Source organism: Chenopodium quinoa, unplaced genomic scaffold, assembly GCF_001683475.1.
Source record: "Chenopodium quinoa cultivar QQ74 unplaced genomic scaffold, ASM168347v1, whole genome shotgun sequence".
Classification (NCBI taxonomy): domain Eukaryota; kingdom Viridiplantae; phylum Streptophyta; class Magnoliopsida; order Caryophyllales; family Amaranthaceae; genus Chenopodium; species Chenopodium quinoa.
Window position 1 is genome coordinate 6,356,613 of NW_018745000.1, and position 72,089 is coordinate 6,428,701.

At 39.2% G+C, this 72,089-nt stretch overlaps 2 protein-coding genes and 1 long non-coding RNA gene across 3 annotated transcripts in view; 2 read left to right on the forward strand and 1 right to left on the reverse strand.

Moving 5' to 3' along the window:
• The window catches only part of LOC110707611, a 1,101-nt gene extending 8 nt beyond the window's left edge, over positions 1 to 1,093 (forward strand). The window contains exon 1 of the mRNA XM_021885638.1: positions 1 to 1,093. This exon is cut by the window's left edge and continues 8 nt beyond it. Coding sequence (XP_021741330.1) covers positions 1 to 1,093 — 1,093 coding nt within the window.
• A 19,498-nt stretch (positions 1,094 to 20,591) lies between these two features.
• LOC110707440 lies at positions 20,592 to 22,906 on the forward strand. Its single transcript, XR_002508490.1, has 3 exons — positions 20,592 to 20,800; positions 21,546 to 21,605; positions 22,690 to 22,906. It is a non-coding gene; the product is annotated as an uncharacterized LOC110707440 (long non-coding RNA).
• An 11,451-nt stretch (positions 22,907 to 34,357) lies between these two features.
• LOC110707555 (protein ORANGE-GREEN, chloroplastic-like) lies at positions 34,358 to 45,832 on the reverse strand. The gene is made up of 8 exons (XM_021885573.1): positions 45,428 to 45,832; positions 43,404 to 43,518; positions 42,750 to 42,866; positions 42,504 to 42,590; positions 41,262 to 41,338; positions 37,787 to 37,914; positions 35,266 to 35,402; positions 34,358 to 34,690 (listed from the first exon to the last, which is right to left on the reverse strand). The coding sequence occupies exons 1-8, from the start codon at positions 45,637 to 45,639 to the stop codon at positions 34,613 to 34,615; spliced, it is 951 nt and encodes a 316-aa protein (XP_021741265.1). The 5' UTR covers positions 45,640 to 45,832; the 3' UTR covers positions 34,358 to 34,612.
• Positions 45,833 to 72,089: the final 26,257 nt, after the last annotated feature.

Below are 72,089 nucleotides of genomic sequence, written 5' to 3' on the forward strand. Positions count from 1 at the left end.
CATTACTACTATAAGTGGGAAGATCCTTGAGAGTGATTTAAATGTTGAGAAGAGTTCCGATGTGAGGATAGGACTTGAGGTTGAGGATGAGTCATCAAGAGAGAGTGAGGTTCTAAAGGGAAGTGCCGGAAAGAATGAGAGGGGTGAGAAAGAGAAAGAGAAGGAACCCAAAAAGGAGAGCACCAAAGATCAAACACCTTTACCCCTTAATCTCCAACCTAGGAATGAGAGGTTTCCTTTTCCCCAAAGATTTGCTAGGTCTAGGCTTGATGTCCAATTTGGAAAATTTTTAGATGTAGTAAAGAGCTTGCATGTTTCTATACCCTTTGTGGATGCTATGAAAGAGATTCCACACTACTCTAAATTCTTAAAAGACCTCTTGAATGGAAGGAGAGAAGTTGAAACCGTTAGCCTAACCGCAAATTGTAGTGTTATTCTCTCTAGTAAGCTACCAACCAAATTGCAAGATCCCGGTAGTTTTTCCATCCCTTGTTCTATCAATGAGATTCATTTGGGGAAAGCTTTGTGTGATCTAGGTGCTAGTGTGAGCTTAATGCCCTTTTCGGTCTACCAAAAGCTTAATGTGGGAAACCTTTCACCTACAAACATCACCCTCCAACTAGCGGATAGGTCCACAAAATTGCCTATAGGGAAAGTAGAGGACATACCCCTTAGAGTTGGTAAGTTCACTTTTCCGGTGGACTTTTATGTTCTTGAGATGGATGAAGATGAAAGAATTCCTATAATCTTGGGTAGGCCATTCCTAGCTACTTCTAAAGCAATTATTGATGTTAAAGAAGGTAAGATGACCTTGAAGGTTGACAATGATTCTATCAAATTTGATTTGAATAAGGTAATGAGACAACCTTCCTCTAGTAATGAATGCTTTAGAATAGATACAATTGAAAATTTGATGAATGAGTTTAGATACCCTCATATGCATGCTTCTAATGATCTACTTGAGAATGTTTTGTTGAATGAGAATGAAGTAGGTGATCAAAAGGAGATGCAATTATATAGGAAATGCTTGATGAAAAAGAGGAGACAACCCCCGACCAAGAGATGCTCCAAACATATGAAGTCTTCTAAGTAAAAGAGGAGGAAATCTCCAATGGTAAGGGAGCTTCGAAGGTAGAATTGAAACCTCTACCTTCGGGCTTGAGGTATGTCTTTTTGGATGCTAATGATACTTTTCCGGTCATTGTCAATTCTAACCTCACGGAAGAGCAAACCTCTTCATTGCTTAATGTTTTGAAAAAACATAGGAAGGCTTTGGGTTATACTCTTGATGATCTCAAGGGTATAAGCCCCTCCCTATGCATGCATAAAATCGATTTAGAGGAGGGTGCTAAGCCGTGTAGGCAACGACAAAGGAAACTTAATCCTTCCATGCAAGAGGTTGTGAGGAAGGAGGTTTCCAAGCTACTTGAAGCGGGGATCATCTATCCAATCGCTCATAGTGATTGGGTGTCCCCGGTTCAAGTAGTGCCGAAAAAGGGAGGTATGACGGTAATGGTCAATGATAAGAAACAACTGGTCCCAACCCGGCTTGTTACGGGTTGGCGTATGTGTATTGATTACCGCCAATTGAATGCCAATACTTCCAAAGACCATTTTCCATTACCGTTTATTGATCAAATGCTTGAGAGGCTTACAAAGCACGCCTTCTATTGCTTTCTTGACGGTTATTCGGGATTTTTCCAAATCCCGATTGATCCCAAGGATCAAGAGAAGACAACATTTACTTGCCCCTATGGTACCTTTGCGTACCGTAGGATGCCTTTTGGGCTTTGTAACGCCCCCGCCACATTTCAAAGATGTATGATGTCAATCTTTAGTGATATGATTGAGGATGAGATAGAGGTTTTCATGGATGATTTCTCTATTGGGGGAACCACCTATGAAGATTGTCTATCTAATTTATCTCGTTGCTTGGAAAGATGTGAGATGGCTAATCTCGTGTTGAATTGGGAAAAATGCAACTTTATGGTAGAGAATGGGATTTTTCTTGGGCACAAAATTTCCCATGCCGGCATCGAGGTGGATAGAGCCAAGGTGGAGGTTATAGAGAAACTCCCACCCCCTACCAATGTAAGGGAAGTGAGGTCATTTCTTAGCCACGCCGGCTTCTATCGTCGTTTTATACAAGATTTTTCTTTAGTTGCTAAGCCACTCACATCTCTCTTGCAATAGGATAAAGAATTTGTATTTGATGAAGATTGTCATGAGTCATTTTGTAGGTTGAAAAAGGCTCTTTGCACTGCCCCCATAGTCCAAGGACCGGATTGGTCTTTACCATTCGAGCTAATGTGTGATGCAAGCGACGAGGCCATTGGATCGGTTCTAGGACAAAGAAAGGATGGGAAACTTCACGTTATTTACTATTTTTCCAAGACTCTCAATGATGCTCAACGAAATTATACAACTACCGAAAAAGAGTTCTTGGCAGTTATTCACTCATTTGAGAAGTTTAGAACCTACCTCATTGGTTATAGGACAATAGTGTATACCGATCACTCGGCTCTCAAATATTTGATAAGCAAGAAGGAGGCCAAACCGAGGTTGTTGAGATGGGTCTTGGTCCTTCAAGACTTTGATTACGAAATGAGAGATAAGAAGGGGGCCGAGAACGTGGTGGCGGACCACCTTTCTAGGTTGGGAGGTGCACAAATACATGAGGACGATTTGCCAATTGAAGATGCCCTAATGGATGATGTCTTATATGCTCTTGAGGCAAAATCAGAGCCTTGGTATGCGGATATTGTGAACTACTTGGCTTGTAGTGCCATACCTCCGGTTTTCACTCCTCAACAGCATCGAAGGCTCAAGCATGAAGCAAGGAAATTTATACAAGATGACCCCATGTTATTGAAGAGAGGGGTAGATGGACTTTTGAGAAGATGTGTTCTTAATGAAGAATTCCAAGATGTGCTCTCAATGTGCCACTCATCCCCTTGTGGTGGTCATATGAGTGCTCAAAAGACCGCTTCCAAGGTTTTGCAATGCATGCTCTTTTGGCCCTCTCTATTCAAAGATGCTTGGCAATTTGTTAAAACGTGTGATAGATGTCAAAGGGTGGGGAACATCTCTAGGAGGGCTGAAATGCCTCAAAACCCCATCCTTGAGCTTGAAGTTTTCGATGTTTGGGCAGTAGAATTCATGGGGCCCTTCATTTCTTCTCATGGAAACAAATACATCTTGGTAGCCGTAGATTATGTTTCCAAATGGGCAGAAGTTGTGGCCTCTCCTACAAATGATTCCAAGGTGGTTGTGAACTTATTTAAAAAGGTGATCTTTCCGAGGTTTGGTGTCCCTAGGGCTATCATTAGTGATGGGGGGTCACATTTCAAGCATCACACTTTCGCTAGACTTCTTGATAAGTATGGTGTATCCCATAAGCGAGGGCTTCCTACTCTACAATTCAAGACTCAAGCTCTTCCCCAGGAAATTAAGGTCTAGATGGAGCGGTCCATTTCAAGTATCCAAAGTCTTTCTTTATGGCTCAGTTGAGGTATTTAATGACATGTACCCTCCATTCAAAGTGAATGGGCACCGTCTCAAGCCATACTACGAAGGTCAAATAATTGTCAACTAATTAACATCTTCAACATTATCATCATTTTCATGGGGAGGGGGACCTTCGCTTATGGACATACATTGTTGTGAATTATGATCATAGCTTCCACATATATCACAAAACATACAACCGGGAGGCATAGCATTGTAATTAGAAGGAGAAGAAGTAGAGGGGCTCATACCATGGCCTCCCTTGGTAGAAGGGGAGGAACTTTGAGAATTTGTCTTCATAAACTCTTCCATTTGCTTAGCCATTTTGGCCATTTGGTTCAAAAGGTTGGTGATTGCATTTGTTTGCTCTATGGATTGCACCGTACCTTTGCTAGAAGTGTCTTCCCTCTCACCTTCGTACCAATCCTCATAATTGCGCACAACAGCTTCTATGATACTCTCCACTTCATCTTCCCTTTTGTTTATGATTGGGCCTCCGGCTCCGGCATCAAGGCTAGTCTTGCTTTGAGGGGAGAGTCCTCCATAGAATGTTTGGAGAACTTGTCAATTTGGAATCCCATGGTGTGGGCATTGCCTTTGTAACTCTTTGAATCTCTCCCATGCCTCACAAAGAGACTCTCCACCTCTTTGGCGGAAACTTTGAATCTTTGAGCGAGCCTCGGCGGTTTTCTTGTGATTGTAAAACCTTCCTAGGAATGCCGTAGTTACCTCATTCCAAGTTGTGAGGGAACCGAGGGGAACATCCTTGTTTAACCAATGTTCCGCCGCTCCCATGAGTGAGAACGGGAACATCTTCAATCTTATGTACTCTTAGAAGACTCTGTTAATCTTGATAGTGTCACAATACTTGAGAAACTCTTTGAAATGCTCATGGGGATTCTCAAATTTCCCACCGGTAAATTGCCTCTTCTCTATCATTGAAATGAAATTAGGCTTTATCTCGAAATTGTTTGCTTGAGTGGTGGGGGCTAAGATCCCACTTTGAGAGGCATATGGTTCGGGTGCTCCAAGTTGCTTTAGTGACCTTTGATCACCCATGTTTCCTTGATCAGCCATGCTTTGTTGATTATAGTTATTGGCAAATGGGTTGGGAATTGAGCCTGTGGATGGTTCACCCTCCTCACTTAAAGTGGGTGAAGATGGGGTAGGGGAACTTCTCACTTCCTCTTGAAGTAGGTCTTCACCTCTCTCCCTTGCTTGTCTCCTCAATTGGGCCAGAGTACGCTCTAGCTCGAGGTCTATAGACACCAAAGGCTTAGAGCAATTATGCCTCTTGTGCATATACAAAGCTAAGCAGAAAGTGAGCACTGACAAGATACGGAAAAACAAAAGAACGGAAAAGAACTAGTCTCAACAAGAAAATAAACACACAATGGAAACCGCTTCCCCGGCCACGACGCCAATTTGACAGGCGGTATTTTAGGTCGTTACTAAGACACCTCTATCAAATGATATTTGTAGTCCTAAACATGCAAATAAACGAGTATAGAGGCAAGTTAAGGGTCGAACACAGGGAAACGATTAGGCACCGTTATTTATCTCCTAATGTCAATCTAATTCGGTCGAGAAATATGGTGGGTAAAGTAATGACTAAAGGGGATAGAATAACAATTAAAACAAGCGCTAGGGGGAAGGATCAAACATGCTATGAATTCAACGAAGTTAGGCACCGGGAAATAAGTTTACATGAAAACCAAGCGACTCGTACAAGGTAATATCAAAAATACCCTCTAATCACCTATCGGGATTAAGATCTTTCCTAGCTATCATACACTTACACTATCGTCGTAAGGCATACAAGCTAAGGTCATGCAATAATCAATCACCTAATGACTATTCCTAAATCACACTATCGTCACGATTTAGTTCAAGTCATTCAACCACAACATGCATATGGCCATAAACATGGAGTGGCCAATAAGTATAAGCACAAGGAAGATTTAATCACAAATATTCCAAATTAACCTAGCCTAACATACATTAAACTCAAAGCATACCTTCATCAAACCCCTAGCAACAAGAAACTACTCACTATCCATAACTACAACTACAATCATACTAAGCAACATTATAACCAATGAAATAGTAAGAAAGACAAGGTTTTTATCAACTAAACTAACAAAGGTAGAAACTTTAATCATAAAAACAAGAGAAAATAGAGAGATATACCAAAACCTTCATTAAAATCCAAGTAAAGAACCATACATCATCTAAGCTCCAAGCTTGACCATACATCAATGTTGCAAAATACTTCTTCAAAAACTAAGAGTAAAACTAATGTTGATGGGCAATGAAATTACACTAAAAACTATCAAGATTCTTCAATACAAAAGTGGCTAAAACAATAACCTAGAAAAATGCCTCAAAAGCTCTCCTCCAAGGTTTCTATGCTAAAGTATTCTAATGATAGAATGTTGTCCAAAGTTAGCCATTTTTCCTCCCTTTTGTTGATTGGACCGAATTCAAGATTTTAATCAGCAGCAGACAGGCGCTCCTGCGCCCAACAGAGGCGCGCCCGCGCGTTAAATGATGGCGCGGCCGCTCCTCGAAATGCGCGCGCGCTCCAAAGTGGGTATTTAATGGTTGGTCTAGCTCATCAGCGCGCTCGCGCTCAAGGGAAGCGCGCCCGCGCTTGTAGGTGGTGCGCTCGCTCCACTGGTGGCGTGCCCGCGCCATTTGTCTAGTTTGGAATTTTTCCCGTTTTGCCCTTGTTCCTTCCATCTCCGAATCAACGGCGTACACCTACAATCATGGAACAGGAAGGCAAAGCGTAATACAACAAAAGGGGAGGGGAGTATAGACTACCTAAACCACATGAATACACATTACGCATCACAAAGGTAGAATACTCGAACTAGGCAGATCATAGCAAAAACATACTAAAATGGACCAAATTATTACTAAAACTACTAGAAAATACTACCCTAAGAGCGACATAAATGTCACTCATAAGGCAGCCGCGGGCGCGGTCTTCTAGGTTTTGTTTGCGTTTTATCTTCGTTTTTCTCCATTTTTCTTCTTGTAATATAAATAGTACGACCTTATTTAAAATTTGGAAGAAGTTTTTAAAATTTCTCTCTCCTCTAATTAGGATTAGGCTTAGATTAAGATTTTCTCTCTCTAGTTTAGGAGTAGTTTTAGAGAGAGAAAGCTTGGATTTCAATGGAGATTTGAGAGCTTGAAGAAGCAATTTTGTGGATTCTCTTCTCAATTATTCAATGAGATTTTCTAACTTTCTCTCACCTTTATTGCTTTGTTTAATTCTTGTTTTGTTTAATTCATTGTTGCTTAGAGTAGTTAATTAGTTTGCTTGTTTGATTCTTGCTTTAATTCTAGTTTTATCTTGTTTTCCATGTCTTTCTTCATTATGTTTGCTTAGTTTTTGTTCTAGGGAAATGGATGAAGGTTATGTTGATGAATTGAGTGATTGGTTGTGATTAGTATGCATTTGATTCTTAATTATTGTGTTTGGATGATGCTTCCATTGACTAGAATCTTTTTAGCTAATTGATTCTAGGGTCTTCATTGTACTTTCAATCAATTGTGCGGAAGTGAGTTGATTAAGAGTCTAGATTCTTCCATATCTTTGCTAGGCTAGTTGCGCGGGAGTGAATTAGCTTAGTAGGATAATTAGCATGCTTAATTGCGCGAGAGTGAGTTGAGTGTGTTAATCGTCCCTAATTGAGATCATGATCATCTAATTGCATCTTGTTATCGAATTCATTAAAGTAATTTGGTTCCCCTTTCCGTAGTATCTTGTTAATTGCTTTAAGTAGTGTTTTAGTTGTTTCTCTCTCTCTATCTCTCAACCTTCCTATTAGTTTAATTAGCTAAAATTAATACACTTATTCCATGTGGTTCGACCCTAGCTTGCCGCTATCTAGTGTGAACTTGATAGAGTTAGGTGAGGAATATAAATTGTTGATTTGATCTAGGATAGTAGTCCACGACATATTATCCGTCGATCAAGAAGGCGGCAAAATTGTGCCATAATTCTGATATTGAAATGGTTGAGTTAGTGGAACTGGGGTTGGAGTACGATGAGCTTGACTTTTGCTGGTCCTGGCCGAGCTGGTATGCTTGGAGAGAGTATGGTCAGAGAATTCATCCGCCATGGTGGGAATGGAGGTTGTGTCCGAGTAGATTGCTCGCTCCCGCTGCTTGTGCCGGATATAGTCTCTCGCATCCCTCTAGCGTCTGGACGACTCATTCAGCTCTTTCTGAGGTTGCTTGGTCTGCCCCCCAGCCGACTGTGTTTTCTCAAGGAGCCTGGATTAGCACATGATTATGTCTCGCATCTCTTATTCATTATAATAACAATTATTTATGTCAAAGTGATTAGAAAATTTAATTGTGTGATTGTGCATGACAAAAAATGATTGATTTCATAAAAAAAATATTTATGCATAAAAAAAAGAAAAGTTGGTTAAAATAATTCTAACTTTTGCTAGTTCGCTCAAAATAATCCAAACATTGGATTATTTTTTAAATAATCCAAATTTTGAGGATTATTCGCTCGAAATAGTCCCAAGTGACTGGTAACCTGTTAAAGAGGTAGTTTCTTTAAGTTTAAATGATACGTGTCACCACGTGATTGGTTGAAAATAAATAAAAAATTAAAAAGAGATAACCCAGCCCCAAATCCACGACAACCCCACCACCACTGACGTCTAGCATCCCTCCTCCCACCGGCCCAACCCAATTCCCCTATTCCCACCCTGCTGCACCTAGACCCACTCTCTTGCGCCGGCATTACACCTATCAGGCACCCCTTCCCCAAAACTACCAAACCCGCACCTATAAACCCCCCCTCCCCCCCCCCCCCCGAAATCCCTAAAAATTACCCCCTCACAGCATAAAATCAAGTGGTGACACGTGTCACCTTTACCTGTTATAACAAGTTAGGTGATCAGTTGGAACCATTTTAAGCGAATGACCCCCCAAATTTCGGATTATGGATTATTTTGAGCGAACGGATAAAAATTGGGATTATTTAATTTTCAAAATTAGATAAAACTCCCTCAGCTCCATTTTTTTTTTGTTTACCATACTCACTTTTCATTTTAGGTTTTCCAATTATGTTCAGTTCAATTTGTTTTATTCTATTTATAGCATACACAATTTACGATTTTACCTTTGAATCCCTTAATAATTACCCATTTTTTTACTATCTCTCTTTCTCTCTCTATCTTTCTCTTGATAAACCTTATTCTTACACAAATCAACATTTTTGCATTTTCTCTCTTACTTTATCCTATACGAGTACCTACTAATATTCCTTAACTATTTCTTAAATTGTGTATCAATAGTAAATGAGTAAAGCTAGAATATATTAGAACAAAAACGGTATCAGTTTACATCTTTTTCGTTTCTTACAACTTATGTAAATTGTTTATTTGTCGAAATTTTTCGACTTTAAATTTGTCATAATATAAAAAAAGGAAAAGTCCTTTTTGATAGTTAATTAATAGAGTATTAGTCATGTTTTATTTATTGCATTTATCAATTAAAAATATATTATAAGTGTAGACACCTAAAAATGTCTCCCCAAAACCAAACCCGATGATGAACAACCTTTCACCGCCATTATTGTTTGGGTCGAGTATTTAATCTCGGGAGTGCTTAAAATCCACATTCAGTCAAACACAGCTTACATATTCAATCAACAAATCAGTCCAAACATGTAATCAAACACAATCCAACCCGCACCTCAACCAAAACCATTTTAAACCTTTTTTAATTCATTTCATTATATTAATTAAGCTCGATTAATAAATGTTAAAGCCCTTAACCTGAAATAAGCCCGGAACAGTTGAAACGGTGCCTAATTATCACGTGCTTGATGCTTAAGTAAAAGATTAAAATGAATTTAAACGGAATTCAGAAAAACACAAATGTCGCGACATAGCAAAATCTGCCACGTCACGGCATTTTTTTTCCATAATATTATTAAAATAAATCTGCCGCGCCACGACAAAATCTGCCACGTCAGCGATTCTTCCGTGACACGACAATTCTGCCGTGACACGACAATTTTATAGGGTTTCTCCGCGGCGAATTTCAATTCTAGGGTTTCGTGCATCACTCTAATCATTTCTTTTATAAATACGAGGATGATTTCACCAGTTTCGGGGGCACCAAATCATTCTCTCTTCTCTCTCTCTTATGCTCTAGCCTAAACACTAGCCTACCCTATTCTTTCACCATACATCCTTTAAGCACTCCCCGGAGTCCCTACTTCACCCGTAGTTCTTCACTTAAACCAAGGCGTGAAAAGTAGAATTGTTTGAGGGTTTGGCCCCAAATCAACTCTAATTTAGTTTAATTTAATTCCCGTTATTGTTTATTATTTATTGAAGTTACTAACAATTTATTCATGATGTAGCAATTCAAAGAAACGCGGAACGTGAGTACTTTATTCATTTAAATACTCTTATTCTTGTTGCTAGTATCATGATTAGGTTTATTATTATTTGATTTGACTAGCGAATTATTGTTAAATTGCTTCCAATGTTGATGTTGGTTTTATTATATTTATGATCACCATATTGCATGTTTAAAGGGAATATGTAATTGAATGATATAACGATTAATAAGATAATTTGAACGACTGGTTTAGGTTCTTTTTTAATCTTATTGTTAATTGAAGTGATCACAATACTTTAGAATTATGTGTTGCATTAATGTAGACACCTAATTGTGTCTCCCCAAAAAAACCAAACCTTGTGATGAGTACCTTTCACGTCTTTGATTATCAAGTAAGGTGAAAGAGTTGAAGAGTCTCGTGAATTCCCTTTAGTCTTGACCATTCCTAACTTTTCCTTAAATGTTTTTAGCCAAAATCATTTATGTCGTGTCCTTAAACCCAAAATCATTTATGTCGTGTCCTTAAACCCAAAATCATTTATATCGTGTCCTTAAACCCAAAATCATTCATTTTGTGTCCAATTTATGAAAATGTCCACACCAGTTTATTTTGGTCCATACTCTTGGTCCAATAATTGCATAATTGCAAGAGGTTGAAAAGATCTTTCCAACGATATATTATAAACCCAAATTCGAGTTATAAGAAAGAAGTTATGGCCAAAATACTAAACCGAGCCCAAACTCAGCCTTACCTGCGACCCAATGACCATGTGGAGGGTCCATTAATCTTAACATCATTCCTAAACCAATTAGGATTTATTATGAGCTTCTAGAATCCTCTAGAATGTTGTTTTCAATCCTAAATCCCTTTGGATTTATTATTAGCTTCTAGAATCTATCCTTTAAAATGGACTAATTTATCTTGTTTTTGAAAAGATAATGATTTATTTTATATTGGATAAAACATTTGTTTTTCAATGATTTTAATTCAGATAAAATTAGAATACGTACGAAAATTCGATTAACCCAATTTGAAGGAAGTCAGATTCTGTACGGATTCTATCATCTAAAAGCATCGCTGAGCAATAGAAATATCGCGCTGCGATAAGGCTATTGCGCGGCGATAAATCAATCGCGTCGCGATAAAAACCTGTTTTACTCCGAGTCGAATTCTGATTTTTTTTTTAACTTCGGCCCTCTTTTTTCTTATAAATAGAGGTCGTTTTACCCTGTTTTGATTCACCAACAATCATCATCTAATCTCCTCTCTAAGCTAAAAGCTTTCCTCTCTTTCTCATTCTTTCTAGCCTTAGCCTAGCCTAAACACATCCCAACACCTTCTTCGTATCATACACCATACTTCCTTCACGAGCTTCGAATACTCCAAGCCAATCTTGAAGTTGCCTTTGACCTCGACGTGAAAGGTTGATATTTATGAGAGTTTTGTCCCAAATCTATATTTAATTATTATTTGACTTATTTGTTTGATTTAATCTTTCTTGAAGTTACTAACGTGTGTATTGTTTTGATAGAAAGAGGTACGAGGCATCGAAGTGAGTAGATCTACTATCCTTATTCCTCGCTTTTGATATAGAAATCATGCTTAGGATGTTTTATTAATTCTTACTATCATGTTAGGATGTTTTTGTGATTCCTAGTATCATGTTTAGGGTGTTAATTAATATTCCTAATTCATGCTTTCTAGTATCATGTTTGGGCAAGCTATGATTTTTATTTAGTGACATGCTACGGTTTGTTATTAATCCCTTTAGTATCATGCCTAGGATCTTACTAATAATGTTATGATGATGATTGTTGTGTCAATTATACATTGCTTTATTATTCATGATTGATTGTTATTGCTTGATCACGCCCTTTCTGCAAGTTTAAAGGGAATTTGTAATTGAAATCACGCCTAATAAGATAATTAATAAATTGATTTTATGTTAATATGATTTTAATTCAAGTGATCACCAATAATAGATTTATTTGTGCATTAATAATCAACCAATGTAGATTAAACAAGTTTAGGGCTAATTTGATGTATGTATGTTGTGAGAAAGCACACATGAATATCATAATAATTAAGTAGAGGCCGATTTAGGGCAGGTTCAATCTCTTTTAGGTTGGATTCGTACCATCATTCCCGAATATCCAGTTATGGTTTCGGACCACTATGGAGTTAACAATATCCGTGATCGTGAGCGGGGTGTAACCTTCACACCTGTGAACGGTTTATAAGTTCCTAAAACTTGTTGGCGACTCTTTTATCTCTAGCTTCTTTCCCTTTGGACGCCACCATGCTTAAGTGCATGATCACAGTGGGGCTCAACGTTGATGTTTGAAATATTCCCTACTGTTTTTTTGCGACTCCACTTGGGACGATTCCTATTTTGATTCCTAAAATTTATTTTGGCAGTCGACTTAGAATGAGTGGTTGAGATTTGAATGATTCTAGATATTCATGTGCGTAATTTTGATTAAACATTGTGGCATAAGCATAAAAAGGTCCGCATTGGAAAGACCATCCAAAATGCGTCAAAAACATAGGATTTGAACACGTAGGAAAGGCCGGAAATATCTTTCACAGCTACAATAAAAAAGATATATACTGCGAAAATCGGAAAATCCGTAGAACACAGAAAACTGCCGGGACGCGTAGGAACTGTCGCGAGACGATATAATCCATCACCATGCGACAGCTTTATCGCGACGCGATAGAGCTGTCGCTGCGCAATAGCTCCTGTTTTCTCGCGCCAAGTTCTCGCGACATCGAGCCAGGAGTCTGCCTTCTTGTTTTGACCGATTCTAGTACTGTCTCGCCGATTCTACTTCCTGATTGAGTTTTTCCGACTTTTCTGAACCCATATGTGTTCTACATATGGTCTTATCCCCTGGGAATTCACGCTCCATCTACCCAATCGAACGCTCCGTGCAATGACGGGTACATCCGAGTTTGTGAATTCACCAAACCATGGAAGTAAGTCTACCTTGCAGGGTCCTATCCATCTGCGCCAACCCTTCCAAAGGTAAGGCTTCCGCGCGATGCATCCGGACTCATAACCATGGACCCTCTTTTGATTACCATAATCCTTGAACTTTAGAGAGCTAGAGCCATGGTTAGGTTGCAAACTCATTGCATCATATTGTGACTACTTGAATACTTATGCATTCCTTACTTGTGCATACTTTACTTGTGATAAACTAACCTCTTGTGTTGACTTATTTTTGTAAATAAAGTCTTAATTAACTAACCAATGACTAAAAGGACTTTGCTTAATTGATTGGTTAATTAATTTTAACTTATAAAATTTAAACATACTAACCAAGGACTTATTTCTCTTATTTAACCCTCTTCCTTTTTATTAAGCCAAGTAATAGTTTTTTTTTTTTTTTTTTTTTTTTTTTTTTTTTTTTTTTTTTTATAATTTTGAGTCAATCCGGATTTTTATTCGCGTATCTTGCACAAGCGTCAACTTGATTTGGTCATAGCCAGAGTTCTGGAAAGAGTTACGATTCTTACAACCTATGTATTTGTAGCCCCGGGTTTTATCTTTCATTTGGCGTTGGTGTCGTCCCAATTAGAGTCACAAATCAAAAGTTATGACTGAAATGCTACAGTCTATCCAAATTTAGGAATTCTTTTTAGTGTCCAACCTTTTTATTTTTTTATTTTTTTATTTCTTTTTGTGTCAAGCTAGTCTTAGGCAATATTCTACTTTTCTTAGTCCTCTAATCCATGTCAACTCGTATAAAATAGGATTGTAAATTGTTATTTTTACTTATTTATTCCCATGAGTCCTAACTTTAACATGTGTTCTTTGTCTTTGATTGTGGTTTAATCTTATTCATGACTAACGTTTGCCAACGGACTGATTTCACCTAGTAAATAGCACAAACATTAAAATTGGAAAAAATTAATCAAGTTAGTTTGTCTATCTTTTAGTCTTTCGGATATTTAGTCCTTGACTCCTTCGTTTTTTTTTTTCACACCGTTCTCATATCTAGTCCCATGGTCATTACACGAGTCTTGAACATATCACTTTCACTCACAAATCTTAGCACACACCTTGTACATACTTTTTTCACACCATGACCATGTCTTAGGTCCATGCATGAGTCGTCCTTTCCGTCATTTGAGTTGAGGGTTCATTCAATTCTATTCTCGGATCTTTCCATATCTTTCCACAAATACACCCTTTCCCTTCACATCACTTTCTATACATTACACACCTTATACTTTCCTTCTTATAACACTGTCCACATTCTCTCATCATAATTGCATCCCCATACATATCATTCACCTCATACACCTATGCATGTTGAATTGAGTTCGAGTCATATGACTGACAACGAGTGTCCATGGTTTCCCTTTCCACAACGTTTGGTCAAGGAGAGAAGGACGTTTAATCAAGGACAACACCTTCATACAAGTACTTCTCTTCGATAGACCGATTCGACAAAGAAGAAAGTTCGTAATAATGGCCAGTCAAGAAGAATTTGAGAAACTTCAACAAACCGTGAATGGACTTGCCAAGATGCTCAAGGGACTCACCACTGGAGTCGAAGACCCTAACAAGCAAGTACCCATTGAAACCATCAAGCGTATGGAAGACAGCTTGAGTCAAATTTCCAATAACTACAAGTACTTTAATTTGGGATAAGTTCTAAAGGGGTCTCAGTGAACAAGGAACTTCTTACGCACAAGTTCTCTGCCAATGACATCCCTAAGTTCAAGGATATTGACAATCCTTACTTTCACCTGAGAGCTTTTGAGACAATCATGGGAATCAAGGGGGTTGATAAGAAAGCTTTTCCCTTACTTTTCTCTCTTTGCTTGGAATCAGTATGTCAACAATGGTTCTTTATGGACTCTAAGAAAATGGCTACTTGGGATGCAATTACACATGCTTTCATTGATATATATAAATGTAATATTCAAGTAGAAACCGATCATAGGGAACTTGAACTGCTTAAACAAAAAAAGAATGAAGGTTTCAATGCATTCTAAAATAGATGGAAGGAAACTTCCACTAGGCTGATCGAAGTTCCAAGTGAGAAGGAATCTGTAAGGATGTTCACTAAGAACCTCCAAGAGAAGTATCAAAAACATTTAAAATATCAACCTTTAAGCACCTTGTTGTCTATGACATAGGAATTAACATCGAAATGACCTCTTGAAGGCTAGTCACAATGGCAACAATGGCAAGGGCAGGAAGAACGGCAATCCTTCTTCTGCTTCTTCATTCCTATAGCAAGTACATTAACAACATCGATGCCGATGAAATCTGGGCCCTTGATAAAAACGCTTCAAAAGCCAAGAAATCAAAAAGGGAATTGACACCTATTGGAATGTCCTATGATGTTGCTTTCGATCGTCTCTATGACCAAGGTTTAATCAAACCTATTAGTCCCACTGAGGATCCAACACCAGAAAAGCGATCTTCAAGATGGAATCCCAATTCATATTGCAAGTATCATTGAGGCAATGGTCATACCACAGATGAATGTTATAGGTTCCAAAACCTCATTCAAGATCTCATCGATGCAAACAAGCTTCCATTCCTTCCAGCCGGCAAGAAGACCAAGTGATGATAAGCACAAAGAACGAGGCGGGTGCTAATGACAAGATTTCATGATGCTTTTCTTTTTTGTTTTCCCTTTTCCCTTAATAAGTCTAGCATAGGCACTCTTCATCTTCCTTAGATTTATTTCATGAGTTTGTTTTTTACACTTTTTCCATTTCAATAACATAAGCATTTATTTCTTTGCATATGATCATTGTATTGCATTTTACCTAAAAAAAAAAATCCATGTCGAGCTAAGTACAAGGTATACCAATGATTTAAGGCACCCTGTGGAGCCACATCATATGACCTTCTCCCATTGAAATACAATCCCTTTCTTCATAAACCACTTTAAGCCTCGTCTAATGATAAACCTTTTATTTTTTCAACCCACATTTACCTAACCATGGGATGGGATGGTGTGTAACTTACGCAATTATCAAAGCCAAATACAAAAGCTTGAGTGACATTTACCAAAATTTTGAAAGTTCAAAAAAAAAAAAAGGTTCAAAAAGCAATAAAAGTGTGCAAAAGGGCAAGTGTTCCAATGTCTTTGATATGAACACGTCTCGGATTGCGTCTCTTATCGAGTGCTCGACACCGCGCCTGAGAAACATGAATGCCAAGTGAGTGATAGACCGCATGATCGGGATTGCTCACACTTATACAAAAGAAAATTCAAAAAAAAGATCAAATGCAAAAATAAAGAAAAATGAGTTCAAAAGTGAGAAACCTCAAGCATACAAATACCAAGATTCAAATGCAAGGTTACACTCCTTAGGGGCTTTTCTAGGGTCTTGAGCCTTTATCCCTTCTTCTTCAACCTTTAGCCTGACCCCATTACCACCCTTAAAAGACCCCCTTGAGGTATACACACACTTGTGCGAGGTTCGGCTAGAGCTACGTTCGGTCTGATTCCTAATGGATACGTAGGCAACCTCACATTGGGGTGCGGCCGTAATAAAAATGAATTCATTCATTAACATTCATATTCACATTCATGCATGATCATATCAAGGGATCTCCAATGCTCATCCCTTATCCATTTAGAGCTAGACTTGGGGGGCTTGATCCCTACTTCATTAGCCTACCCAGCCTAAGAGTCATCATCATTTGACTTTTCTCACGATATTTTTCCACACCATCAGCCTTTGCAGCTTAACCTTAGTGTCACTTTCACACACATCATAAATACATAGCCAAATAATCCTTCCCTTAGGAGCCCTTTGTCATGAAATCTTGATACAACTTTGAAGCATGCCTTGTCATTTTAGAATTACTCATTATCATAATCATCGTTGCATTATAAAGTATGAAGTACTTAACCTCCACGCCTAAGTTACCCAAATACTTTCATTATAGAATCATCAAACTTTTCACCATGAGATACAACATCAACGCATACACTTGATTAAGCTCATTCAACATGCATCATCACTTGATTCATTCTTTTAATCTTGAGGAAGTTCAAAAACCTTGTTTTTCACCAACACTCTACACTTCAACCTCTTTTCACGTTTATCTTTTCGGGAGAAAGTCGGTACCCTCCACAAAAATGATAGAAATTTTTTGCTTTTCTGCATTTTCGAGTCGCACGAGCACAATCTCAACACAATGCACACACGAGTCATGAACATTGAGTCATGTCGTGTCACTACGTCGAGCTGAGTCAACACTCTATACACACAAGTCGTACGCACAACATACACATATAGTTGATCTAAGTACATTAAGTCTTACACAATGAGTCAAGTACACCAAGCCTTGAGTCAACTTTAAGCCAACCAACTGTCAAGGTCCTTTGGCAAAATTTGATTTTTTGCAGGGCTAAAGCACATCACCTATACGACAATTTTTCCAAAATTGGATTGTCATCTCAATTGATAATGTTTCCAAGAGTGGATTGTCACGTACCTTCTTCATCTGGCAATTTTTCCAAGATTGGATTGTCATCTCTTTTGGCAATGTTTCCAAGCGAGGATTGTTGCGCTCCTTTTCCATTTGGAAAATTTTTCTAAGTTCGGATCGTCATAAATTCATTAAATCCTTGGCAATTTTTCCGAGATTGGATTGTCATTCACCCAGTTCCTTATGGCAAATATTTCCCTAAGGATTGTCGTAGGTCTTTAATTTATTCAACTTAATATTTCGGCAAAGGTTCCCCAACGTGGATTGACATTCATTTCAGTAGTGGCAAATTTTCCCGAGAAGGATTATCGATCGACTCTTTTTTGCAAATGTTCCAAGACGCGGATTGTCGATTGTGGCAATATTCTCCTAAAAGGATTGTCGCATAGCAATGGAAAATTTCCAAGGTGGATTGCTTTCAAGAGTTATGTTCCAAGGCGTGGATTGTCAAATGTAGCAAAGTTCTTATGACGGATTGTTACAAAGCATTGGCAACTTCTCCCAAATTGGATTTTGGCAAATTTTCTGGGATGCGGATTGTCGTTTCATCATGGCAACATTTCCTATGATGGATTGTTACGCGGCATTGACAACTTTCCCTAAACCAGATTGTCGCTCATCATTCAAGAGTTGTGTTGGCAACTGTTATACTACTAACTCATCTTTTGTCATCGTGTGAGCCTTATTCTGAGAGTTAACCAACATTAAAGTTCGATGAAGAACTTTCGTTTTAGAGGGAAATAGATGTAATACCTCGAAAATTTTGATTATATTTTAGTAAATGATTTTTCTAGTATAAAAAAATGGTAATTATTTTCAAATTAATATTTCTTATAAAAAATAAAAAAATAAAAAATTGATTTTATCAATTGGTTGTTTAGGATTGAAATATATATATATACTTATTTATATATATATATATATATATATATATATATATATATATATATATATATATATATATATATATATATATATATAAAGTTGCTTACCGTACAAAAGAAAACCCACCTTTTTCAATTATTTCTCAAGTAATCAACAATTTGTTATCCCCAACCTTGATCTTTGACTGGTAAGCTATAATTCACCACCATGATTCTCATATGAGATAAATTTGGTTTATTTTAGCAAATTCAAACAACTGATTGAACCTCTCCCTCTGTTTTTATGTCTTACCCATTCAAAATTCTCGAGCCCATCCTCTTTGGTAACTCCTGAAAATCTCGATCCGAATAATTTACCAGAACAAAACCATGGAAACATCCTATCTTTGGATGAAAGGAAGAAGAAGACAAGCTTGTGGGTCTCGTGGATGTGCTTGTAAAGCACTATGTCAAGATTACTTTAATAAAAATAGCCTACCTTAGTATCTAAATTATAATGAGAATTTTTATTTTTTTTTTTATAAATTGTCTTTTCTCCAAATTTTTTTTATAAAGTAGTGTTTTCTGTACAAAATAAGTAGTACACTAACTTAATAAACCACGTGAGTATTATATAGCTTCGTGACGAGTAGGACTAATTTAATTATCTGTTTATTTGTAGACGGAGGTTACTAGGTGAATGTTTCGGAGGTTACTTACCTTGAGATTTACGTGCAACTCAAGGTAATTTTCAATGTCCATCATCTTTAGAATCCTGTTAGGAAATTGTTTTGAAATCTTGTGTGCCAACTACTTGCTTGTGTAATTATATGTGATGAGTGTGTTACTGTATGATATTATGGGATCAAATTATATACTAGTTTTCTATATTTGTGTACTAGTATAAATATTTTCGAAAATTTGATTAATTGGTATCGTATTAGTTTTTTGTTTTTTTTATGATTAAAATCTTGGGAATTGGATGATTGATTATATGTGATTGATGGTCTCCAAGGCCTATTGGAAAACGGATTGTAACTAGTATGTCACGTAGAACGACTATGTTCTAATGATACTGAAATTAAAACATTGTTACTTGGGATTAAGTTGATTTGTGCAATACTTGTGTGCAATGTAATCGACAATTTAATCTATTAAATGTACATTAATATTAAGAAGGGAAATGAAACCCGAAAGGGTGAAGAACAGGTTGCCCACTAGTAGTTATGGTTGCTACTAGTTGGTTTAAATTAACGTATTTTGCTGTTTAGTCTTCCTCCTAATCAATGGGTATTAGTGAGGGGTTTGCACACTAGGGACATTCTATTTAATTTATGGCCATTTGGGGTTACACGCGACCCTCTGTAAAGTAAGTGGTGACAGGGACTAGTCCCGACTTACTGGCGTTCTCTTTCCTTTTCTTAACTAAAGGAATAAATTTTTATGTAACAACTTGATTTTGGCTTAGTAATATGATGTCGATGAAATTGTGTTGTGTAAAATGTTTTTCGAACAAAAATTATGTATTTTACGGGATAAGTTGGAATTACTCAGTTTATCTGATTTTGGGAGTTTTCTCTCTTTCCTTGTTTCTGATTTATTTTGCAGGTTGGTAAAAGGGTACTCGATTACGTATGAGGAGACGTTAGAATAATCACGTAGCTAAGGCAATTTAGTTTAATTCTGAACTTATTTATTTTCCTTTTAATTAATGTTTTTAAAATGCTTTACAGTTTGGATGTAACGACTATTTTTTTTTTTGCCGCCACTCAGATCACTTAGTTTATATCCCTAAATCGTATTTTTTTTGCTTTGCATTTGTTTTCTATGGAAAGTAAGTGTAACAGTAACACTCTCTAGGTTCGATGGTTGAGTTTTGAAAGGGTGAAAAGGTTACTCTTATCGTTTTACAAAGACTCGAATTTTGGGGGTGTTACAACTGTTCCTAAAGTGGATTGTTGTAATACCCCGTATTTTTTATGTATTTTATAAATTATTTAATTAATTATAAAATATATTTTTAAAATACTCAAGTATTTTAATTAAATATTTAAAGGGCTAAAGTATTTAAATTATTGAGTTTTATAAAAGTATAATTTATTTTGGGTAAACGTTTATTAATCTTTTAGGCTCGTTTAAATAATAGTATGTAAACAATCCTTACATACTCCTTGTGGACCAACCCATTTCATTTAAGTAAGCCCAATTCTTTTATTTAAACCCTTGTTGGTCAAATATTTCATGACTAAAGTCCATTTGTTTATTAAGACCAACCCTAATCTTTATTCCCTACTCTATAAATACCTCTCAATACCCAAAATTTTCCCACACAAGAGATCAAAAATCAGATTTTGGGGTAAGTAATCTTTTCTTTTCCCTTATTTTTCTTTTCTTTTTCTATCTTTTCTTTTCTCCTTTTTCTTATTCTTTTCTTTCCTTGCATGCTGCTTTGGTTCATGCGTGAATGCATGGCCAATTGCTGCTTTCATGTTTTGCAGCAACCTCACGCCACTCCCCAGCCAGCCGGCCACCTCCCGCCGGCGACCCACGTCGGCAACCATCCCCACCGTGAGCCACCTTTCTCTCTATCTCCTCCTCCTTGTTTTAAATTATTGTTTTATGTAGTATATATTTTTGGGTTTTGATTCTTGTTATTTAAATATGATTAGTATATTTTATAATTGTGTTTTGATAACTAAAGAGTATAAATTTCTGATTTTGTATGGTTTTAAATTATGGTTTTTATAAAGTATTAAAAAGTTAGGGTTTTAACTATTAAAGTGTTGATTTTTAGGGTTCTAATAATCAATTAAATTAGGGCTTTCATTCCCATTGAGTTTATAAAGATTAATTAAACATAAAAACTGATTTTCGGTAATCAAATTCCGATCTCCGTTCTTAATTATTTTTAATCACGTTTTAATCCCGCTGAGGTTATAACTCGTTCGATTTTTACAAATAAATAGTGTTTTTCATGTGTAAACAATGTTCTAATAATGACCACCCTCTCGTGGCCAAAATCAGCCTCTAAATAGGGTTTTCAGATAGTTTTTGATTTTTGACGAAGGTTTAATGTTTTAAAAATAATTTTCAGATTTATTTGGGGGGTTTAAATTTTAAAAAGTGTGCTGGTTTTTATATAAACACCATGAATGAGTTTTTACTTTGTGGTTTTAATTACCCACTTAAAGAAAGAGTTTTAAAGGTTTTAAACCAAAATTTCATCTTATTAGAGAAGGTTTAAAGTGTTTAAAAGTTGCTAGAAATTTGTGTAATCAAGGAAGTAATTGAGTGTATGTATTTGGTATTGTAGGAGACTTTAAGTTGAGTAATTTCTAGCATTGTGGCTAGTTGGAAAGATGATTTAATTAAGGTACATATAAGAATACGAGAAAACTTGATTTTAGGAGCATGTTTAGGGACTTGGAAAAAACTAGAATCATGCTAGGGAACTTGTGGATTGGTTGACATTGTTTGGTAATGAGTTGATTGATGATAAATGTGATGATTGGTTTAATTTATGTATGAGAAAATTTGCATTGATTTTCCTTATGAGCATTATTTATGCAATAATTTGCAAAGTGAGCTTAGAGGCAAAAATACAAGGATATATGGAATGAATTATTTTAATTACTTATTCATTTGTATTGAAATGGAATGATTAAAGGTAGAGTTAAAGTCTTATAAGACAAGATTGTGGATATGAGGTGCCTAATGCATTTAAGGTGTTTATACACCGAGGTAGTTAAAGGATTCAATAATAAATGTTGTTTGTCACTGATAAATTAAGAATTGAATTGGAAACTTGAATGATTTGAATGATTGATGTATGATTGGTTGTGTTGTTTGCATATGAGTCATCACCAAATTTAAACTGGTAAATCACGTAAAGTGCAAGAAGGATGAGCAATAAAACTCTAGATTTGTGCACATCTAGAGTAATGACAAACAGGGGTTGGGGTTCACGGGGTATTAGCCGTGCACTTTTCAGAGGCCGTCTGATCTACGAGTCTCTTGTTTTAAATTCTTTTAAAATTATAATGAGTTAGATGAGATCTCATACTAGCTATGGCCACGGAGTCGCGCCCGTCTGCCATTGAATGTTTATTAATGTCTTCCGAAAGGAGGCATAGGGTTTTCTTATTTAATGTTCCGGAATGGAGCACAGGGGGACAACCCGGTCTATTGCTTAATCCAATTAAATTAATGAAGTGATCAATACTATTAGAGAAACTTAGTAATGAGTAACAATTGAATCATGTGTTCGAGTCAATGATTATATTGTGAGTGTATGGAATGCTTGATAGTATCATGCTAAGACTCTTTACTATATGTCGTAGCTTCTATGTACTCAGCGATGCTGATTGCGTGCTTTTGTGTGTTTCTCTTGGTCATGGCCTTCGCCTTCAATGACCCTGTAATGATCCAATTCTTACACTTGTAAAATTAGGGAGCAGATTAATCACAGGTTTTTGCATAAACTGACTTGCATCAGGGTGATGGGATTTTAGTGGAGCGTTGGCTGATTACTTAGCTTAATTTATACCATAGATTAAATTTTATTTTGGTTCTAATTCCATTTACTTCCTATTTTACTGGATTTTGAATAAGGGCCGTTATGGTTCCAACTTGTAAGACTAAATTGAGTTTTGACTTTTAGTTTTGAAATTTATATTCTTTTTTAAAACTAAGTTAGTTTTCCGCTGCTGATTTCTAAAACTAGCCTTAACGTTTGAACACGTGGCGGTAGCACGCCAATAATTCTCTCACAGGTTATTAAAAGTATTTATAGGTTAATACAGGTTTTAAAGAGAGAATTATTTGGGTGTTACAATTGTCATCACCCTCAAATACACAATTGAGCCTTTGAGCCTCATAATAATTGATTTAACATTTGATTTTATTAGTAATTGGCCCGATTACGATTTTGATTGATGATCGGCCTGATGAAGATCACCTTATTGATTGAGCACGCCTAAACATTAGCAAAGCATATTTGATAAGCGCCTAAATATTGGCTCATTACACTTAAAAACGCCTAAGCATTGGCTGAAAATATTACACCTAAGCATTGGTTAAACGCGCCTAATCATTGGTTGAAAATATTACACATAAGCATTGGTTAATCCCGCCTAAGCATTGGCGAGATTTGAGGATCGCTAAGCATTGTGATCTTCGACGGCTCTCCCTAGGATGTGTAGGCTGTCAGCATTGGTTAATCCTGCCTAAGCATTGGCGAGGTTTGAGGGTCACTAAGCATTGTGATCTTCGACGACTGTCCCTAGGATGTGATGGTTATCAGCATTGGTGGGTCCTGTCTAAGCATTGACGAGATTTGAAGATGGTGACACACTGTGGTCTTCGACGATGTCCCTAGGATGTGGAGATTGTCACCTTGATTGAAAGATGGCAAAACACTGCCACCTTCGATGATATTCCCTAGGATGTGGAAGATTGTCATTTCAAATGGAGATAGCGAAGCTCTGCTACCATTGACGGCTTTCACTAAGATTGTGGAGGTTGTCAAAACAGAAAAAATTTGATCCGACGTGATGTCACCCAGAGGCGTGTACCCGACAGTGCAAGATACGCGTTTCTAACTCCTTTATTTGTGGAACTAACGCTTTTCTGCATGTATCGGCATTAAAAAGAATAATTTAGAATCGCCGAATGTTCTGAATCATTCTTCGTCCCTATCGACCTACTTTAACTTTTGTTTTCGAAACTTACGTTTCTCCAAAATCAGTCAAAGTGGGGGCTTCTGTAGACACCTGATTGTGTCTCCCCAAAAAACCAAACCTTGTGATGAGTACCTTTCACGTCTTTGATTATCGAGTTAGGTGAAAGAGTTGAAGGGTCTCGTGAATTCCTATTAGCCTTGACCATTCCTGACTTTTCCTTAAATGTTTTTAGCCACAATCATTTATGTCGTGTCCTTAAACCCAAAATCATTCATTTCGTGTTTCTGAAAATCATTCATTTCGTGTCCAATTTATAAAAATGTCCATACCAGTTTATTTTGGTCCATATTCTTGGTCCAGTAATTTGCTTAATTGGATAGGGTTTGAAAAGAGATTTCCAATGATATATTATAAGCCCAAATTCGAGTTATAATGAATAAGTTATGGCCAAAATACTAAACCGAGCCCAAACTGAGCCTTACCTGCGACCCAATGACCATGTGGAGGGTCCATTAACCTTAACATCATTCCTAAACCAATTACGATTTATTATGAACTTCTAGAATCTTCTAGAATGTTGTTTTCAATCCTAAATCCCTTAGGATTTATTATTAGCTTCTATAATCCTCTAGAAGGGTCTAATTTATCTTGTTTTTGAAAAGATAAAGATTTAACAATTTTATATTGGATAAAACATTTGTTTTTCAATGATTTTAATTTCGATAAAATTAGAATACGTACGGGAATTCGATTAACCCAATTTGAATGGAAGTCGAATTCCGTACAAATTCTATCTTTAAAAGCATCACTAAGTGATAGAAATATCGCGCTGCGATAAGGCTATTGCGTCACGATAAGCCTATCGCGCGGCGATAAATCTATCGCGTCTCGATAGAAACCTATTTTATTCCGAGTCAGATTCTGACTCTTTTCTGAATTTCGACCCTCTTTTTTCTTATAAATAGAGGTTGTTTTACCCCGTTTTGATTCACCAACAATCATCATCTAATTCCCTCTCTAAGCTAAAAGCTTTTCGCTCTTGCTCTCTTTCTTTCTAGCCTTAGCCTAGCCTAAACACATCCCAACACCTTCTTGGTATCATACACCATACTTCCTTCACGAGCTTCGAATACTCCAAGCCAGTCCCAAATCTATTTTTTAATTATTATTTGACTTATTTGTTTGATTTAATCTTTCTTGAAGTTACTAACGTGTGTATAGTTTTGATAGAAAGAGGTATGAGGCATCAAAGTGAGTAGATCTACTATCCTTATTCCTCGCTTTTGATATAGAAATCATGCTTAGGATGTTTTATTAATTCTTAGTATCATGTTAGGATGCTTTTTTGATTTCTAGTATCATGTTAGGATGTTTATTTTGATTCCTAGTATCATGTTTAAGGTGTTAATTAATATTCCTAATGTCATGCTTTCTAGTATCATGTTTGGGCTAAAGCTATGATTTGTATTTAGTGACATGCTAGGGTTTGTTATTAATCCGTTTAGTATCATGCCTAGGATCTTACTAATGATGTTATGATGATGATTGTTGTCTCAATTATACATTGCTTGATTATTCATGATTGATTGTTATTGCTTGATCACGCCCTTTCTGCAGGTTTAAAGGGAATTTTGACTTGAAATCACGCCTAATAAGAGAATTAATAATTTGATTTTAGGTTAATATGATTTTAATTCAAGTGATCACCAATAATAAATTTATTTGTGCATTAATAATCAACCAATGTAGATTAAACGATTTAGGGCTAATTTGATGTATGTATGTTGATCAGAAAGCGCACATGAATATCATAAGAATTAAGTAGAGGCCTATTTAGGGCGAGTTCAATCTCTTTTAGGATGGATTGGTATCATTATCTCCGAATATCCAGTCATGATTACGGACCATTATGAACTTAGTGATCCCTGTGATCATGAATGGAGTGTAACCTTCACTCCGTGAACGGTTTACAAGTTCCTAAAACTTGTTGACGACTCTTTTATATATAGCTTCTTTCCCTTTGGATGCCACCATGCTTAAGTGCATGATCATAGTGGGGCTCAAAGTTGATATTTGAAATATTCCCTACAATTAGCATTCAACCAATTTAGCTTAATAATAGTTTGGAGCAAATTAAATCTTTGTTTGCATGCCTTTGAGATCACAGGAAATACTTTTCGCAATAAGAATCGAGTAGAGGCCAATACGGGCGAATGTGACTCCATGACTCACTTCGTAACATCATCCTCGATCCTCCTTTTGTGGTTCTGAACCATATGGAGTTAGTAATCTCATGGATTATGAATGGGGTGTAACCTTCACGGGTCAATCGTTGTTGCCTATCGTTGTCCCTTAATCGTGGTTGCCTTAAATGATTCGTGAACGGTTTACAAGTTCCTTAAAAACTTGTTGGCGGCTCCCTACTTTGCTTTGTCCCTAATCGTATGTCAATTCCCACTTCCTAAGAGTGCCAAGCATATTCACAACATGCTTAAGTAGGGCACTTCGAATGACGCCTACAATAAGATGAAGCTATGAAATAGGCTATGTAAGACATGTCTATAAAGTAACAATTAAAGTAAAAAGTCAAATTTGAAAAAAAAAAATTGGTGGAAAACTTTTTTAATACTAGAGAATGACATGTGTTATCTTGGTGTGTCTTGAATGATTGTGATCATTGATTATGTTCATGAGTTGTGTTGATTGTTTATGATTATGCATATTATGTTAGTGTGTCTCACATATTAATTAAAACGTAAATCACGTTAATTTAAATTAGTACGCATGAAAAGTCTAGGAACATATATATTTTGAGTATGAACATACGGGGGAATTATAGCATTTTATATTTAATCATGACTTTTACAAGGGGTACATGATGTTGTACTTTCCTATTTATTATATTATGCGTAGGGACATCCGTCATTTTTAAGTAACATAGGTTATTGCCTACTCAATTGGCTCCCGAGTAGTTTACCCTAATTTTCTGGGGCAAGGATTTGGTTGGTTATTTGTTTGATGCGTATGGTAATGGGATGAATAGATCATTTTCCTAAACCAAAAAATACTTATAGAACCTAAATACACCAAGCATTATCGACAATATTTAAGCTAGAGATAATATAACACCAAGCTGACCAACAAATTAAAAAGCTAAGCATGATTAATAACTACATAAGGAGAATTAAAGGTAATTAATAAAAGTAGAACGATCAAAGTTGCAAAAACTAAGAGCATAAGAGCAATAATGAAAGAGATAAGATTGATAGAAATTACTAAAAAGACTTCATTAATCTTCAAAGAGTGTTGAGATTTGATTGCAAAATCATCCCAAAAAGCTAGGACTAAGTGTTTCTCTCTCTAAAATATTAAGCTAATGATCTAAGATCTACCCTAATTAAGTTCTAATAGCAAAGAGAGTACGGACCCCTGTTCATAAGAAAAAGAAAAGAAGCGAAAATTTTGAATAGGACACAAGGCCAATGCACCCGCGCTGTCTAGCTTGGGTTCACTCGACCTCATGGCGTGTGCGCTACTGCACTTGTACGCAATGGTGCTGGTAGCTCAATGCAAGGCAACACGCTAATTGCAGCTGGTGCGCCCGTGAGGCTCTTCATGAGGGAAGCAACTCTTCATTAGGCTTCATGAGCATGGCCTATGAGAACACCTTATAATTTCTTCCTTGACTCTCCTCCTTAGCTTTATGCCATCTTTTAAGCTTCCAAGCTTGGAAAATTGATCACCTTCCAACAAGCTCGGGAATCTTAAGAAACTTACAAAAGGGCGACAAAGAAAATGAGACTGTGGAATTGATAAAGAAATGCATCCAAAACCATTAAGAAACAAGCATAAACATGCACTCTCATCAATAATTAATCACTCAAGCACGCCACTTGAACATTATTGGAACAAAAAGCTAAGAAAACAAGCTAAAAATATACACAAATCCTAGTCTTGGAGTGACATAAATATAATTTATCAGCGTACTCCAAATAATTAATTAAAATATTTTATGAGTTAACGAGTCTTGTGTTGATTGTTAGCTTGATTGAATACAAGTAATAAGTAAGTGTGGAATCTTAGAACAAAGTATGTTAGTGTGTTCCTATACATTGTATGAATGTGTACATTGTTTTTCTGTTGGCCTTGATTAGTCTTGGCCTCGTGATGACCCATTTTGGTGAGCAGTTGAGGCAGTACAAGGCGTGTTTACAAGTAATGAAGCATGAAGCATGTGAAGGGGTTTTGTACCGAGAGTTACTTGTATTTATTAATTGCATTTATAACTGTCATATCTCTATGTTTATTTGATTTAATTGTACTAATAACTTGTTGGAATATTTGATTTTGTCTTTGGGCATTTTTGATTCCACATTGTAATAGTATATAATTTGGTTCGAAGTCATTTTGGTTTTGAGTTGACTTGAAGTTTTAGTTTGATTTTGACATGGTTTTAAGTCTTTTGATATATTCTTTGATAGAAGTCTTATTTGTTATCACAATGGCAATAATACTATAAATTTTTCCTTGTTTATATTATTAAAGTATAAAATAGGGAATTTACCGGAAGGGAATTTCTAGGGTGTAGAGGCAAACGGGTGAGAGCCCGAGGTCCAAGCAACAAGTTTTAGAGTAACCGGCGATTCTCATCAATCCAAAATACCCCAATGTGCAATTTGCTTCACGATAGCAAAAAGATAAGTTTCTACACCACAAAATTCATCATTTAATTCCTACACGTTTGATTCATCCTGAGTAATCTTAGTTACCATATGAATTAAAGAACATGTTAAGAAGGTTTTCACCAGGGGCGGGATGTGTATTTTATTCACCAAGAATTATCTTACTTTTAAACGTTTTTATCATATGAATCTTTCAGCTCCATTGAAGTTCCAATGAATTCGAATGGACCTTCAAGGTTTTCTTTCAATCAAAGAAATAGAATGGAACTTCATGATCAAAATTTTGCATTGATGTTTGGTTTGAATGACAATATTAACCTCTCCCCTTCGAAAGGTAGTGTTTATAATGTGAATGATTTGTGACGTAAGCTAATTGAAAAGAAAATTGTTTCTATCTCCTTAAAAATTGCATGAAACCCAAATTCATCACCCTATTAACAAATTTTAGCAAAGATTCATGAGATTAACTATCTTTGGTAGAAATGAACTGGGGAATGCTAGGAGCACCAAGTTTGAAATTGTTGGTAGTTATGCGTATATGAGTAGTGAAAAGCTCATACAAGATGAACATTGCTCACCATCTTGCCCTATCTTGCCCTACACTTGCAAAAAGGGGTAATTCTAGGCACCACACACCCATATCCCAAGGAGGTCTGATTACGCATATAGCATGCTCACTACCCATGGGTTTTAAATGAGGTGGTCAATGTGGGATTGACTGAGTTAGGTAATTCTCGTATGAACCAAGATTAACTGGGCCCTTTAGGTTGGACTTTTTGCCCTTTGAGAATTTTTCATCCCAATAGGATCTTTTGGGTAGTTAAGAGCTAGTCTATTTTTGCCCCCTTCCAAGCATACTAGGTTCGGAATACTATCTTTACTCCGAGGTGGCTGAATACCTGTCGACCCCTTTCTTGTTCTTGGTGAACCCTGATACTGTTAAAGGTCCGTCAACCCTGTTTATGGTCCTTTTGAGGACCAAATCATGCATTCTAGGCTAGACAACATTTAGGCTATTTATTGACCTCTTTTGAGTGGAACTCGGGTTGTATCCTTTACTTTATTTATAATAATAATGCTAGGATGGGATTGGTCACACAAGAGTTGTTGCACCTTGATAGGCTTCAATTCAGTAAGTTTTTACTAGGTGAGCAATTTGCTTTCAAAATTTTTATTAGATAAAAAATTTGGTAAATTTTTAGAGGACTTTTTTTTTAAAATTAGGTAAATCAAAGGAGAAACGATTTTATTTTTATTTATAATTGTTTTAGAGTCTAGAATATTTTCTTTTGTCTTACAAAACATACGTCATTCGGGACAAGATCTCATAATTCTTTGTTTTTTAGTTCGGTTATGCCCATTGGTTCTAGTTTAGATTATATATTCGATCTTTAATTAATAATGAACAATATTTTCATAAATGGGAGAATTTCATTAAATAGTTTTGAGATAATTTAGAGGGAGACATACCCTTGAATACTTACTCTAATTCAAGTACTACAGCTACTCAAAGCGAGATGGCTCACCCGGCCTCCTCCAAACCATAAACTCCCTAAGAGCAATGCAATTCTTGCAATCGAGGCATCGAATTTTGAGATATATAAAACCGGCATTGTTGAATGTGATTGAAAGGAAGCAACTTGGTGGTAGTTTTATTCAATATTTTTCCACTAAGCAGCAAAGTGTAGCACAAGATCAAATTTAAGAGATCTTTTTCTCTTTTTCCTACAGAGACAAGGCAAAAATGTGGTACAATGGTCTTAACCGAACTACTCTTGTTGGTATTATTGATTGGAATTCTTTTAGTTTGGCTTTTTACGGGAGATAAACTGATGCGGGAGCGTCCTTGAAACCTACGGATTGTATGGCTATATGATCCGTTTAGTGGAATTTATAGCTTAATCAACTTTTTTGATGAATTATTTGTTATGATGTGGCTTAGGTGAATATGAACAATCCTTGTCTCTTGATTTTACAATTGATGGTTGAAGATGTAAGCATGGAAACAAGGATGAGAAAGAAATGCTAGCACTTGATAAATAATGGACTACTGAACTTCAAATAGGTATATATTCTTCGTTACAAGAAATTTTTAGGTGATTCAAATTGGAGATAAAATTTTGAGCCCAAGAACTTTCCTACGGCAGGTCACATGCCCAATTTGAGCGAGAAATGAAGAAGTTATAAGCGTTTGAAATTGAGCTATCCAGGCAGAACCTCTAGAGCGACCACTCCAATCTTTGGAGCGACCGCTTCACTCTTTGGAGCAACCGCTCCAACCTTTTGAGCGACCACTCCATCCGGAATTGGAATTTTTGGCAGAAGCTTTGGAGTGACCGCTCTAGAGCCCCTGTTCTGCAGCGGCTTGATTCTTTCATTGGATGTTTTTTTCTTGCTTTTAATCTTGGCCACTCATCTTGTAATCCTAAGGTTGTAATTTAAGATATCTAGGTTTTGTTTGTAAAGCCCTATATCTAGGGTTAAGCTTGTTGTTTTGAAAAAACTTTTGCTTAATTTTGAAATCAATGAGATTTCTCTCTCCTTAATCTTGGTGATTATTTGCTTTCTTTGTGATTGCTACATTGTAATCTTTATGGTTACATCTTAATCATAGATTTACTTGGTGTTGGCTTTTGATTAAGAACCCCTATATCATAGATTTTGGTGATTTTTGAGATAGGTTTATGTTGTTTTGATGATTTGAAATTGTTATTAGTTAATTTTTCCCTCATTTCTTGGTTTTGTTGGTTGTTTCATATCAAATACCATTAAGAGAACTACTAGATTGTGAAGCCATATTAAAATGGTGATAAATCATTGTATGAGGCTTGGGAAAGATTCAAAGAGCTTTAGAGGTAATGTTCCCACCATGGATGGTCTACAAGAGTTGTTCTTGGTGCAAAATTTTTATTATGGTTTAGGGAATAATTCAAGGGTCCTAATTGACTCTACAGTGACTAGAAGGGTGATGAATTTGGAAGTTAATGTTGCAGATGATCTGACGAGGAAAATAATCATTCATAACTCTCATTATGGCAATCCTTGAGGTCTAGCAAATATGGCAGACAAACATGAAGTTGATTCTATATCCTCGTTATAGGCACAATTAAGTTCTTTTAGCTAAAAGTTTAACAACATGCAATTCTATCTTCTAGTAAGTTCAATGAGAATTTTTATGATTACTATGGTATAAACATTGATCACAAAAATATAGGAGTTCACTCGAGTGGGTTAATACCTTCAAGTTCTATACGGAGTAGAAAAAATAAATTATACTCCAAGTGGAATCATCCAAATTTGTTGTGCAAGAGTACAAATGTCCTTAATCCTCCTCCACCACATTGACAACCACAAGTTCAAAAACTGCAACAACTACAACAAATGTATATTATCAGCCTCCTAATTATAGTCAACCACAATAGCATGTTGCTACTCTTTCAGTCCAATCTTGCTCTATCGGAGATCAAAAATATGTTGACTCAAATGCAGAGTAAGGATACACAAAGTGATTTGTTGATAGCACATTACAAAATTCACGGATTGCACAGATGGTCTGTTTGTTATACAATACACTCATAGGTGCTCTTCCATCTATGTGGAAACACCTAGGGATTAAGTAAAAGCCACCATTGTGAGGAGCATTTCTAAATATGACGGTTCTTCTATGCCCATTAATGAAGAACCAATTGTTAAAGATAAGAGGCATCTGAGAAAGAAGTTGACTACCCTAATGAACAATAAAGTCAAAATCAAGAAAAGGATGATAAATTTTCAATTCTTCCTATCAACTCCTTTTTTTAATCATCAACTCAAGTGTATCCTAGCAAATGGGTTGATCGGGTCGGGTATGAGTCATTTTATTTCAGGTCGAGTCAAGTCAGGGTTAATAATCAGGTCGGGTATTGAGTCAACACATCGGGTCTGGTCAAATTCGAGTCGGGTATTTTTTGGTCAGGTCTTTCAAGTCCACACGTTGGGTCATTTTCAGTCGAATCATGTTCGGGTCGTGTCATGTTCGACTCAAATTTAAATCGCTAAATTTAATGTTATTATTGTAATTATTACTCCCTCTGCTCCTAAATAATTAACACATTTTTTTTTTCGTTCGTTCCAAAATAATTGACATATTACTAAAAATGACAAGGACCTTCTAATAATTAATTGGTTTTCTATCTTACACAATGACCCACCACCACTTTAAAGGCTTATATTAAAATAATTTCCACCTCAACTAAAACATTCCACTTACTTTACAATATGCACTATTTCTATGAATAAATATAACATTTCACTAATTTCACGTTACAATAAGCAATTCAATAAAACTACCCACTCAAATATTTCTTAAGTGCTCATTTCAATGTGTCAATTAAATATGAACGAAGATGGTAGGTGTATTTATTTATTTTTTTTTTTTTTTTTTTTTTTTGTAGGAAATATAATTATTAGTCTTAATATCATTGTTATTGTTGTCATCATTATTACTTCATCCTCCTTTTTTTAGATGTATCACTTTCTATATAGGGAAATTTCACTTTAGGTGCATCACTTTCGCTTTTAATCAATAAATTCTATCTCTTTATCTCTCTCTAAACATGGACCCTCTTTATTTATTCTCTCTATCTCTTTGTACATTAAAAATTATCTAGGATTCTGCAATTACAAAAGTGATGTATCTAAATAAAAACTGAGGAAGTACAAGATTTCAATTCAGGAAAAATAATTTAAGTTGAGCAAAAATAATTTCAGTTTAATAAAAATAATTTCGCTTCAATAAAAGTAATTTCAGTTCAGTAATTCAACAAAAATAAGGTGAAGTAAATAGGGTCTTAAATACTAGTTTTAACCTCACTAATATAATAAGTAAGAATGACAACATATCAGATTTGGGTCGAATGGGACTAAATACGAATCCGATCTGTTTTGTGATCGGACCTTGGATTCGAGATCCAAATCTGAATCCAATTGATCCAACTAATATTTTTAGCATCCAAATCTAGTTCTTTTATTCAGACATGTTATTGATCCAAATGTTTTTTTTTTTTTTAAATAATGTGTGATATACTTATAAGTTATAATTGCTTGTATTGTCTCTAATAAATCCATTTTACATCATATTCGGATTCACGTCATACCAGATCAGACTTTGGGAAAGGTCCAAGTCTGATCCGCCCCCTATTCGGATTCGGATCTATTTTAGTGGATTTATATTCCAACTATTAATAAACGGATTCAAATTGAATTTTTTCCTTCGAATCGGGTCCGATTCAAATCAAACTTGAATTGAATTGCCCATCCCAGAACGTACATAGTACTATGTTCTCTATGTATCTCTCGATATTAGATAATGACGTTGAACAAATTATCGATTCATGAGGCAAAACCACATCTTAACATGAGTAAAAGTCTTACAACCCGTCAACCAGTCCATGTAATAGTTTTAAAACTCCATACTTCTTCCTTTTTTGCTAACGACTTGAAGCTGAAAAATCCAAGATACATTGTAGCATTGTCCATCGGCCTTGCCATTTTTCTTAGAAAACTCTTTGGACACCATATAAAACACTCCACTACATCCTACACGAGTTATAGACTCTCATAAAAACATATCAAGAGCCTTAGAGTGTGTCGCATATTTTAACTAAAAGGGAGAACAATCAACGCACAAGAGCTATGCCTTGCTACCAATTCTGCGAAGAGTTAGTGTAATTGTCTTAGGAAAGACATGGAAAGCTTTGTTCCAAGCTACACAGCTTAAAAAATTACAAAAATATAGTCCGACATAAAAATCTGTAACCAGTAACCTGTGAATCTGTGATACAATATATGTGGCCACACAACATTTATCAAGAACAAAAATGAGAGTTTTTCCACATAAAAATTTCTAATTGGAATGATCAAAGGACTCATACAAGGCTTAGACAAAGTAGTCACTAGGACAATATATGTACAAGTTTTTACAACACGACATAGCGATATAGATGTACACGGAGAACTTAATATATGTTACAGTACCTCTAATCAAATGGATCAATCCTTGGGTCATGCTCGCTAGCCATTGCCATTCCTGTACAGAGACAAGTAGGGCACATGACCTACAAGCCAATTCACAGTTAGACTCTAAAAGTCACTATTGCAAGATCAAAGAAGTATAGTATAATATTATCAACATAACTGATATAAGGAGCAAGGTAAGCAAAATATAGTGGTTAAAAGATTGCTCAATTTCTTAAGAGATGTTCATCAATTCTTTGAGTCAGCCAGAAGATCCCGTTCTTAGGTACATCACCAAGCCAATGCATACTGGTTGTACTCTTCTATTAAGTATCATGCTTCCAGACAATGATACGTTATCCTAGTTAACACAAGGCTAATAAACTATTCAAGTAAGACTTATGAGCTAGTCTTGGCAAAGATTGTCTTTCAATCCCCATAAAAAGTTAGGTGTCAACCCTACAACAAAATGAGTCAATCTACTAATCTAGTGATTCCAGTCTCACTACAAGATATCGCATAGCTGTTACACACTAAACTTATCCATAAATAATTAAGCTTAGGTTTGTTATATAAACAGTATTAAACACCGAATAAGACAGATAGCCAAAGAAAAATAAGTTATATTTGACTTTTGATAGCCTATACGCATACAATGTCTTAGTCTAAAACTAACCTTTCCGGATCCTGAACAATTTGAACATCTCTCAGTCTTTGGTGATGAAAGAGGTTGATCACTGCCATTAACCGTAGCAACAGGCTCAATAAGAACAAGAGATCCAGTGTTCGAACAGCGAGCACATGCTAAGTAACCTTCATAAAGTAATCACAGATAGAAAATAACAATATTAAAAACATTGAACATCATTTGCAGTGCAAGTTAAATTAAATAGCGTACAGTTTAACACAAGTATTATAACAACTAATTTCTCTATAATAGTTTCGTTCATACATTCAAACAAAGCAAAATTTGATCAGATAATAAGTGGAAAAACAAAAATATGCAGTCTTTTACTGACCTTGTAAGAAAAAAAAACAAGAACTCTAGTTGGGCATACGTATATATTTTATACACAACTTTATTACACAAGACACATCCCAAATAGAGAATGACAGGTCTATTACCCGTCTATCATACTTCTGTCATAAAGCATAGCACACATGTTCATGCAAGCTTATACCTTCATTTCTGAAATTATAACTACATAATTTTATTTTTCTCATCAGAAATCTATATCATAATTCAAGAACAGAAATCCTAAGCCTTTTTCTAAATCTTCTCTCTTTGAACTGAAAGACATATGGAGAATGGGAAAAGTTCAATAACTCGGACCCTGTCTAGATCATAGGATGAGCACATGATGTGACACCTGAAAAATTAGTTCTCTTGAGATGAGCTTAACACTTACCACAGCGACCACCTTTAAGAAGAAATCAATAGTAATTACTTCCTCTATTTTTGAAGATGCATCACTTTCTAAAAAAAGGAAGTTTCAATTTAGATGCATCACTTTTCTTTTTTAATTAATAAACTCTCCCTATCTCCCTCCAAACACATGGGTCTACTTTTTTCTTTCTATATATCTCTCTCATCTCCAAAAATTGCCCGGAGTCCGCAATTTTTCAAGTGATGCAACTAATAAGAAACGGAGGAAGTAGCTTTTTGTTGGTGTTAAGTCAAACCACAAAAGTTTCTAGACCTCAAAAATGAATACCAGCCAAAACCTTCTTCGCGCAACTGGCACTCCTGACATATAGCATATGCTGTCTTCTTATATTGGCTTCCCTAGCATTCAATTTAGACAGTGTCACTTTATATATTGGAAAGAAGTCTAAGCATAATAGTGGTCAATACATTACACAATTCTACTCCGGCTTCAGATCATATTAGTTTTGCAACTACCGTAACTCATAGTTTTCCTCTGTAGAAGATGCGTCAAACAAGTAACATGAAAGTACTACAGTATCCAACCAGCTTTAGTAAACCATAGACCACCCCTTTACTACAAAAACATTTCATTGATCGACTGACCTTCTAGGCATACACTAGTTCAAGGTGGCTGTTTTGTTTCCAAATAGATCACCAACAAGAAAGCAATTTAGGGCCATTGCCATGGTTAATGTCTCATGGCTGGGAATTGAAACACTACTATAACAGTTCGGAAGATCATGTCTAATAGAAATTATACGAGTCAAACAGCCAACAAAAGAAAAAAATAATTAAGAAGCCCTGCATAGAACTTTACCACTTAAAGCAAATTGTACTTTCCATTCACCCTCGTGGAAGAAAGAAGCAGTCTCATATACCTGAAGTTGAGAGCCTTTCTCAACTCTAGTTTCTTTTAGAATTATCCTTTACAGTTCCAAATACAACCTACAATCCAAATGTAGTTTAGCGCTCCTCCTATGATATATTTTCTCACTATATATTTATTGTTTGGTTTTTATTCATTGTTATCACACTTCACACGCTATCTAGATTTGAAAATTTTCAAATTTCCCACTTCTACTGGAATTTACCTGTGATGATTATCTCTTTCTGTTCCTCTACTTATATTCATTTGACCTCACCGAAAAGGACAAAAATAACTTTTGCTTAATTATATTTATATTTCTTTTCATGTACCAAAAGTCAAAACATCAGTAAAGAAAAAAATGGGCAAAAACAAATGTTAAATTATATTTCAGAATTTTGATTCAACTAGAACGAAAGAATAAGATACAAAACCTATTCCAAGAATATAGCAACACATGGCATTCTCACTCATACCTCTTTGGTACAGGTTCTCTTTTGTACAATTCCAGGTTGTTGTACCAAAAATGTGCCGTATTGTTGTAATAGCGGTCACAGTTCCACATAACAAAGTTAAACTTCTGGTTAGATTTCTATGATATATTTCCTTACAAATGAATTTTAGGTTTTACTACTTTGATCTCTGTAGAGTGTATTACACTTAAATTCATTCCACACCCTGTTTTGTTGGAGTCTGAAATTAGATTGTTTTTATTATTGTATCAGCCACCAACAAAATTCTTGGAATGCATTACAAACACACAAACAGAAAAGACACAGAAACATATCAGAAGAATGTCTAGCAGACTAGCACAGATCAATTAATAACATTCGCAAGAAACTTTCGAAGCAATAAAAAGTTTAAGTCAACAACATGATGACATATAGAAAAGAAAATACCCACCAGTTCCAAGGCAGTATTTACATCTCTTATGTTCTTGTTGCTTTACATTGTTTATTTCAACCACCATTAATGCTGAGATCACACCGACAGCTCCCCCTGAAAATGAAGCTACTATGGGGTCTACTTGACTGCATTTTGCAAGATAACAGTAATAAGATAATTACATCTCCACCTTAACCATGCTATACAGCAGAAACATGTTTAGAAACTAATGGAAGCAAGGCCGTTTGACCACAGAAATTTTAAAAATAAATAAATATAAAAGAGAGAGAGAGAGAGTGAGAGAGAGAGAGAGAGAGAGAGAGAGAGAGAGAGAGAATAAATCAATTATATGACAGCAGTAAACCGTTATAAAAATACATCATGGTTAAACAAAAAAAGATGAAATTCTTTTGTACACTGTTGCTTGGGACTTTTAAAGAAGCCAAGAAGGGAACTATCCCTCCTAGACGTACCCAGAATAGATATGTCAATCATTGTTTATCTAATATTTCTCAAGGTTTATACCCAGTTATCCAGTAGCAAAGTATAAATGAAGTTATAAGGACAATGTGCAATTACAAGTTAACTGATGACGAAAAGCAATTTAGGAGACGCTGATGAAGCTGAACTTTTGTGTTAAGAGGTCAGGTAGGTAAAGCAAGACACTTGCACAAGTTTAAGTCTCTTGGTTGAAATTAAGATGAAAAGTGGAATGACAGTTAGTTTGGTATGACATCAGAATAATACTCAAATACATCTATCATGATCACAACAAAGTATAAACCTATGATCTACGAGCCTGAAACAATCCTTAAGGCAGGTAAAACATTTACACAATTGGATTTTGAATTGCAACTCCGTTAATCTTGCTACTTGGAGTAGCTAACAGGAGAGGCAGAAGTTGGCAAATTTTGGAACAGTACTGTTTTTGCAAACTATTCTTTACTATACCATATCTACAGTAGAATCTATATTTTTTAGGGAGGAAGGAGGGGGGGGGGGAGGGGGGGAGAGATTCACGTCCTAGTGATTTTGACACTTTGTGGTGATTAAATCTGCAAACTCCCCACTTTGTCCATGTCTTATTAAGTTTCAACTAGGAAAACTCTCAAATAACTGAATAGCTTCACTAGCAGACATTAACAATAATTTCGGTTCACTCCCTGACAAAGATTACAAGATTTAACATTTCTCTTTCCTTCAATTGTTAACGGCCTGATTATTAGATACTTTTAGAACTCCAATTGGACATCTTGCCAAGCAATGAAGGATTTAAAACAAAGGGGAGGTGAAAGAAGAGAACTGCAGGACAAAACAGAGGGATAGAACAAAAAAAAAAAAGGGACTATGAAGAACGAGGAGAAGATCAAAGTAAATTTGTGAGCTAGCAGTAGATAGGAAGTGGCAGAATAACTTCCGTGTTTTTTTTAAGGTGGGCCAGACCTTTTTTTCACTATTAATCATTCTCTGGTTGGCGCAATCTAAGGTATAGATTTGTTACAACCCTATATAAAGTAAGACCGATATTTGAAAAAACATAATTTGTAAAAAACAATTAAGGTTGTTCAATAACACAATCTTGTTACAACCACCGTATAAATTCAAGCTAATCATACACTTGAAGGTTTCAAATAGTTAAAAATAATGAGCAAAAACAGTAAGATGGAAATAGAGGGGCATGATTGATCTTAGAGATCAGTCACTTGTGAGTTGTACAATATTGAGCATTTTCTCTTCCATCTTTTGCTGTTGCAACTTAGGAGATATATCTGCTTCTGTACCGTTGTCTACAAGGTGGTAAAGGCATAGTGTCTCACACCCTCATGGAACTAGCTTGAGGCATGTCCCTCATTGTGCTTTTATACCTTTCTTTGCGCATTTATTAACTCATCCTTTATTACAAAGTGTATGTCAAGGAATCCATGCACTTTCATGCATGATAACCCACAAGCTGCCATGGCATGTTTCATTTGCTGGTTTCTTTTATATCTTTACCAGGTTCACTATTTACACTTGTTGCAGAAATAATATATACAGATTTTGTAGACCACTAAATATATATTATTGACGGGAAACTAGTACTTGGGCTCGGCAAAGCCCCCGGTCATTACATGGATGTAGCAATTAAACATTAGTTCATGACTTAACCTTCTCTTAGTTAAATTTTATTCGTCATACTTTCCTTCATTACCTTTTTGATCTTTTGTTTGCCAAAAAAAGAAAGAAAAATAACAACATGAAATATGACATAACTTAGTGGTAAGACATCTAGTTTAAAACTTTAGATTACATGTTCGAATCTTGTATAGACAAGATTTGCAAATTATAATATGCAAGTTGATGACATAGAATGAGAACCAATGAGTGATGGAGAGTGCCATATGGCACGTAGACTTCCTTTGGTACCATTTTTTAATATAAAAGTATAGATATAAATATAGATATAGATAAAAATAATATTTATAATAATATTATTATGATAATACAGAGTAATAATTAGACACCAAAAATGTCATCCATACACAACAGGAAGGTTAAGAACAAAATAATCTCATGCCCTCAAGCCGTAATCTGAATAAGATAAGTGTTCTTACTTCTTAGTCACATGACAAAATCACTAAACAAGTGTTTTCAAGCTGTCTTATTTGGACTACTTAAGTGCTTGCTTACAAATTTGTAACTTTATTATATTCAGTGTTGCTGTTATTTTTATGTATATATTTAGTTGGTTCATATGGGTTGTCTTTTCTCATTTAAGACATGAAACTAAAGAAGATATGGCTGGTGGTGTTTTATGAAATTCAAGAGTTTCTCATTGGGATTCGTTGAACAGGTTGAAAAGTTGAAGACTTTTGAATTTCTTTTCCCGGTGAAGTTGTAATGATAGCCGGCTGTTGAAGAGTTGAAGACTTTACATTTCTTTGAACAAGTCACTCTTAGTTTCCTTTTCTATAATTAATGAAACGGTTGTAAAGGGAATGTATGGGGTTTTATTTGAGAATTTTACATGGAATGTAAGCATGCCTAAGGCCTATATTAAAGCGTATAATGAGCAAAAACAGATTTGGTTAATTTAAAAGTGAGTTCATACTTTAGGGGTTTTGATAAACACAAACAACACTTGTGGCGACTTGCGTTCATCATCTAGTAGTGGCTAGGAAACACCTTCTCTTTTTTTTGGGCACGAATCATATTACTATGAACTATCCATCAACTATTCCACCCTTTCCTTTTTAAATCACGTCCATGTACCAAGATTTTAGTCCTTATATTTCTTTAAAATCTGTGCTTGTTTACTGTTTACGATTCAAGAATGCAAAGCTTGATCTCTTCTTAAAAGAAAAAATTAACAATTAATAATGAGAAGAAATCAAACAATTAATACATAAGTAATTGTCTATCAACGTGTAAGCATATTGCATCTAAGTAAGAAAGCAAAGATTTGTAAAGGGGCTAATGCACTATAAAGAGGCAAGAAAGGTGACACTCATACCTCAACTGCATTGGCAAATGCATACTCTTGATGAAATCTTCATATGATGTTCCCCCCAATCCTAATTTAAGCTCTAACTGCAGCAAGACTGTAGAATTAGGGGTTTGCCTCAGTTCAAATACAAGAATATTGTATAAGAGATTTTAGAACACTCCCATGCGTGTCTAGTGCCAACTTAATCCATACATTTGAAGTATGACTCAGTCAAGCAATAGAAAACTTGATCGTGATAGCATTATGATAAGTTACTGACTAAATCCATAAGGATTTAGAAATATGCCTTGGTATTGGAATATAAATTTCTTGGTTGTAGTTATACCAAAATACTAAGATTCACTTATAACAGCATTTTATAGAAGATTCTGCAAGGAACCAGCCCAGGCCTACTATACAGTTTACATATGCTCGCAGGAAGGTTAAACCCCCGGTTCAGCATCAACTTGATGGCTGAGCTGGAATAATCAGTTATGGAGTTTGTTAGCATCTTGGGCAATTTAGTAATTTACTGCTAGTTTGTTATTTCCCTAACTCTGTTAGTTTGTTGAGAGGAATCTTGTAATAAATAGGAGGAATGCTTGGTAAGAAGTTATACGAAAAATATTGTAGTAAACACTTTGGGAGAGATTTCCTTCCTCTCAAAAGAAGGAGATTGTATTGTTGATTACACTGATCTTCAATACAAATATCGGTTACTTAGCTATTTTCTTCTCTGTTTTTCTCTGGTATTCTCTGTTTTATTCCAAGTCCTAGCAGATTCAGCCTTTATTTGAAAGTCAACTACCAGGATCTCGGGATGAAACTTGGCTACTGTCTCAATATCCCCAAGAATCAAGTGATATCAGAGTGGTGGAGGGAGATTGTGAAGGGGAAAACTGAGGAATGATACCAGTGTTTCAGCAAAACTAAATTGGAGTTTGGGGTTTCTAACACAATACCTAGGGAGTTTTCAAGAGGAATCACCTTGCCCATAAACCCGTTCCTTAGCTGACAAGAAACAGGGGACTCCCAAAACAATAAAATAAAAAAAAATAAAAAATCATTTTGCAGGAAATGCATATAGCCACAGAAAAAAAAAAAAAAAAAAAAAATGTATTCACAGGCCTGGTGACAAAAAAGCATTCAACTGAGAAATCTATAGCCAATTGCAGACCTGACAAGAAGCTAATAAAACAATAGGGACAAAACAGGCCTATGAAACTTCTGTTGCTGCAGTAAAAGTTACAATTGAGTTAGAATACTTACTGTAGGTGCCAAAAGGCCTCCGAAAATCATAATGCCAGCGATAAGGGAGAAACAAGTAGCATAGTACTGTTTGAGGTTTGTTGAGCTCTGAAAGTGGATGAATGATATTAAGTAGACAATAATGATTACTGGAAACGAGGAATAATCACAAACCAAATTAAGGAACCAACAGATATCAAAAAAAGAGAAACAAGTATGCAGTAATGACATGATTGAAAATATGCTACAAATCACTAGAAAACTAACCAGAGGAGGCAAAAATGGGATAAATGACGGGAAGCTTGGTAGTTCATTTTCTTGTTCCTCCTTTAAAATACCTAGCTCAGCCCTTTTGATCCGTTGTTGTATCCGTAGCCTACGAACCTATAAGACAAAGATTTTTAAGAAGCGAGATACTTTCGTAGAACAAATTTTTTTTTTTTTTTTTTTTTTTTTTTTTTTTGTGTGTGTGTGTGTGTTGTTTACAGAGCCAAAAGGGCGGGTGGTCATGAGAATATATCACAAGACCCCTGGAATTGGGAGGGAAGCTCTTACCAACTGAGCTATCCCTCACTCTCATATTAATGAAATATTGTGAGTACAACAGTTGAGGACAAGGATATAGTGCACTGAAAACAATACCACATAGCAATTCAGGATATTGATCCTCTAAAAAATCCAAAACTATATAGTCTAGACTATGAGGAAGACAATACTTCATACTTTAGGATTTTACAAAGTTGGACAATGTTTTGATCCTTTTTAGCTCTATCACTACTTCTAATTGAACCTAAACTTGAAGAAGAAACTATCTCCTTCTCTTTCACACTGAACCATAACTTGAAAAAAATCATGTGAACCATGTACTCAAAGTTGTAAGTTGAAAGACTTGAAATAAACTGTAAACTATTTTATACTAACCTCTTCCATAAGCAAGAAGATTTTATTTCGGCGACTCCGAATATTATCTTGAATTTCTTGCATTTCCATTTTAGCAAAGTCCTGAACGGTTTCAGGACCTTCTATGATACAAAATCTGCAAAAGAGCATAACTTTTAAAATATACGTATCCTTAAATATAACAATAAGAAACCTATTTCTTAGTTGAGTGCTGCGTATCATCAAGAAGTATAGAAACATAGCAAACAAACTAAGGGATTCCATTTTAAACAAGCACGTATAACTAATTTATCTGTTTCCTTCTCAGTTAGACTCCTACCAGTGTAGCCGAACCCAGTGACCTCCTATACATAAGGTTGATAATGCATACAATACTTAATAGAATACGTAAAATATCCTTGTTTAAGCAAGGTAAGCATATAGACTATAACCTTAAATCAGGAAACATCAAAGTTTCTCTCTTTCCATTGTGCAGCACCAACTTATTAAGGTGCTAATACTGTCATAGTTTAGCAAACTAGTTACTTCCATTTTCATACAAATATGTCTGAAGTCTAAACCCTCTGGCTTGTCATCTTGAACATTATAGGCAGAGGATTCATATAAAGATTGATTAATAAACCAAAATCTAAGGATTTCCTTTCTTTTTTCTGATTATTAGGGGAAAAAATTAGGCATCGCTAATAGGAAAACATTCCAGAATAAATTTTTATGCATAGGCTTCCTCCAAGTACATAAATTAAAAATACCCGTATTTCAGAAGATTTCAACACTTCTTTCACCATAATGGCAATTTGACATAAGAACCTTCTGGCCAGCTCCCCAACAAAAGGCAATATAGTACCTCCTTACAATGCAAAATGCAGATTTCTCCCCTGTCATTGCTATTTAAAATTTATTGACGTACAGCATCTTAAGCATGGTGGTGTAACTGATCCTTCAGTTAATCATAGCATTGAGTTTATCAGGATATATGGTTCTTACTAATATTTCACCCACTTTAAGATCATTGGATTCCGAATACCATTTGGATACAAAAAATACCTGGATATGGAGTCTTTTAAGTGTTTACAACCAGAAATTTGCTCGGACAAAAAGAGTACAGACACATTCAACACTAAGATATCTATGTAGTACATCAATATGTCAAGCTGACAACAAGTCCATGCAATTTCAGCATTCAATTTGTCCAAGGACCGGCTCGTTTTTCTTGCATCTCAAACTACAGGACTTCTTGACTATCAAGTAGGCACTATTATCATTCAGTGATATCTACAAAGATGTGTAGACATTATGACTTCGTACATGATTGGACAATAAAAAAAAAAAAGTGAAATTTACATATTGACGTGGAAGTAATATTTCGGTAACTCTACACACTTATGACCTTTTTACCTAATTTCAACCTTGATATCCTCAAGTACACAATACAATCAGCGTAATCAACAAATCAACTATGTTACTCAGATTCAGCTATAAGTGTCCAACACAGGCCATCTTATAAAAATAAATATAATTTGCATGATTTTAATCCGAAGTAGTGAAGTATCTAAGTGTCCTACCCATATTTGAGTCTCAAGTATCCAATTGAGGTAAAATGAAGAGTCGGAGTAATAATATAGCAAGTCAATACACCCCAACGCTGCTATTCTTCACAAAAAAATATAATAAGCTAATCAAGTTCATTGATTCCAAACTACCAACAGAATTACCTAATATAAAAATCAAACAGCTTCAAACTATAAGTAACGAAAACACAAGCGGAAGTGAATTAGCTAAGTTGACTAAAGTCTACGGACTGGGACAAACTCCGTCTACTATCATTTCCCATGTCTATTTTACAACAAAAATTAACATAAACACAAAAACAAATAAATCTATACTATCAATTACGATCTAATATTGCACACAAATTATACTATACTACATAAGTATTGAAAACACATGCAAACTATTAATTAACAGTTGCTCAACAATAAAAGTAGCAACCTGGGCAACACCCACTAATTGGTAAATAAAAACACGAGGCGAAAAGAGGGAATTACGCAGAGCTAGAAGAGTCGGTGGAATCAGGGGCTGCGGAAGAAGGATCGGATTCGGAAGCCATAGACGACGATAATGAACAGCGCCATGTCGAAGTGAAATGGAGGTTTCTGCGATTGAATCTTAAGGAGGAAGATGAAGAATAATTGTAGTAGAAAATCAAGGGTTTAGAAGTTGGCTGAGAAAAAGCCAATATTCGACCTGAACAAAGCATATTTTTGTGGCGCCCAGTTTCGTTTCGTTTCTTTCTCCGATCACCACTCCTTCATGTTAAAAGGTTAGCTGTGGTGGTTGTTGCATTTCTCTTTTCTACAGTAGAACATAAGCTTGTCTGTTTGCAAGTGTGCTGACTGTACCAGAAGACATTCCTGTGAGTTCGCGTTCTCACTTGAAATCACTTATGTATTTCTTTTCGTATGTGAAGTGTATCTCATAATAACTTATACAAAGTGTATTTGAAGTATTTGTATCTCTCTCTCCTCATTTCGATTTTCGTTCTTCAATTCCCTCTCTTTCTCTCTCCTGTGGTTAAATGTTCTTCAACTTTCTCTGTTGCTCACCGTCCTTGTAATCCCCCGTATTTTTAAATATTTTATAAATAAAATTTTATTTTATTTGTATTTTCTATAATTTAATTTTCAAATTATTAATTTGGGTCAAAAATTATTTTAGGTTAAATTATTTTATGTACCTATATCCAACAATCTATTACTATAAAAACAAAGCTTAACCCGTTTGTTTATTTAATTGGCCCATTATTTTCATGAGGCCCAATTCTACCCTACAATTCTCTCCTATAAATACCCCATGAATCCCCAAATTTTCCCTACACAAAAAGGTTAGCCTTATTTTCTTCCTCCCTCTTGTTTTCTGTTCTTTTGTTAATTCAATCCAAGTTTAAATCTTTATCAATTTTTGTTATTTAATTGTTATTATTATGGTTTGATTATGTATATGAATTATAAAAGATTATAAATTTATAAGTTTTATTATGTTTAAATTATGCATCAAAATTTCAGATTTATTTAGTTAAGAAATTAGGGTTTAAAACTTGATTTTCATGGTTTTAGGGCTTAAAAACGTGTTGCTAAAGTTATTCAATTTAAGCATGATTATATTGTGATTCTACTATGATTATGATGATGTTTAATTCAAAAGCAAGTTTTCAATTTTTCGTAGTTAATTTATGATTTCCGTTCTTAATTTCTCTTAATCACGTTTCGACTCTGACTCGTCTGATTTTTGCAAAAAAAATAGTGTTTTTCGTGTGTAAATGACGTTTTAATCAAAATTCAGCCTCTAAATATGGTTTTCGGGCAGTTTTTGATTTTTAACGAAGGTTTAATGTTTAAAATAAATTTTCAGATTTTTATAAAGCTTTAAACTTGCTGTAATTTTATGATTAAGTATGTATTTTAATGTTTTTATGTAGGAAATTTTAAGAATAATATATAAGCTTTTAATTCTAGCAAAAAGGAAGGTTTTAAAGTGTTGTTTAATTGAATTTTGAAGGTTTGATTGAGTTTTTATGAAACTAATTGAATTCTAATTATATATTTCAAGTTTAGATTGTTGTATTCATACATTCTACTATTAAATTAAATGTTCAGATTTTTAATCTTGGTTTTAAAGGTTTTAAATCATGGTTTTATGATGGATTTTTAGGTTTTTAACATACTAACCTACTATATAATGATTATTTCAAGTAGAGATGTTTATGAGGTTGTTTTATAGTCTTAAACTAAATTTCCAGATTATAATCCTTACTTTAAAGTTGCTGGAATTTTATGTTTTAAGCTATATTTTCATGATTTTAACATATAAACTTATACTTGAACTATTGAATTATTAACTTTGACTATTGTGAGTAATTTAAAAGCATTATTTCAATGGTTTAAGGGGTTTTAAAGTAAGTTAATATTGCTGTAAATTATATTGATTGGGTATTGATTGAACCATTATTGTTTGGTTTAGGAGAGGGCTTTCTAGAAGGAGATTTTTAGTTCCTTAAGTGGTCAACCAATTCGTTTACTCGAGGTACGCACAAGGATACGAAAACCTTGACTTTAGAAGCATGTTTAAGGACTTGGAAAACCTTAGAATCATGTTAGGAAACTTGTAGATTGGTTGGAATTGTATGGTAGTAAGTTTGATTGGTGATTAATGTGGAGATTAGCTTTGTTTCATGTATGAGAATTGCGTATTAATTTATCTTGTAAGTATTATTTATGCATTAACATGCAAGATGAGCTTAGAGGCAAAGGTACGTGAATATGTGAAATGAATTACTGTATTACTCGTTCATGATTAATGAAATGGAATGAGTAAAGGGAGATTTAAAGTCTTATAAGACGAGGTTGAGGATTGAGGTGCCTTATGCACTTAAGGTGTTTATACACCGAGGTAGTTAAAGGATTCAATACTAAATATTGTTTGTCACTAATAAATCAAGAATTGAATTGGAAATTTGAATTGTTTGAATGATGGATGTATGATTGGTTGTATTGGTTTGCATTTGAGTCATCACCAAGTTTAAACTGGTAAATCACGTAAAGTGCAAGATGGATGAGCAATAAAACTCTGGATTTGTGCACATCTGGAGTATTGACAAACAGGGGTTGGGGACGGGGTATTAGCCGTGTACTTTTCAGAGGTCGTCTGATCTATGAGTCTCTTGTTTTCAAATACTTTTAAAATTATAATGAGTTAGATGAGATATCATACTAGCTATGGCCACGGAGTCGCGCCTGTCTTCCATTAGATGTTTATTAATGTTTCCGAAAGGAGGCATAGGGTTTTCTTTTATTAATGTTCCGAAACGGAGCATAGGGGGACAACCTGGTCAATTGCTTAATCCAACCAAATTAATTAAATGATCAATGCTATTTAATGATAACTTAGTAATGATTAACAATTGAGTCATGTGTTCGAGTTAATGATTATATTGTGTGTGTGCAGATTGATTTTTAGTAACATGCTAGGGCTCTTTGCTATATTTCGTACCTTGTATGTACTCAGTGTTGCTGATTGCGTGCTTTTGTATGTCTTTTTCCTGGTCATGGCCTTCGCCTTTCAATGACCCTTTAATGATCCAAATTTTACACTTGTAATATTGGGGAGCAGATTAATCACATGTCTTACATAATCATAACTTGCATAAAGGTGGTGGGATTTTGAGTGGAGTGTTAGATGTTTCCACAGTACATTTCGTTTCATAAGTTTGGATTTAATTAAACTTTGATTTGATTTATTTACTACTTTTATTGGGTTTTGAATAAGGGCCTTAATGGTTCCAACTTGTAAGACTAAATTTGGTTTTGATTTTTGGTTTTGAAACTTATTGATAGCTGAGTTAGTTTTTCCGCTGCTAAATTCTGAACTAGCCTTAACGTTTGAACACGTGGCGGTAACACGTCAGTAATTCTCTTGCAAATTGTTAAAGGTATTTACAGGTTTTTAAAGAGAGAATTATTGGGGTGTTACAGTCCTCCTTCTCCCTTCCCTCCCTCCCTCTGTTCTTCATAAATTCTATATCGTCGTCCGCATTCCTTCGTATTCCGTCAACGTGGTGCGTGTCGAGAATTGAAGAACACTACCTTTAGCCGAGCTGAAGAACCCTCTGAACTAGTAAGTTTGTTGATGAAAACGTAGTTTGATTCTCTTTGTATATAGAAAATTGTGTCGTGTATTGTGTGTTAAATTTTTGGTAAATATATTGTTGGGTTTTTGTAATTTACTCAATTTTCTTATTTTCCAAAATCGGTGAATTTTAATGAACCCTAATTGATATTACCTAAATCGACTATGTTAGGATTTGATAATGGTTGAATTTGATTTTGAATTTTCCCAAAATCAATTTTGGGTTTGACAGTGATTGCATTTGAAATTTTGCGATTTTAATTTTAGGGTTTTTCAATTGTTTGTAGTTTCTTTTGTTCCCCAATTTACTCCCTTACAACGATTTTAGCGTTTTACAATTGTTTGAAGTTATCTATTGTCCTCAATTGTAAGAATGTAAATTTAGGGTTTTACAATTGTATGTAGTCTCGTACTTACTCCAATTTGTTGGGTTTCGTAGCGTCCAACACTACGCGGAAGAGAAACTCGCCCAAGACCCGCCCACTAATTAAAGCAACTAAGCATGTAATCACATAATTAAACAACAAAAGAAAGAGATAGGGAAATGACATTCTTACCCTCAACGCGTGCTTCGCTCCTATAGAGCTCAGACTTCAAAGCCTTAGCTCCGCAGGCGCGAGAGCCTCCGACAGAGTCCACCCTCGAGACCCGATCCAAACGGCCTCTACCCCGAAGGTTAGTCGGGGCTAGACCAAGCAAAGACTAGAGTATTACGAACTTAAAGGTTTTCTCACCTATAGAGAGATGCCTTATTGAGTTCAACTCAAGTGATTTTTCCCAAACCCAAAACTTAGGTATTTATAGGGATGGGAGCCTTGATCTCCCCTTCTCCCATTAATGTGGGAGAATTACATTTTTCCACAATTTATTTTAATCCAAAACAAATTTAAAATGCAAAGCAATCAACAAGGTCCAAGTGTCACATGGAGGGCAAGGGTAGGTGAGGACCATTTAAGGGGGGGGGACCAAACCCTTGTTCACCAAGCAACCCCTTAATTTTGATCCCCACACAAAACAGCACACACTTCACCACTTGGCTGGCTGGTAGCTTGCCTTGGCTGCCAGCTGGCGCCTAGCACCAAGGGCAGCCTAGCCAGCCAGCACGCAGCACATGCGCAGCCAGCCAGCCAGCGCACTCGCATGCGATGCTGCTGCCACTTCTTGGTGCGTGCTACTGTGCGAGTGGCGTGGTGCTTGGTGTTGCTACGCTAGCACGCACGCACAGCCCAGCATGCTTAACACGCTGCTGTGATGCTCATGCTAGTGAAGTGCTACTGCTATGCGATGCCCAGCATGCACAGCCCATAGCACAAGCACGTGTAGCGAGCTGTTGTGCAAGTGTTATGCGATGCATGCTTGCGGCCTTGTGCACCAGCCTTGCTAGCATGCTTGCGGTATTCCTAGTGATGCGCATGGCATCTTAAGCCAGCCTAGCACTTGCATTGCTAGGCAAATGCGAGGCTACGGCTTAGCTCGAACTTGTCGCTTGCTTGATTTCTCGTCTCGTCGAGTTCTAAATTCGACTCGACTTACGACTCTCGATTTCAATGCTCTAAGCTTGATGTCCGACGTCTTTGTTCGTAATACTCTAATGACTCATCTAATCCTTCGGATTGATTCGTTGACTCGGATCGTTTACTCGATTGGGGTGTGACCCGAAGGGTTCAGTCAAGATTAAGCTATAATATTAATTATACATTAATATTACTGATCGGAAGCGGCCTCCACCTAGGCATTTCGATCACTTGACCTTACTGAATAATTATCTTTCTAATGATTTTGAACCCTCTATTGGAATAATACACTTGTTGGAAGGACACCATTATTTTCAATCTCCCACTTGTCCTTCCGGACAAGTGTGCAGTTAGTGTATAGCCCATTTCCTATGTCACTTAATGTATCTTCATGAACTATAAGGTAAGATTCTTTATCATCCTTATTACGTCCAGAAGTGTTTCTCGATTCCCAAATTCGACTGTCAATAAGCAGATGATTTCCAAAATCCATCTGAGCACGGCCATGCATTTTCACAGTCTCGCTCTTCGAGAGGCCTTGTAAACAACAAAGACATGTTTCCTATTGTTAATAAGGGGACATTCTCAGTCTTTCATTGTTAGCTTCCCTTACTAAGAGGACCTAGCCGCCCGAGTGTTGCCGTTATAATCCCCATTTATGGCAGACGTTTGACAACATCAAAACGGACTAGTGCTCAAACAAGAGAACTTACAATACTCATGGTTGAGGAAAAAGGTTCCGATAGCTATAATGAGAAATATACTTATGACGATTTTAAATCTCTTAAAGTATTCTCATTGGTCGATCCGATATAGTTCTAAACCAATACCTGTGCAAATGATTTATGACAATCATGTCCTCGTAGCACAAGAAACGGTGCTATAAATCATACTACACACTAATCTCAAGTGGTCATTAATCGTCCATCATTTAAATGACCTTGATTAGGGATAATTTTCGATTGAAATATTCAATATTCACTTAACAAGTGTTTCTTTATCCAAGACATTGTCTTGATACCTGATTAGGGGATTTTTATCCACCAAGCGCCGTTTGACAAGTGGACCAACCAGGTTCCGCCACGCGTCCTCCACGGACCACTTAAGACACGCCACGTGTCCACCCATGCCAAATGGGACAACCGGCCATCAAGGCCCATTTCAGTCTAGAAGCCCGATCGGCCCTAGGTTTACCTTAAACCTAGAGAGTTGCACGCTTCCCAAGGCTATAAATACTCGATTAATCCTCATTAATCAGGGGACCGAATAATTTACGGAACACACTAATAACCGGCTGATCTCGCTAGCAAAGCAGATTACCTACATTAAATACTCTCACCTAGAGAGACCTTATTACTTTAGTTTCTGTATTAATTACTCCTTAATCAGGTACTAACTTGACCGTTGGAGGCGGAGCTCTCAGGAGTCTCCGTTATTTTGCAGGTACAGGCGTCCGGTTCCAGTCTCGGAATTGTAGCTCTCCCGCAGGACATCAGAAAACCCCGAAACATTTGGCGCCGTCTGTGGGGAGAGTACTTCAGAGATGGCATCCAAGTCTGTACCGACCCCAGAAGAGAGGCGTCCCCTAGACGACCCTCAAGTTCAGTCGGACCATGATACCGAAAGTGAATTTGAAGTTGAAACTCATACAGCTCCAGACGGGACCCTAAGGGCCCGCCGTACCCGTCATACTGAAATAAGGGAACGGGAGTATCTTCAAACAGGAAGCGAGCCAGCAGGCGCACCGCTTGCTCGGCAACAGCCGACTGATGGGTCTGCTCCCATCACAAGGAACGAACTCATGACCTTCATGAGGGGATTCAAGGGAGAGATCCAAGAGTTGATCAACAAAAAACCGCCTGCTTCAGTCAAAGAGCAGGCGGCCAAAAAACCTTCCACTTCACTGAAGAGGAAGCCAGTTCAAGGGCGAGAGGCGACTCCCCATCCTAAATCTAAGAAGCGGGAGCCGTCTGCTCTTGATTTCACAAAACTCCGTTATCCTACGGGAAATAGGAAACCGGTTCGTCATATTCAGGCGGACGGGTCAAAGCAAACGTTCACAGATGCTCGGCACCTGCTAGAGCAGAAGAAGAGTGACCGATTATCAGAGTCGGCTTCTACTTCAAATTTTCAGGACAGTTTGCGAAATGCCTCGATGAGGCCAACTCAGTCGTACCATGAGAGTCAGTCAGGCGGCACCTCCCGTCAGTCTGGCTTTCATAGTGCGCAGGCGGTACCAAATTTACCATTTGTGCCGCAACAACAATATTTTATGCAGCCACCTCCATTTGGTGGACCTGCAGCAAAAAACGTCCAACCTATGGACTGGCAGCTACGGCTGCTTAGACTTGGTGAACAGCCGTCGGCCTTCTCCAAGGAAATTACTGAAGCCGCTCAGCCGGCCAAAGTAAAAAATGTTTTAGTAGGCGCCTATGATGGCACTACTAACCCGGAAGACCATCTGATGGCATTCACCAACCTGATGTACCTTCAAGGGTTGGATGATCCCACTTGGTGCAAGTGTTTCCCAGCAACTCTCAAGGGAATTGCACAGCAATGGTTCGGCAACCTGCCGACTGGTTGTGTAAACAGTTTCAGGACGCTTGCTTACTTATTTGCCTCCAACTTTGCAATGAACATCCCTGCGAAGAAAACGACCCTTGATTTGGGAACAATTCAGCAGGGTGAAAAGGAGGGGCTTCGTTCCTACATCAGGCGGTTCAACCTGATGAGAATACAGATTCAAGGGTTACCGGATGAGGTAGCTTATACTGACTTTTTTAGAGGTCTCAAAGACGGGTCTACCTTCAAATTTGATTTAGTTCGAAAAAGGGTGGCGACTCTTCAAGAGGCCTTGATTGAAGCAGAAGCCTATATACAGGCGACTGATCTGTGTACAATGAAACAGTCGGACGGGAAGAGGTTCGACAATAGAGAAGGACGACAGAAACAGTCGTCCAACAAAGATGAAAAAAGAAAAGGGGTCTGGGCGGCTGATTCCTCTAAACAGCCGGCCAAGAAGAAAAAGGAATTCAAACCATACTCCCCAAAGTATGTGTTTAACAAGGATAACCAGTTTATCCTAAAAGAAATAAAGGGACGGCTCTCAATTGAGAAACCGCTCCCCATGAAGGGTTCTGCGAGCAACCGGAACCAAGACAAAATCTGTGCTTATCATGATGACATTGGTCATCACACCAACGACTGCATTAGTCTCATGCGGTACCTAGACCGCTTGGCTGATCAAGGTGATCTTGACACTTATGTCAAGAAATCTACGGGGAATACTTCCTCAAAAAAGCAGTCGGCCAAAAAGAATCAACAGGCCGACAGTTCCGATACAGATGATGCAGTCGTCTACACCATTGCAGGCGGCTTCTCAGGAGGCGGCCCCACTATTAGGGGCAACAAAGATAATATAAGGCGGTTAGATGTAAATTCCGTTCACCAAGAACGACCGTCCAAATATACATTTCCTGAGATTGTCATCACTGAAGAGGATCTAGGAAGAATAAGGGGGCCGCATGACGACCCTCTCGTTATTGAATGTAAAGTGGCCAACCAGAGAGTTGGTCGAATCCTCATAGATACTGGGAGCTCTTCAGCAGCAAATGTCTGTCAAAACTGAAATATCAGACGGACTGCATACATCCGGCCTCCCACCCTTTAATAGGGTTTGGAGGAGGAGTCGTCCACCCACTGGGACGAGTTGATCTACCCGTCCGCCTGGGCGAAAAAGGGGAAGGACGACACATGGTAGTCCGATTCCTAGTTGTAGAGGAACTCTCTGCCTACAACATGATTCTGGGTCGCCCAACCCTGAATAGTGCCAAGGCTGTTATAATCCCGTCACTTATGTTGCTTAAGTTTGAAAGGGACAATGGAACAGTCGGCTCCCTAAGGGGAGATCAGAGGATGGCCCGAGAGTGCTATCTCTCGGATGTCAAACCCACTGCTAAGGCCACTGGGTCAAGTGGAGAAAAAACAGACCTTGACAATGTCAAGGAAAGTGCGCCTGTTCAAGAAACAGGCGACAGAAAAAGAAAGGCGTCCCAGACAGAGTCCGCCAGAAAGGCAAGAAAATAGCAATCATTGGCAGAGGACCGGCCGGATGAGTTCCGCCCTCAGCCGGCTGGTGAGCATACGGACCTGATATTAGACGACTCCCGCCCTGACCGAACAGTCAAAGTTGGGACGACTGCTCTGGGAAACCTTGGTGATGACTTTCACAACCTGTTGAAAGAATACAAGGACATCTTTGCATTTGAAGTCCATGAAATGCCAGGCATTAGTCCTGATCTGGCAGTACACAAACTCGCTGTGGATCCGAAAAAGAAGCCGGTACGGCAAAAGAAGCGGAACCAGGGTGAAGAAAGAGGTCAGGCGGCCGCCGCCGAAGTCAAAAAATTACTTGATGCAGGGTTCATTCGGCAATGTTACTTCCCAGATTGGGTTGCAAATGTGGTACTTGTTAAAAAGCCGAATGGCACCTGGCGAATGTGTGTAGACTACACAGACTTGAACAAGGCGTGCCCCAAAGACAGTTACCCTCTGCCCAAAATTGATAACCTGGTCGACTCAACAGCCGGCCATGCCTTGATGAGTTTTATGGACGCCTATTCTGGTTTTCATCAAATTCCTTTGTGGAAGAAAGATCAGGAGAAGACGGCCTTCGTCACTGATCAGGGATTATACTGTTATACGGTCATGCCGTTTGGTCTTAAGAATGCCCCGGCTACATTCCAACGAATGATAAACACAGTGTTCTTTGATCAGATTGGGAGAAACGTCGAGGCATACATTGATGATATGATTGTTAAGACTAAACTTCAGAAAGATCATCTGACGGACCTCCGAGAAACTTTCGCCACACTCAGGCGGCACCATGTCATGCTCAATCCCAAGAAATGTGTATTTGGAGTTGAGTCTGGGAAATTTCTCGGATTCCTTATCAACCAGAGAGGAATAGAGGCGAACCCTGAGAAGGTACAGGCGGTCATTGACATGCAGTCGCCTCGTACCGTCCGAGAGGTTCAGAAGTTAACAGGTTGTCTGGCGGCCTTGGGAAGATTTCTAAGCCGATCAGGCGACAAATGCCTATACTTTTTCCAGGCAATTAAGAAAAAGGCAAGGTTTGAATGGGGGCCGGATGCTGAGGCCGCCTTCCAGAAATTAAAGGTTCACTTGCATTCCTTGCCAAGGCTGGTCAGCCCTTTGCCCAAAGAAAATCTCTACATGTACCTGGCCGTCTCTGATCATGCGTTAAGCGCGGTGCTCCTTGCTGAAAGGGACGGCTGTCAACTTCCGGTCTACTTTGTCAGTCACGTACTGAAAAATGCCGAGTTGAGGTATCCCCTAGTGGAGAAATTTGGTCTTGCACTCTTCATGGCTGTTAAAAAATTGAAGCCCTACTTTCTGGCACATGCAGTCGTCGTGTATACCGACCAACCGATCAAGCGGCCCCTTACCACCATGGAGTCCTCCGGACGAATGATCAAATGGGCCATAGAAATGCAGAGTCTCGAAGTTACTTTCGAGCCTAGAAAAGCAGTGAAGGGGCAAGCCTTTGCTGACTTTATTGTAGAGATGACTCGTCCTCCTGACTCTCAAGTTCCAGACCAAGTCTGGAAGGTATATGTGGACGGAAGCTCTACTTCAAACGGTTGTGGAGCAGGCGTCGTATGTCAATCTCCAGAGGGCGACAGGTTCGAGTATGCTCTACGCTTCAGTTTCCAGGCTTCAAACAATGAGGCAGAATATGAAGCTTTACTAGCCGGGATCCGCTTGTGTAAGGCGGCCGGGGCAAGGAAAATAGACGCCTGTTCTGATTCACAACTGATAGTGAGTCAGTACAATGGCGAATACGAAGCAACACATCCGGCCATGATCAAATATTTACAGGCGGTCCGACAAGCAGTCGGCTCCCTTGAGGATTTCCATCTGATCCAAGTACCGAGATCAGAAAACAACCAGGCAGATGCACTCTCGAAATTAGCATCATCCGCCTCCTCCGATACTCCTCGAACTGTGTTTTGGGAAGTAATGGAGAAGAGAAGCATCGAGGAAAATCCTATTGGAATTCTAGACAGAAGCTCAACCTGGATGAATTCACTCTTTATCTTTACAGGGGCATGCCGTCTGTTCCATTACAGTCGGCTACTCTCCCTCGAGTATTTTACTCACAATACTTAGCTAAAAAGTTTAGGGCCTGGCCGATCCTGTAACTAACAGGCGGCTACCCTTCTTTTACTTAGCACATACGTTCACCAAGAACATACCAAGGCCACTGGCCGAATGATCAGACCAGGCGCCTAGTCAACTGATCTAACTTTTAAAAACTAATCCGACCTGTCCCAACATTATAGCAGGCGTCCGGCGGCATCCATTCGGATGAAATTCGTCGCAGAGAGCAGCTCCCTTTTGGGTGGAACATTGTTCTATAAACTAATTACACGGCACCTATACGACTGTCCCAAAGGGCAACCACGTAGCCGTTTTTGAGACAAGGATAACTCTATCACTAACCAAACCAGTGGTAGCAGTTGACATCTGAGTCAGATGACCGCCTGTATTACTTGGGATAAATGCAGGGGGTACCTATTGAGTTAATAGCCAACAAACATTGGCGAATCAAGGGGTCTAGCCGGCCTACGCCGCCTGGTACCTCTACTTCTCAAACAAAAGTGACGGCGACTGAGTAACTCCAAAGTTAACTCATAGTCACTCCTTCAAATTTGGTATGGAACCTAAAAAGTTTGAGTCGTCCGCCTGTTTTATACAAACAAGGGCACTCGAACCCCTATTCCTACTGGATAACCTATTGAGTAAATAGCCAACAAACATTGGTAAATCAAGGGGTCTAGCCGGCCTACGCCGCCTGATACCTTTACTACTCAATCAAGATTGTGACGAAGACTAAGTAACTCCTATGTTAACTTAATAGTCACTCAAACTTAGTACTGAGCCTAAAAGGTACGAGTCGTCCACTTGTTTTTAATAAACAAAGGCTCTCAACCAATACTCTTGCTAGGTTAACAAATAACAAATTAGAGGCCAACATTGGCAATAAAGGGAAACAACCGGTACCCGCCGCTTGTTTTCCTACTTAAATTCCTTGGCTACTTGGTAATTCTATTTACTTGGTCAAATTGAATAAAGAGTTCGAATACCGATTGATTAAATGGCCGACTGATCATCTATCCTGGAAACAGACAACCAGTCGTCCAGGGGCATAGGCGGCATACTTACTATTTGTACCTGTCTTAACGTTCGGCCATACACAACAGTCTGTCTAGTGAGCAAATTTCAAATACTTAGACAAATTTGAACAAAAACAAAAAATTTGATTAAAATGAGCCGGCCATAAAAGACCAGCAGAATATTCAAAACCCCGGCCCCCTGGCCGGGTAATTACAAAGCAAACGGCACGCAGGCCGTGAAAAGAAAAAATATACTTAAAGCTTAAGAAGGGGGCAGTTCAGTATCAGCAGCTGCCGCCTGGTCAGCACTCTTCTTGCTGGACTCGGCCTTCGCTGCATCATCTTTTGATGCCTTTCCCCCAAGTGGCACAAGCGCCACAACAGGCTCTTCCTCCTCCAACGCAACGTCCATCGCCTCTTCTTCAGCAGCCGCCAGGATCTGTTGATTATATATTTCCGAACACTGGCGGTACGTTCTTTCCCATGAGGCAAAGTCGGCACTGGGGAACAGTCGTTCCCAGGTCATGCGTTGGATTTGGGCGGAGTCTTCCACCATCTCCCGGACGAGCTCTTGTTTTTCTTGCTCGGCCTTGTCCGAGAGCTCTTGGGTAAGACTCTTCTCCTGGTTCACCAGGCGTTCTTTTACGTTAGCCAAAGATTTCTCCATGGCTTCGTAAGAGTGCATTTTCTGGCGAAGGGGTTTCAGCTCGGCTTTAAATTTGGTGACGGTCCCCTCCAGCTCGTCAACCTTCTTTTGGGCCGCCTCTAGCTGAGCCCGAACAGCGGCGGTCGCCTGCGCCTGATAACAAAGAAGATCAATGGTCAGTACTTCATTTTGGGCAATTTGAAACATTGCTTTATCACAGCTGGAGGCGGCCATAGCCTTTGCGGCCTTTACCTCTTTGTTTTTCCGATCAATCGGCTTGCGAAGGCTGTTGACTCGGAGCAGGGCCTAAGTACAAAGAAAAACAGGCGTCAGTTTCCAATCATAAGGGTTAACAGGCGTCCTGGAACTTCAAAAGGGTATACCTCAGCTAGGATCCCCGAAATTCCATCGAGGTCAAGGGTGCCGGCACCCTTGACCGCCTCCCTGTCAGAGGGAGGAACTACTTTAACCATTGACTTGGCTACCTCAACCAAGTCAAGTCCCTGGGGGCCGGCTGCATTAAGCAGAAGGAAAAACAAGTTAGACCTAATCAAGAAGGAAGCAAGAGTGAGTTTTTACAAGCAAGTGTCCATACATCTAGGCGGCCCCGCCTGGGTTTTTGAAGAAGTGGCCGGCTGCTTCTCAGCCGCCACTGTTTTCCTGGAAGACCCAGGAGAGCTTGCAACAGTCGTTCTCCGGGCCTTGGGGTCCGGCTGTTGCGAGGAAGAAGCCCTTGGAGTGCCAGACTGAAAACAAAAAAAGTTAGTATATGCATAATACAACTTAAAGGGGAAGAGTTTTCAAAGCTTACCAAGGGTGCCTCCTTGCTGGGGGAGTCGGCGTACGACTGCTTCATTAGCGAAACCCGCAGCATGGCCGCCGCAGTCTTAGATGCTGTTATTTTACTCATGGCGTCGGCTGAAAGAAATAAACAGCAAAGTTAGTAAAAATCCCAAGTAAACAAGGCGTGAGAAAACAGAGTATTCGTCAGGCCGGCTACCTCTAGAGCACCGACTGCCGAGGCCACAGGCGGCCAAGAAGTACTCATCATAGAGCCACTTGAAGCTCGGGACGCAGTGTAGGGGTACTTGCTCTCGTACCCCTGAAGTAGAGTTCACCCTAGTCTCTACTTTGAAGAGTCCTTTGTCTAGGATCTCTCTTTTAGCCTTTGGGGGAACAGGCGGCATGCTGCGGCCGCCTGCAAGAAGAGGCGGATCTCTGTTCCACTTGTTAAAACGTTTGTTCAGCTCCGTGTCTGAACTCTCGATAATAAGGAAGGTGTTCCGCCAATCCTTCCATTTGTTTGCCTTACCTCTCGTCATGAGGTAACCCCTGTGGCTTGTTAGTTGATACCAGCCGGTACCTCCCGACTTAGGGGTCCGGCTGAGATAGTTCATGTGGGCGAAAGCCTCAAAACTTGGCTCCACCCCGTTCAGTTCGCACCCGGCCACATAGCCGAGTACGTTTACCCAAGAGTTGGGGGCTAACTGCCATAACCCCAGATCATACCCATCTAAAATCCGCTGAACAGCCGGATGTAATGGGAAGCGCAGACCAGCTTTGATGGCCGCCACATAGCAGCCAAAACAGCCGTCACCATAGCTGGTACCAGCCGGCCAGACGACAGTATCTTCTGGATCCGGCACAAACAGTAAATACTCCGGGCTCATTTTGTGGTTAGCAATAAAGCTCGCCACGTTGTCTCGCATGGTTGCGATCCGGCCCCGGGGCACCCTGCAGTAGTAGGGGGTGTTTTCCTCTCTGTAAGAGGCGGACGGCTCTGCCCAATTATCCCCCTTCTCCACTGCATGGGAACTTCTCGCCTCTTGTAGGCGGTTATGTTTTTCTTCTGAGTCAGAAGAACTATGGTCAGAAGAACTATGGTCAGAAGAGCTGGAATCGGACTCGTCCCCTGACGAGTCCGAAGAGGACGACTCCTCCCCTCTCCTAGAGGGGCCCGCCTCCTCTCCCTTAGAAGGAGCAGAAGGTAAATTAGACATGTCCACGGTTAGATGAGAAGGGAACACCTTGGTCCCTCTCTCAGAACTGTCAGCTTGACAGTCGCCTCGTTCCACATCTGGCGCCTGGTCAGATGTTTCGCTAAGGAGTACCCTTTGGGAGGAGCCGTCTGAGTTTGATATTCTAGCAGTCTTTTTTGTTCTGGCCATCACGTTCTGCATAGACACAGATTCAGTCGGACTTTGTATAAAGGGCAAAGATGGGTCCAGAAAAGGGCAGGCGGCACTCCTAGTCCTAGATTCAGCCGTCCCCGGTGACCGGCTGATCACTAACTTAGGGCGTGTCGTGTGCTTCCATGGTGCCATTTCAAAAAATAAAAAGAAAATTAAGAGTAAGAGAACTGAGTTACCTGAACGGATGACAGTTGATGAAGTCCTGAAAGTTCGGGTCAGTCGGCTTGTCAGAACAGGCGGTAGGCAGAAAAAGTCCGAAAATGTCAGATCAAGTTCAGGGGTCCGAATGTTCTCGCAAAAATTCTCAAATGTGAAAATGACCGAAGTCAGCACTTCCTTTTATAGGCAAAATGAGAAGGCGAAGGGTCGCTTCCGAATTCAAATTTGGGCAGGAGAGTCTCCCGGCCGTCTGCAAGGTGACACCTGTAACGGGCCGTCGCCTGTCACCGTGCGACGCCTGTCACAGGCGACACGTGACCAGTCGCGTGCCACCTGTGAGGGGCAAATGATTAGGGGATTTTTATCCACCAAGCGCCGTTTGACAAGTGGACCAACCAGGTTCCGCCACGCGTCCTCCACGGACCACTTAAGACACGCCACGTGTCCACCCATGCCAAATGGGACAACCGGCCATCAAGGCCCATTTCAGTCTAGAAGCCCGATCGGCCCTAGGTTTACCTTAAACCTAGAGAGTTGCACGCTTCCCAAGGCTATAAATACTCGATTAATCCTCATTAATCAGGGGACCGAATAATTTACGGAACACACTAATAACCGGCTGATCTCGCTAGCAAAGCAGATTACCTACATTAAATACTCTCACCTAGAGAGACCTTATTACTTTAGTTTCTGTATTAATTACTCCTTAATCAGGTACTAACTTGACCGTTGGAGGCGGAGCTCTCAGGAGTCTCCGTTATTTTGCAGGTACAGGCGTCCGGTTCCAGTCTCGGAATTGTAGCTCTCCCGCAGGACATCAGAAAACCCCGAAACAATACCCTATTTTGAATATTCTCATAAATCGAATGGACTCATTATTTAATTCTAATTTTGTTTTTCCTTTTTCCAGAGAAAGGTCTGGAAATGGTTGCTCTAGAGAAGACTCTGGCTAAGTCAGCCGCTGAGATCAGAAAGGAACAACTTGAGAAAAAGAAGGCCCAACTAGCGGCCAAAGACGATGGGGTAAGCACCGGTTGATCTTTGTACCGTCTTTATGACTTGTAACCCATTTTAATACTAACCGGTTGCTTTATTTTCTTTTGCAGACGGGGAGCAAGAATGTCCCTCGCTCTCTAAGGCAAATTCTAAAGAGGCCGGGGGAGGAGCCCACCCAGCCTTCTTCACAAAGACGGAGGGTCCTGGCTGCCCCTGCCCCTGCCCCTGCCTCTGCCGGAAGACCGCCGGCTCCTGAGAGGCCTACTTCAGCGGGCAAGAGTCTGCGAGATCTGGGCTTAGGCTCAAGGCCGGCTGAGGCCAGAATTGGGGAGCTTGAGGTTCCCTCAAGCCGGGTGCTTGCTGTAGCATCCGGTTCCCATGCGGCTGGGGGTGGCGTCAACCCTCAGCCTGAAAATCAAGGTACTACTCTCACCTTTGATCCCCCCTGGCCGCTTGGGCCTGTTCGAGTCAAGTCCTAAGCTACCCAGTCAGGGGATTCTTCAGGCAGCCGGCAAGATATAGGCGCTGCATATGCTCAGTACTTAACCAATAAATCTCATGATGCAGATGCCTCATCTCGTTGGATGGATCTGCAAAACTATGCCAAGAGAATGCCGAGGACTCTGACCTGGTCCGAAAAGAAGGCGGTATCGGGTATCAACCAGGTCAACATTGACCGCATCAACTCACTGCTAGCTGAGGTAATTCACCGGTTGGGGTGCTTTTGTGAAATTTTGTTCATTGCCGGTTGTAGCATAACTGAGAAGCTAACTTCTTTCCGGCTGACTTTGCAGGTGATGTTGAGGGTTGATGGGATGAAGGTCCCCTTGCGGAAAAAGTAAGAGGAGGTAAGGGATGCCCAGAGACAGGCAGCCGAACTAATAGATGTTACCCAATATAACTCCCTTGTGCTTGAAATCCAAACTAAAAGCCGGGAGATGAAACAGGAGGAGCTGATCAAGGAGCTCACGGGTGTTGCTGATACATCCAACAAAAAGGCAGCCGACTTTGAACTCCAAGTCAACAAACTCAAGGCTGATGTCAAAGCCTTGGGGGAGGCTGACAAGGAGAACACCGAGCTGAAGGCTGAGGTCACCCGGCTGAAAAATGAGCTGGCCCAGAACAAGACGGAGCACAAGGATAAGTTGGCGGCTAAGCAGGACCGTTTGGTCACCGAGAACGAGTGCGACTGCGAGGAGCGCATGAAGATGGCCTGGTCCATGATCCATCCGGACACCGACTACGCCTTCTTCGGCTTGAGGTACAAATACGCTACTGAAGTATTTGACGCTCAAGTTCTCGGGTTCGAGAAGCCGGCGCCCTTTGAAGAATGGGCCGGCATCCCGGAGAAGGAGGAGGAGCACGCGGAAGAGATAATACCGGGTGAGGTTGGAGAAGCCTAAACCCAGCAACCTCAAGAAGCCCCTCCTGCCGGCCAGGGTCAGCCGTCACAATAACAGCAACAGCAGCAGCAGTAATAGCTTTATTTTATGCCTGTCTTCATCTGGCCTGCGTGCCGCGTATTCTCTGTCACTTTCCCCGGACAAGGGTCCGGCTAACATTTTAACTATATATATATATGCCGACTATGTCGGTTTTTCCTTAATATTATTTTGTTCAATTTTTTGCAATTTTTGCCTTGAATGAAATATCTTCTTTTTTGTTTGTTGTGATTTGACTTTATACATGCGGTGTGCCGGATGCATTGGCTCTTTCTGCCCCTGGACGGTTGTTTGCTTATAGTTGATCCAACTCTAAGCAGGCAGTCGTCCATACAAGCATCCGAACTAATAAATAGGCGGTCCTTGACCGTTTTTAAAACATAATTATTCCTAAGTTGGATCTGCTGGCGGTGCTGCCTGAATCCAACCTAGATTACTCATTTAACCGGCTGCGGATTACCCTTTGGGTATCCGACAGTGCCGTTGATTGGTATGCAGGCGGCCTGTGGCCGGACGTATGCATTTTAACCAATTGCGGATTAAATGACAAGGTTTTGACCTTGTTTATGGAATTTGTAGCCGGTTGTAGTGCTTTTTGGCAAAAGCCAGCTACTGACCAAGATTTAATTCACCGTCTGTATTGCCTTGAGGCAATGACCAGTTGTATCTTGATTTCGATAGATCGTTCGAATGGCCATGAGTTATCTTTAACCTAGATATTCGGTTAAAGCCGTTTGAGTTATGACCTGTAGAACAATGTACCACCCGGAAGGGAGATGTTCTCTTCAACGAATTCACCCAAATGTCCGTCGCCGGATGCCTGCTCATGTTGGAGCAGGCGGTTTATAACATGTTTGGCCATTGGCCTTATAAATGATTAGTAAACGGTTGCCCGGTTGTGCATTGCACAAATGGGACTTGGCAGTTGCCCGGTTGTGCATTGCACATATGGGACTTGGCAGTTGCCCGGTTGTGCATTGCACAGACGAGACTTTATACAAAAGATAATAAGAAAAATAGAGTACTTTTTCATAATACACTATTTACAAAAAAATTACAAGTCCTTAGAAGTAGTCCTTTTTCAAGTTATCTACATTCTAGGTTCTGGCTAGCTGCCTGCCGTCTGGAGTTTCCAGGCGGTAGGTGCCGCCCCTAACTTCTTCAAAATCCGTTAGGGACCCTCCCTATTTGGGGTTAGCTTCCCTTGCTCATTTGCCCTACTAGTTGCCTCCATTTTTTGTAACACAAAGTCCCCCAATTTGAGGGGCCGTTTGTGTACTCTTTTGTTGTAGGCCCTCGTCATTCTCAGCCGGTAAATCTCATGACGTAAGGCGACATTGCCTCTGCGCTCCGAGAGTGAATCCAATGCTAGACGCATGACCTCCCAATTTGCCTCTTCATCATAGAGCATGATTCGGAGTGTTGGCTTATAAAGTTTAATTGGCAGGACGGCTTCAGTGCCGTATGTCATGAGAAACGGGGTTTCACTGGTTGCCCCTTTTTTAGTTGTTCTGATGGCCTACAGGACATGAGGCAACTCATCTTCCCATAGACCGCCAGCCCTTTCAATTTTCTTCTTAATGCTGTATGAGATGAGCTTGTTGAAGGCTTCAACTTGGCCGTTTGCTTGGGGGCGGCCAACTGATGCAAAGCAATGTAAGATCCCTTTATCTCCCAACCAGCTCTTGAGGGTAGGCGTTTCAAACTGAGGGCCATTGTCAAAGACCATAGACATAGGAACCCCAAACCGGGTGATGATATTTCTCCAGATGAAGGAGATGACGTCCTTTGTCTTAATTCCCTTGACCGCCTCTGCCTCAACCCATTTGGTGAAGTAATCTATAGCCACCAGGATGTACCTCCGCCCACCTGTAGCAGGCGTATATGGACTCAAGATGTCCATGCCCCATTTTGCAAATGGAACTAGGTTGTAGATAGCCGTCAAGTCTGTGGCCGGACGGTGTATGAGCCGGCCAAATCTTTGGCACTTGTCACACTTTTTCACCATCTCCATGGCGTCTACCTCAAGAGTGGCCCAAAAGTAGCCTTGCTGTCTGGCCCTTTTTGCTAGAGTTCTGCCGCCTATATGTGATGCACAAAATCTTGGGTGCAGATCCTCTAGAACCTCTTTTCCCCTTTCAGGGGTAACACACTTCAGCAACGGCTGGAGGTAACCCTTTCTGAAGAGCTCCCCCTTGTAGATTTCAAAACTTGAGGCTCGCTTTTTCAATGCGGCCGCTTCTAAAGGGGCGTCCGACAAAGTGCCATCAGCCAGATAATCCCGGATGGCATCCATCCAGGTAGATCTTCGGTCAAGAACTCCAATGGGATCATGTTTAATGCTTCTTTTTTCATGACTTCCCAGAAGACTGACCTAGGCGCATCACAAGTGGCGGATGATGCCAATTTGGACAATGCATCCGCCTGATTGTTTTTTGACCTGGGCACCTAACTTAGATGGAATTCGTTAAGTGTCCCGGCCTCATCTTTAACCGCCTGCAGATACTTGATCATCGCCGGATGGGTGGCCTCATAGTCACCATGGTATTGGCTAACGATTAACTGAGAATCTGAGCAGGCGTCAACTTTTCTTGCCCCTGTCGCCTTACACATGCGTATATCGGCTAGCAGGGCCTCGTACTCCGCCTCATTTTTTGAAGCATAGAACTTGAACCGTAGTGCGTATTCATATTTGTCCCCTTCCGGACACTTGCAAATTACGCTTGCACCATAGCCGTTCATAGTAGAGCTCCCGTCTACATATAACTTCCAAATCTGATCAACATTTTCCGGCTGAGCCGGCCTTGTCATTTCAACAATGAAGTCAGCGAACGCCTGACCCTTCACTGCCTTTCTATTTTCGAAGGAAATTTCCAGACTTTGCATTTCAATAGCCCACTTGAGCATTCTACCGGATGACTCCAAGGTTGTCATTGGCCGCTTGAGGGGTTGATCTGTGTAGACCACCACCAGATGTGCCAAGAAGTATGGTTTCAACTTCTTGACTGCCATGAACAGAGCGAGGCCAAAATTTTCAACCAAGGGGTACCGCAGCTCAGCATTTCGAAGAACATGGCTAATGAAATAGACCGGGAGCGGTATGCCGTCTCTCTCAACTAGGAGAACGACATTGAGGGCATGATCTGACACGGCCAAATACATATAGAGGACCTCTCCTGCTAGAGGGCTGACCAGCCGTGGCAATGAGTGGAGGTGCTCTTTCAATTTCTGGAATGTCGCCTCAGTATTCTCCCCCATTCAAATCTAGTCTTCTTCTTGATTGCCTGGAAGAAGTAGAGGCACTTGTCACCTAACCGGCTGAGGAATCTCCTCAATGCCGCCAGACAACCAGTAAGTTTTTGGACTTCCTTGACAGTGCCGGGTGACTTCATGTCAATCACCGCCTGTACCTTTTCCGGATTGGCCTCTATCCCCCTTTGATCAATCAAGAATCCGAGAAACTTCCCAGACTCAACACCAAAGACGCCCTTTTTGGGATTAAGCATGACCTTATGCCGCCTGAGGGTGGTGAAGGTTTCTCGGAGGTCAGCAAGATGTTCCGTCTGGAGCTTGGATTTGACTATCATGTCATCAATGTACGCCTCTACATTCCTCCCAATTTGATTAATGAAGACCGTATTAATCATTCGTTGGAAGGTAGCAGGCGCATTCTTCAGCCCAAACGGCATCACCGTATAGCAAAACAACCCTTGATCAGTGACGAATGTCGTCTTTTCTTCATCTTTTTTCCACAAGGGTATCTGATGGAAGCCAGAGTAGGCGTCCATAAAGCTCATCAAGGCATGACTTGCTGTAGAGTCGACTAGGCCGTCGATCTTTGGAAGTGGATAGCTATCCTTCGGACATGCCTTGTTCAATCTGCGTAATCAACACACATTCGCCAGGTACCATTCGACTTTTTGACAAGGATGACATTGGCTACCCAATCCGGGTAGTAGCATTGCCGAATGAACTCGGCATCCAGTAGCTTCTTAACCTCGGCGGCTGCCGCTTGAGATCTTTCCTCGTATGGGTTCCTTTTCTTTTGTCTAACCGGCTTCTTTTTTGGATCCACGGCAAGTTTGTGGACAGTAAGATCCGGGCTGACGCCTGGCATCTCTTCCACTTCAAAGGCAAAAATGTCTTTGAATTCCTTCAATAATTGGTGCAAATCTGCACCTAACTTTGAAAAAGCAACCGTCCCCACTTTTACGATTCGTTCCGGACGGCTATCATCTAGAAAAATGTCAATATTTTCACCAGCTGGTTGGGGACGGAGATCCTCTGGTCGTTCCCCGATCAGTGATTGCTATTGCTTCTCTTTTTTGACGGCCATCAGGTGGTCCGCATTTCTCCTTTTGCCAGCTGCTTTGGGAGCAGGCGCGACTTCCTTGAAGTCATCAAGGTCGATGGGTTCCTCGCCTTGGCCGGCTGCGGCCACAGTAGGCTTGACGTTTGAGAGGTAACACTCCTTAGCCGTCTTCTGATCCCTGCCCAGGGAACCCACTGACCCGTCATTCCTCTCAAATTTGATTAGCATGAGAGATGGGATGATGACTGCCTTGGAATCGTTGAGGGTTGGACGGCCCAGAATCAGATTGTAGGCGGTCAATTCCTCGACCACCAAGAACTTGACGACCATGTGTCGTCCTTCCCCCTTCTCTCCTAGCCGGATGGGTAGGTCAATCCTCCCCACCGGATGTACTACTCCTCCCCCAAAGCCAACTAGGGGGTGAGAAGCCTTGTGCATGCTGCTAGGCTTGTACTTGAGCTTTTCCAAGCACTAGTAGCTGATAAGGTCAGACGAGCTCCCGGTATCGATGAAAATCCAGCCCACCCGTTGGTTGGCAACCTTACACTCAATGACAATTGGGTCATCATGAGGCCGCCTAACCTTGCCCCGATCCTTCTCAGAGATGAGGACCTCAGGGAAGGTGTCTTTCGACGCCTGACCCTCATCCACTAAGTTGACCAGCTTTCGGATGTTGTCGTTAGTACCTCGAATGGTAGACCCCCTCCGGCAAAGCCGCCTGCTATGGTAAAGATGTGCTCTTCATCATTTGTTAGAGCTCACAGCCAGCTTCTTGGACGGTTGTCCACTGTTTGCTTTGGGGTTACCCTTGGACTTCACCAGATAGGACTTTAAAGCCCCTTTATAAGCCAAACGGTCCAATAGCCGCCTAAGGCTGTAGCAGCCATTGGTGTCATGGACGACATCCTCATGGAATTGGCAGTACTTGCTCTTGTCCCGGCTGTTCATGGGACTCTTCATTGCTATCGGTTTCTCAAGAGTCAACCGGTCTTTGATCTCCATGAGAATGGAGGAGTAGTCCTTGTTGAACTCGTACTTGGGGATGTACGGCTTCAACTCTCTCCTTTTCTTCTGGGATGGCTAACCAGAACGGTCCGCCGCCCAGACTTCTTTTCTTTTCTTGCTCTCTTCTTTTTTGGCCGGCTCTCTTTCATGTCGGACCTTTTAGATTCCGACGAGTGCTTGATGGCGTAAAGCTCCGTCGCCTGTATGTAGGCTTCGGCTTCCATCAATGCCTCCGAGAGGGTAGCAACCCTCTTGCGGACCAGGTCGAACTTAAAGGTCGACCCGTCCTTTAGACCCTTGAAGAACTCTGTATAGGAAACTTCGTTAGACAGCCCTTGAATCTGAATTCTCATCAGATTGAACTGCCTAACATAGGACCGTAGTCCCTCCTTGTCTCCCTGCTGAATAGCCCCTAAGTCGAGACTTGTCTTTTTGGCAGGGATGTTCATGGAGAAGTTGGACGCGAACAGGTATGCAAGCGTCTTGAAGTTGTTGATGCACCTGGCTGGCAGGTTGCCAAACCATCGTTGGGCTATGCCCTTCAATGTTGCTGGGAAGCATCGGCACCAAGCGGCGTCTTCCAACCCCTGCAAGTACATTTGGAGTAAGCCATTAGGTGGTCTTCCGGGTTGGTGGTACCGTCAAAGGTACCGACCAATACATTCTTAACCTTGGCCGGCTGAGCCGCCTCGGTTATCTCCCTGGAGAACGCCGACGGCTGTTCCCCAAGGTTTAGCAGCCGAAGCTGCCAATCCATAGGCTGGACCTGCTGTGCTACCGGACCCCTAAAGAGGGCCGCCTGCATATATGGTGATCCATACGGCATGTATGGCTTTTAGGGCACATACGGAGCCGGCTGGATAATCTAAGGGCCAGTACGTGCGGACATGCCGCGTGACCGACTCTCTCGGTTTGTCTCCGAATACTTCATTGAAGTATTACAGAAACTGTCTGGGTAAGTCGACGTTGATGCCGACTCAGACATTTGTTGACTTCTCATCTCCTAGATGAAAATTCGGGCGTCAGAGTAAGTCTTTTTTGACCCATCCGGCTGAACTTGCCTGATGGCCTTCCTTTGCTCTGATTTAGGGAAACAAAGTCTGAAAAGGTCGATCAGGGGCCCATCCGCCCCCTTTGATTTAGGGTGAGGAGTAGGCACCCGGTCTTTGATGGGCTTCTTCCCGGAGGGAGAAGGCTTCTTGGCCGACTGACCCTTGTTGGAGCAAGTTGACTTCTTTATTATGTCTTTGATTTCCCCTTTGAAACTTGTCATGAATTTCATGAGCTCATCTCTGGTGACGGGGGTTGTGCCCTCCGCCGCCTAGGGTTTCCCAGTAGGGTTGCCGGCTGGGTTGCTGGGACCAGCTTTGTCTTCGCCCCGTTCCCTTGTTTCTTTGGAACGGGTGCGCCTTGTTCGGAATGACCCGTCGGGGCCACATAGGTGTCGACCACAAAGTTGTCACCACTATCCTGGTCCGTATGGACCTCAGGTTCGGTCGTAGGCTGCTTGCCCTCACCAGGCGGTACAGAATCGGATGCCATCTCAGAAGTACTTTCCCCACAGACGGCGCCAAATGTTTTGGGGTTTTTGAAGTCCCTCGGGAGAGTTACAATTCCGGGAATGCGTGCTGACCGTCTGTACCTGCAAAACCACGAAACTCCGGTTGGGTGGAGTTTCGCCTCCGACGATCAAGTTAGAACATCTCCCGATGTATAAATGTGCGGAAAGTAAATGGATTTTCTCTCTGATTCAGAGAGAATTCTGCAATTAATATTGCTTGGTTTTTTGTGTTTGTATTTATGAATATGTAATAAATGAGGATTTTCCTCTATTTATAGTAGAAGAGGATCAGTTCCCCTATTAGGGTTACAGTGCCACGTGTCAGCATCCGATTGGATCCCACTGGCCTCTCTGGGGCTGATATGTGTCAGCATACCATTGGGCCACGTGTTGATTTCTTTTCATGCAATTCTGGCGAATGTTGTCGTTCACTTATTTCATAGGTTTAGTTATTATTATTTTGCAAATCTTAGCATCTTCATTATCGAACAATTTCATAATAAGATGATAAAATTTTGAGAGTGTTATGGATCATATGCGATTTAGGATTTATTGTCCAAGTGATGGCTTCCACTCATTTTCATGACTTGAGATCTTTCAACTCGACAACCTACAATCATCAACGTTCGACAACGAACTTTCCATTAAACACTTTCTTATTATTCCCTTCCAGGCAACAATATTCTCAACATATATTTCAGTAGACTTTCTGATGGTGCTTTGCTCGGATCTCATTCCAAACGGCTCACAATGATTTGGGAGACCCTAATCACTTGTGATTATGGAAAATTTACCTTAAATTTCCGCACATTATACATGGATTCGCGTTCATGTTACCATTCTCAAACGGCTCGTGCTTATAAACGACTTCCTAAGGATGTTCTTGCAACATAAATTCTCAAATTACAATTGATTCCATACCTCAAGAACTCATCCCTTCTACTTATCCAAGTACTTTGGATGTTCTTGATCATAATTTAAAGATCCATTACTTAGATTTAAATTGATTGGTATTTGATACTTCTCATGCTTCAAGCATGTAAGTTGAGTGACGACTCCATATCATAGCACACATGATGGTTTCAATTGCAGAATTATTCCCAATTTATTCCATTCATGTGACCTTTAAGCTCATCCAGTTTCACCGAGTCTTGCTAAACTGTTTACTATATGATACGGTTGAAAGTCTCTCCTAGAGTCTTTCTTGTTTGATTTAGTATTAGCCTAACTTACACTTAGTTCAAACATTTACTTAGTTTTATACATATGGGTTGAAAGCCTTTCAAAGTCCTTCATGTTTAACACGGTAAATTCCTCTACTCGATTAAACATTTCATTAAGTCTATCCAATAGATCTTAATTCCCACTATGTACTAAGTATCGCCTTTTGCTTGGTCCATTGTCGAAATCCTTTCAAATCTAAGCATTTAGCATTTGACAGTCATTTCACAATAGAGTTTGTAAATTTCTTGTTGGACCACGCAAGATAGACTCTTGCTCCCACTAAACTTCTTGTTCATAAGAATTTCTGTGATTCTCCCTAAGCCAAACCTTTTATTAACTTTATGAGAATACATGTTCCAATTCCTACATGCAATGCTTCACTTAATCCCACAATGGATTTCTTGAGCTTGCTTTCAAATCTAGCATTATTTAGATTCTTAAAACCCTTAGACTATTTCCATATTATCTTCCTAAAATCCCATTTTAGGAAGGCGGTTTCCTTATCTATTTTGGCATATTTCATGCGCAATTTTGCTAGAATAATCACGAAAAGACTTAAGCGTTCCGGTTGGTGAATAGACTTTTATTAAAATCAACGCCGTGAATTAATTGTATCCTTTTCAACCATTCTAACTATGTCTGTATTATGCATCTCACATTTGTCAGTTTTCTCCTTGAAAACTTATTTGCGATTGATGGGTCTTTCACCCTTCAAGCAAATGAATCAAGTTCCAAACATGATTTACAAACATGGAGTCTATTTCGGATTTTATGG

Coding starts and splice junctions, on each gene's coding strand:
- LOC110707555 (XM_021885573.1), bottom strand. CDS start 45,639: ATGCTTTGTTCAGGTCGAATATTGGCTTTTTCTCAGCCAACTTCTAAA. Junction 42,867..43,403: donor TCTTCTTGCTTATGGAAGAG/GTTAGTATAAAA, acceptor TTTGTCTTATAG/GTTCGTAGGCTACGGATACA. Junction 34,691..35,265: donor ATTGTTCAGGATCCGGAAAG/GTTAGTTTTAGA, acceptor ATTGGCTTGTAG/GTCATGTGCCCTACTTGTCT.